Raw genomic sequence first — 72,089 nt, forward strand, 5'->3', positions numbered from 1 at the left:
TTAGTACAATCATTTAATTGAAAAAAAAACATGCAACAAGGGTTAATATAATTAAACATTTATAGCATTTATCTTGAATTAGCTTTTATTTTTGTATGTTCAGTTTTTTTTTGTATTTTTAGTGTACGTTTTAGTAATTTTGTTATGTGCTTTGTTTTGTCTTTTTTACTACTATTAGTAATTTTAGTACTTTAAACTTATTTTATTTCAGTTAGTTTGCAAAGCAAAATTCATTTTTTTTAAAGTTTTCCTGTTATATTTATATTTTATTTTATTCCAGTCTTATTTCAATGAATGAAAACGTTGCTTGAGAGAGGGGACATTTTAAGAGATACTTTCATTCAAGTCAACGTGAAGTTCTTTATGTAACCAATTTTACTTCCATCATAATGTGATGTATTTCCAATTAAAGCAGGATAGCCTATTCAAGGAGAGAAAAAAATGTTGGGTGGGACTAAATTTATTAAAATATCCATTGAGAACTTTCTAGATTATAAAAAGTAAGATAATAAAACTGATTGAGAGTTTGTTAAAACAGTGGTAGCCTATAGCTATTTGTTACATTATTAGCAAGTTGCTACATTTTGCTGAAACATTTACAGATTTTTTTCTTCTTCTGGAATTAGACCAGGAACATTCATTAAGAACGTAAATATGGTCTATTTGGATTTCATGTTGCCTTTAATACAGTATGTCTTGCTTAGCTTTTAGGCTGTTAGCATAATACATTGTGACATAAAAAAACACAGATGGAGAGTTTTGTCATGCTACACCGCTTCATGGAAAATCAACACTATTTTGAGGATGTCAAAATAGTAATGTCATGCTACTAAAAAGTTGAGTTAGCAGTGTCGCTACATGCAGCTATTTACTTCCCATCACTGAAGGAGAAACAGGAGACTCTCTCCTAAACACATTTTAGTACAACTTACACGCGCTGTAAAAAAAACTTTCCTTCCAGGTACAACAAACATGCTCAACCACACCTTTCTTTCCTTCTTCCATCTTAGGGTCTCCTTATTAAATGGCTTACAGGGATGAGATGAGACATGCACAAACACAAACACACACAGTCTATGTATGATAAGAAAATACGCAGAGCCAGTAATTGGAGGATGGTGAGAGAAGCCTAGTCTGTCTCTTTGTGTAAACTGTCTGGACTCCTCCTGGGAATTTCCCTTAATTTTTTTTCTCCTCGCTCAAGCATTGCAACACACTGTTATTCTTGTGAGGGCGTGAGGGCTTGTCTCTGGTGGCAGAGGTCTTGGTCTGTTAATTCCTCCGGACACACTGAAGCTCTGCAGGAGCCAGAGACACTGGGGATGATGAACAGTGCACGAATTGAGAGAGACGGAGGAGGAGGGACAGAGCAGAGGGGCTTTTTCCTCTCACATCAATAATACTTTTGTATGTACATTTATATGTTTTATCCGCTCATGAGTGCTCCAGAGCAAATCAAAATAACTGATGCTGTCACTTCACTGCCAAGCTCCATTACTGAAGAACATATTTTGGTCCCACTGTTCTGGCACCGATGTTGCATGGCATTTCAAAGACATGTTATTTCTCACTTGCTCAACTTTCACTTACTTTCAAAAGAGCCAAAACTTTGGGACACTAAGTTCTCAATTTTTATTCATGCCTCAATATTTTCAATGGGGCCGAGGGGGAGTCAAGATAGCCTATAGACTGAACACTTAATACACATCACTGTTTTCACAAATGCACGTTTTTGTAGTTTAAACGGAGACGATAACGGTATCATTTTTAAAAATGTGCACCCATTTTCAAAGGTTTGCATTTTAAGTCCCCCCAAAAGAGGGGGGTGTTGGGTTGGGGTCCTATCGACATACTGTCCATGCATCTTTTACGCCTAAAGTGGGCAGAGCTGGCCATCACCATCTTGGCAGCGTCACCGCGTGTCACTCCCGGATAACCGAAAATGGGCAAAGAGGCGGGACGTGGGTGGAGCTGAGGTGCCTGGTTGCTGAAATCACGCCCACATGGCTCAACCATAGTGGCAATCCACCTGTCACTCAAGTGGCCACACCCTTAATTATGCAGAACTTTAAAGGAACACGCCGACTTTTTGGGACTTTAACTTTTTCACCATATCCCCCAGCGTCCCCCCATAACTCTGTCTGGCGCACCCACCGGCGCAATGATATTACGCAGCGCCTGAAAATAGTCCCCATCACTCTCTCTGTGCAAGCAGGTTGTCACGTTGGTTATGTTGACGGAAAGTTAGCCTATTTTCAGGTGCTGCGTAATATCATTGCGCCGCTGCACCCATGGTACGGCAGCAAAGTTCCTTGATTATTATGCAGGTATGAGAGTATAGTTCCTAGCCATATCGGTCTAGAAAATCGCGACTTTTCATTTTCCGTCAGTCTTAGTATACGATGTAACTATACACATCACAACATGTAAATAGGAAACTGTTGCCGTTATTTTGTGGAGCCGTTTACCTCCAGTCTTTGTGCTAGCTAGGCTAGCGGTGGGTGCGTCAGACAGCGTTATGGCACGCACGGAGATGAGAATGGTATGTATGGACTTATCTAACTCTGGGGGATACGGTGAATAAGCTAAAGTCCCATAAAGTCGCCGTGTTCCTTTAAGTCTTAATATAATTTAAATGGATGAGTTGAAAATAATTCACCCCCCTCACATTTGTCATGAAGCGCAAAATTAGCTGTATAGACCGAAACTACTTTTTGTACCAGGCTGTAAACATATTTTTCTGCTGTAAAGTTGGGCATTTTAACACGGGGAGTTTTTTACAGATTTGTTATAAGGCTACATAAGGCTACATAAAGTATAATATTTTAAAACAAAATTGCTTTGATTTAATTCTCCTTTTGGATTCCACAGAAGAAATAAAGCTAGATTTGGAATGACATCAGGGTGAGTAAATGTTAACTGAGTTTTCATTTCCGAACCATTCCTTAAAAGTCCCTCAAGTCAAGAGCTTGACCAGCTAGCAAGTGTGCAGTGTTTGTACACGATAGAAGTTCAACTTATTATTCTCATGCTTGGATGGATGGGAAGGAGAGCAAAGGTTTTTGGTTTTGGCAGGAATCCCAGCTTGGCATGGACCGCTGGTGCTCGAGGTATGTGTGGGTGTCCGTGTGTCTGTCTTACAGAAAAGGTACAAGTATGCATCTGCGTGCTCCATAGAGGTTTCCCACACACATTACTGGTAGATGTGGTTGTGCTGTGACTCATTCTCTTTGGCAAGGCGGGATCTCAAGGGACTTCAACTCCCATAGTCCCTTTTTTCTCTGCCTATTTTTACCACAACCATAACAAATGTCCTCTCATTTGCTTTTCCTTTTTCCTTCATATCAAACTGTCGCTAGATATGCATACATATCAAAATGCCTTTCCGTATCAGCTCTTTCGGTTCAGCTCGTCTGACCTCTTACCCCTTCCCCCCCTCTGTCTTCATTGAGATGTCAGTCATGAACTACATTGATGCTGGATTTCCAGATTCTTCACCTGCTGAAGCTTTAGTCAGTGAGTGTGTGTGTGTGTGTGTGGGTCCTCACACATTCCTCTCCATCTTACGGCTAAAGCCAGGGTCAGGAATGCTACTCATGCTTGTCACACACACAAACCCTCATGTAATGAAATGGGAACATGCACAACCATAACGCATTTTGTTAAACAAGAAAATGCCAAGTGTTTTATTCAGAGAGCCAATCTGTGGTATGTGCGGAATGAATGAAAAGCTTCCAGAGAATTATATTATTCCCTTTTACCTCACCAAACGGCACCAAACCCAATTCGAAAGCTAGTGTGTGTGCCGTGTCTATTTATCTACTATTGTTTCAAGTCTAGGACATTGTGCTCACCTCCTGTAGTAGGCTGTCTTCACCTTTTCCCTTTTTTTCTTGTCAGTGTTGCCTTTTCCTCATAATTTCTCCTCAATAGTTGTCTGTCTGTGGTGCTTCCTGTCTCGGTGGGGCTAATTAAGGATTCACCCATCTAAAACTGAGGAGAACACTGGCTTCAGTAGACCAAGAAACTGACTCACCTCTATTTCTCCTGTTAGACATTAGCCTATCTGACAGAACTTGGCTAATGTAAACACCGTCTGAATCTGAACTAAATGTGTTAACTATTAACTTTCTAATAGCTCAGAGGAAATTACCTTGCAATGCTTACTCACCTCCACAGTCGAAATAAAGGAAAATAAAGCACTGTTTCGGATTTTAAGTCGTATTAAGAATACTGAATGGCACGCTACCATTTTTTTGTTGTCAAACATAACGCTTGATGTCACGTCCTTGTCAAATTGAGGAAATGTGGAGCGAAGTGGAAATAATTTCTGTCTTCATAGGTTGAGAAAGGTTAAACACATCCAATTTTTTGTGGTGTGAACATTTCTGAACAAATTTGTGAAGCACCTTTTTCTATTTTTTAAAGAATCGGTCGAGCGACTGAAGTCACTCGTCGGCACTGACGTAATCAACGGTCACTTAGGCTAATGATTTGAATCTTTCTTAACTGATTGAAAAGATTCGAATCACTGAAAGGAATCAAAATCCCCACCGCTCATTGACGCGGTGACTTGAAAGGCTGGTTAGCAGAGATTACCTCGTCCTGAGGGGGCGCGCGGCTCACTGAGTTTAAGTTGAGGAGATGAGAGAAGCGCCAGTTCATTCACTGTCAGATCCCCTCCACGCGCGCGAGACTTGTTAAAGTTTGAACCAGTTTTATATGAGGACACAAAGTGTGGACGGTGCATAAAAATGGACTATTTTGGATAAATGTGGAGTCTTTATTCGACCATGTTTTTGAGTCTAGGATTATTACTATTGGATTTAGATTTTATGAATTTTTAAATAAGACTCAGAAGAGATGCGGTCAAGGGATGAAGGATCGCTTCATTCATGTTTTCTTTTTTGTGTTTGAAATGATCTCGCGCAATGTTTTGTGGGTTTGACTTTTTAACGGATTGAAAACGACAATACGTTATTAAAAGGAGTTCGTTTGATTTCAGAGAGTCGTTTTTAGGGCTTTCACGGACTTGTGGAGAGTTTATCCTTAGAGAGAGTTGTCTGTAGAAAGGCATGTTCCCTGGCTCCACGCCGGTTGGAGCATCTTTGCGGCTCCGGTCGGGAAGGTTTCGCCTGCGCTGGGACACATTTGGACCACAGGGGAGATGAGAACCGCGCTGATCCACTTTCTCTTCTGCTGCTTCTCTCTGCTTTCAGCAGCCGCTGAGGTAAGACCAACATCTGAACACACACTCATTTGGGATAGGGGAAGAGGAACAGTGTTTCGCACTAAAGAGAGATTCCTTTATAAATGGTGAATGAAGGTCTGTCACCACGCAATTTTAGAACTTTAATGCTCATAATACAGTAACACCATTCGTATTGTAGTATTTAGGCTAAACCTTTTTCTAAAATCTACTTTTTAAACACAAGTTATTAGAAATATAGGCTAATAATTGCACTAATGTTACATACAATTGCAAAAGTTGAAAATTGGTAAGGTCACATTTGTTATAAGCAATGCATATCATTACTTAAAGGTGCAGTGTGTAGTGTTTATAAAGATCTATTGATAGAAATGCAATATAATATACAGAACTATGTTTTCAGTGGTGTATAAAACCTTACATAATGTACCGTTATGTTTTTATTACCTACATACACCGCCGGTCGCAAATCGCCATTTTGCGCCGTCATGTTTCTATAGCCCTAAACGGACAAACTTCTCTGCAGAGCGCTAGTCACTCTGCTCTCTCCGACGACAAAATTTTTGTCCTGTGTCGGCCACCGTAGCTTCTCTATGTGCTTCGAAAGGGAGGGGTGAGCGGTGGGCAATTGTAATACACAACCTTACCACTAGATGCCGCTAAAATTTACACACTGCACCTTTAACCTTCGTTAATGTAAGTTCACTACATTAACTAATGTTAACAGATACATCTTTTGATCATGAAATATATTAGTAAATGCTGAGATTAACATTAACTTAATAAATTCTGTAGAAGTATAGTTAATTAGGATAAATGAAATCGTGTTTTAAAGTGTTACCATAAAAATATAGAATTTTCTACAAATGTTTTGGTATAATGACTTCAAATTCAAGTGGTGCAAGCATGAAACTACAAAGTATTCAAATACTTTTTTAATAAATAATATTTAAAGAACTTAAGGGGTTTGGTCCACAACACATGCATTTTCATTCATTTTATTTTTATATATTTTGGAATAACTAGGCCTGTTTTCTTCCACAGGAAGCGCCAATTCCACGGGAGCTGATTGAGAGACTCTCTAACAGCGAAATCCGCAGCATTAGTGACCTCCAGAGGATCCTGGAGATTGATTTCTTAGGTAAATCTTGCTGTTTTTTATCTGATTATTTGACAGGAGTGGGTAGGCTGAATATGTTGATGAATATGTATCTCAATATAGCAGGTGGTGACAGGTTTATGAATGAGTCATTGAAACATTCACTCAACATTCTTGCCAGCTGGTTGCTAAACAAGTTGCTAAATAAGCACTGCAACTACTACAAGAATGTGGGTTGTGTGCTTGATAAATCTGAGAATTTTTGTAGTCATTGATTCGTTCACTTAAAATATTTGTTTCAAAACATTGAAACACAACCAATGTCAGTCGCCAAAGTGTTGAGGTGCAATGTTAGGAGGATCCATTCAGGGGAGACTCACTCAATCTTTTACTGCACTCAAAGTTCATTGACCTCACCATTTAATCGAGTTTAAACCAAACGCCTCAGCTCCTGTTGCCTAGAGACCGCAGTCCCGCTCCTGGACTCATGGCGCCGCATCAGCATTTGAACTTGGTAAATGATGCCACGTTTTGGCAGCACCAACATTCTTAACTCAAATATGCCCCTTGAAAATGTGAAGTTACAGTGTATAAAAAAGTAGTAATGTGTTACGTTACTTTTACGTTACTTTTTCTTACCTGGGCTGGGCTTGATTATTATTTTTTTTTAAATAACAAAAAATATGTGTAAAAATATAATATGTAAAAACCATTTGACGCCAACATTTAAATAATAAGGCTGAAGGAAATGAAAATTCATGCATGTACTTAACTTGCATTACTTATAACTCAGTAGCTCAGATATTTTGTTGTAAACTTAAAAGTAATGCGTTACTTTACTAGTTACTTGGAAAAGTAATCTGATTACTTAACTTGAGTTACTTGTAATGCGCTGTCCCCAACACTGCTGTTGACTATTTATTCCCACAATGATGACTTCCATCAATTCGACAATTCATTTTTCAAGGGAGAGTTCACCCGAAAATGAAAATTATATGAGCTGGACGTTTATATTTGAGGGATTGTGGATATTTTAATGCTTTCATTTGAGTATTCGCATTAAAAAAAGCTCCCATTCAGGGTCAGGTGATCCAAAACCAGCCAAATTATACTAGGCTTCCTTAAAGGGAAAGTTCCCCCAAAAATGAAAATTCAGTCTTCACTTACATCACTCACCCTCAAATTGTTCCAAACCGGTATGAATTTCTCTCTTCTTTTGAACACAAAATGTTCAAGAATGTTGGTAACCAGACAGTTGAGGTAGCCATTTACCTCCATATGGCTACCGTCAACCGTTTGATTTCAAACATTCTTCAAAATATCTTCTTTTGTGTTCAAGAAAAGAAAGAAACGTGGATGGGTGAGTAAATGATGACAGAATTTTCATTTTTGTGGCAACCATCCCTTTAAGGAAGCCTATTATGAAGTGGCTGGTTTCGGATCACCTGACCCTGAATGGGAGCTTTTTTTAATGCGAAGACCCAACCGAAAGGGTTAAAATATCCACAGTATCTCAAATATAAACTTCCAGCGCATCTAATAAGGAAATGCTGCAGCCGTAACGATATGAGTCTCAAATTTGATTTGGCCCATAAGCGTTGTAATTGAAATGCAAACAGCTGCGTCTGTGTGGCTGGTGCCTGAGGGAGGTCAAGAGACTCTCTCCATTATACTGTTGTCATGCTGCCTTTATGAGTTGAGTGCGGCTGAATGCCAGCGCTGCTGTAATGTATTATTCATGTCGAATTCCTCAGTTTGTGTGCATCTCTGCGTGCGAGTGTGTGTCTGCGTGTTTGGGAAAGAAAAGAGGCCGAAGCTCAAGTAGTGTTTGCGTTTGTGAGGTCTGTTGCTCCGCTAACGACTGTGTGAAAAGCCGAGCGGGTCGGTCGGACACGGTGCTCCAGCCTGAATTAAAACCACCCTCCTCCTCCATTGGGCCGGTTTCCGGGGGCAACAACAGGGGCATCTCTGTCCCCCGTCGTCTCGCTGTATGGGCTGAATGGCTCTGGGGATCCGTAGAACAGCATGATTAAATACTGCACACTTTGGTCAGACTAACTAACCAGACGTCCTTAAAACATTTCGAATGACACAATCCTTTCCGAACATCTTATTGTTGAGTCTAGATTTTCTCTGTGTGTCCTCAGGTGGTGCTTATATTTGCTTTGTGATCTGTGTATAAAGGAAGTTTTTCGAATGAAGTGTGCTGGCAGGTTGGCAGACACCTTTATTCTTTACTTAGGAATCAAACCGGGTTTTCTTCATTTCTTTCCATCGGGCTGGTGGAGGCGGGGTTCACAAAGAGGTTCAAGGGCACTCTTTCTTCACAATAGCGAGGGAGGGATTGTGCATTGGATGGTAGCTTGTTTTACAAGCCAAAATATGTTGCTTAAACACTGTTGACTTTGTGCTTCGTTGACTTCTTTTGGTGCAGAGAATGAGGTGCTGGAGGACGTTAAGCAAGGCCACCACAAGGAGCATCTGTATGACAGCAGGAACCTCAAGAGCTCACACGCACACTCTAGACGCAAGAGAAGCATTGGTAAAGCACACACACACATGCTTACGTACACTTTGCAAAGCACCTGTGGTTGTTCTGTATGTTTATGGACTATTGTGTGTTTAGAGGAGGCAGTGCCAGCCGTCTGTAAGACTCGCACAGTGATCTACGAGATCCCACGCAGTCAGGTAGATCCCACGGCCGCCAACTTTCTGATCTGGCCTCCGTGTGTCGAGGTGAGACGATGCTCAGGCTGCTGCAACACCAGCAACATGCGCTGCCACCCGTCCAAAAAACACCACAGGACTGTGAAGGTGAGAAAACACATCTGATTGTGTGTGTGCATATATGCATTATGTTTTATATTTTATATAGTCAAATATTTATATATTGAAATTTAATTATTCAATAACTATTTTAGTTTTGATACATAATTTGCCCCCTTTATTATATACAATTATAATTATTACATAAAATTATAATTATTATTATAAAGTGGAAATATTTATAATTTATATTTAATTTTTTTTAATTATTGTTCAATAATAATTATTTTAAATAATTTGGCAAATTTAAAATGTTCAATGTTTTATAAATAATACATATTATTTTATGTATTACAATTTTATATAAATATATGCTTATATATGAGATATTATTATATATTTAAAATTTTATTTAATTATAATTATTTTAAATACTTTTAAAAATAAAAAACACTAAATGTATATATATATATATACTATTTTTTAATTTATATTTATAATCTATATTTTAAATATTAAATTATTTATTTATAATTATTTTATACTTTTTAAAATATAAAAAATAATGTACAAAATATTAAATTATAGGCTATATATACCATTTATTAATTTATATACAAATATGTTTCATTTATATTTTAAATATTTAAATTATTATTCAGTTATAATTATTTTAAATAATTGACAAATGTAAACATTTTAATGTTTTATAAATAATATATATATATATATATATATATATATATATATATATATATATATATATATATATATGTATATATATATATATATATATATATATATATATATATATATATATATATATATATATATATATGTATATATATATATATATATATATATATATATATATATATATATATATATATATATATATATATATATACAGTACATGTATGTGTGTGTGTGTGTGTGTGTCTTTATATGTATTTTCTGTGCTCAGTTTTCCAAGATACTAAAATCTGCAGTCAAAAGTAAAAGGTCTTATGAACTCAGGTGTTTTTCTTCCAAAACCAAGTTATCCGAGTTATGCCATCCACAATCATTTTTAAAGAATGAAATGAAACATAACTATAACCTTCTTCTCCTTGACTGAGCACATTTATATTGGAAATATGTCTTCATTGACGTAAATCTCCTGCGCACTAGGCTGTGACCGTGCTTGCCACTTGCCAGGCTCATTTTCAGCATGTAAAGCTTTTCACAATTCTCAAATTGAAATGTAACAAGAGCGAGGAGGCGTAGGACGTGCCAAAGGGAGGACAGTGTCAACGAGAATTTCAGGGCCGCTGAACACACTGAAAGAGTTTCAGGCCAGACTTCCGCGGCTAGTTAACGAATAGCCTTAACCTTGAGTTAACCGCTGCAAATATCTGTCTGTTACGCCGCGGCTGTGGGGTGTGTTCTATTCCGTTTATCTCGCCAGCAATGTGTGTGAGTGTTCAGACCTGAATGAAGTATTGTATAAATGGGCCTGCAGGGCAGCTGAGTTGGCAGGGAGGGAAGGAGTCTGTCAGTATGATATGAGGTGTGTGTGTTTAGAAAGAGAGGATTGAGGCGGCTCATCTGCGTTACAGGAAACCGACCGAGTCACATTTAGCTCTCGCCTTATCTCACCTCTGGAAAAGCAGGAGGAAAAATACACTGTTGATAGGGTTATGAGTGTGTGTGTGCAACTCAGGATGTTCCCACACTCGCTCTCTCTCTCTCTCAGGTGGCCAAGGTGGAGTACGTACGCAGGCGGCCAAAGCTCCGGGAGGTGCAGGTGCAGCTGGAGGATCATCTCGAGTGCGTGTGCACGTCCAAACATCACTCAGAGTCCCGCATACACACAGGTACGTAAGCACTGCAGCCCTTAAAGGTGCAGGAAGTGATTTCTGAGAAACGCTGTTGATATTTGAAATCAACCCAAACAAACAAACACGCCCCTCCCTTCATTGCTCCTCCCCCAAAATGTACGTACAGGCAATGCAAGAGTGAATGTCTCTTTATCATAGCTGAAGTTAAGCTACTTTTTAGTTTTTTTCATATTTAGTAAACCTTGTCCTGTTTTTGTTTAGTCAAGTTTTAGTTGACTAAATGCCTGAGCATTTTGAAAACACATTTTCGTCATGTGGCATAATTGTTACATTGATAATCACGATTATTTTGCTCAAAATGATAATCAATTATAATGAATAGAAATTAATTTTTAGATTTCATTAGAATTATTGCACTTTCACCTATAAGCACAAGAGAATATCAATTGTGGTTGTCACGTTTCCTGGCACAAGTAACTCGAGTTACGTAATCAGATTACTTTTCCAAGTAACTAGTAAAGTAACGCATTACTTTTAAGTTTACAACAAAATACTAGTTTTTCAAGAAACTAGTTTTTCAAAAAAGTAACGCAAGTTAAGTCCACACATGAATTTATTATTGGAAGAAAAACAAGAAACTTCTCTCAAAAAATGTAAATTAATTCCATATTACAATTACAACCGTAAGCATGAAAGCTCATAGCGGCTTGTTAAAATCAGTCTGTAATTTTTTGTGTCCTCTTTTATTCGACAAAAACAAGAAGTGATTTTGGTCAAGTTGTTATTTTTTAACTACATTTTATGTCATAGATCTCGTTAACGAAATGAACACTAGTTCTAAGGCCTTCCCACTTAGGTCACTCCATCTCTCTTTTCTTCAAAACTCCCTCTTGCTCACTCTCACCGTGTCTACACCGAACTCGAGCGGCGCGATGTGACGCGACAACAGACAATATAACCCATTATAATCAGTGATGTTGTCTACACTGGATGCGGCGCGGCACGACACGGCAAATCCCTGACAGTAAACTGATGCCTTGTTCTATTTATGATGTACTGACATGAAGGACAAATGCTTTGCAACGTTGCTTCGTGTTCTCTAGTGTAGACAGCTTCTAGTTGTTGTGGCCAACGGTCGTGTTTGGTGTAGACATGGTGTCTCTCTCCTCCCCCATTATGACTGGACACATCCCCTGCTGCTAATTGGCTACAAGTGTGTTGTGACGTTTGGCCCGATTCACTTTCAACAGCGTTTCTCAAAAATCGCTTATTGCACCTTTAAACACCGTCTTTTTAATCGTTTGCTTTCCCACACCTAGTTTTATTTTTTCCCTCTCCACCCTTTTTTCCTGCCTTGTCATTTCCCTTCGGTCCTTCGCTCAAAGGCCAGAGCTAAAATAAGACTAGGAAATGGAAAATGAGATAAACTGTCCAAAAGTGGTTCTATATTTAGACTAATAGTCAGTAAGATGAAAGCCAAGTGGACTTATTGGTCAAGGTCAGGAGTAGGAGCAATCCAGGGAGTATCTTTATACAACATTTTATGATTTTTTATATGTCATTTTTATATTTTAATATTAAAATGTAATATTATTTGAACGATTATTTAAGACAAGTAAGAAAAATTAGAAAAAAAGAAATAAATTACTACAAATAAAACAATAAGCAGCTAAAATAATAAATTTTCAACGAGAGCTGACGATTTTACACCATCCCCGTAGAAACTGTAAGTATATATATATATATATATATATATATATATAGGTATTATATATATATATATATATATATATATATATATATATATATATATATATATATATATATATATATATATATATATATATATATATATATATATATATATATATATATATATATATATATATATATACATATATATATAGAGAGAGAGAGAGAGAGAGAGAGAGAGAGAGAATTAATCATTTTAGTAGTTTATATATGTATTAAATATTATTTATATATTTTTTAGATATTATATTTATATAATAATATATTATATATGATATTTATTATTTTTATAGTTAAAATTTTATTAAAATATTCATTCATTTATAAAGTTTTTATAATCAAATTTTATAATTTTAATTTAATTAAAAAAATTATATAAGGCAAATCAATTATTTCAATATTGTATATAATATTTATTATTATTTATTTAGTTTTTATATTAAAATGTAATAATTTTTAACTATTTAGTACAAATAAACAGTCGATAACAACAATAAATAAATAAAAAAGCATTAAAATAATAAGTATATACTAGTATATAAATATAAGTACATAAATAATAAGTAAAAGCTATATACGTTTTTCTTTTTTTGCAGATTTCTATCCTATGCACACTTGTCCGGTATACTTCCATTATGAATGCATTTTTTCCCCATCAGTTCAACAGGTGTGCTGTTGTCACATGCTTAAAAAAAGTAAAAAAACAACAACATATTTTTATTATATTATTAAATATGAAATTATTAAATATTATTGTAATAATATTTGATATCATATTTCAGAATTTTACTAATAAAGTTTTATATTAAAATGTGATTTAATAAAATCTTTTTTTCATCCATTGCACACTTCACCCATAGACTTCCATTGTGAGCAGCTTTTTTTTCAGTTTAACAGGTGCGCTGTCAAAGGCTAACTAAGTATTTTCTCCTCGGCAGATATAAGGTGAGCGTGGCACTGGATAAAAGAAAGCACAGGAGGGCCATCACATCCAATCAGATAACTCTGGGCGCACGACAGCCATTGAGTGATATCATCTGAAGAGACGAGGCGGATGTGAACTGTTCAACAATGAGTGAATCAGGGCGGCCTTTTTGGATTACTTTGGACTTTTGATGCACCTTTAGAAGCGACCCGGAGAGAGACTATGGATTAAAACCCGGGGGAACTAAGCACAACAAACCAGAGACTGCAATGACAGAGACTGAAAACGAACTTTGAGTCGCAGACGTCGAAGTACTGATTCCACGACCTTTTAAAGGAGCATCTATCACAACTTTATTAATTTCTCCAGCAAATATCTGTATCATCTTATTTTTGTAACTGCCAGTTTTCTATCAACACTGATCTTCTCTTATATATGCCGTAGAATCAACGAGTACAACAAAACACAATCTACAGTAACTGATACTAATAAAGTGAATATATTATATTGTGTTAGGATGAATATGTCTCAAAGATAAGTATGATTATGTGCATTCATTACACCGTTTCCTAACCAGGAGCATTGTGATAAATCTTATCTCTTCCGTGCCAATCTGGAATGTTTCTCCAAACCAAATTCAACCACATCAAAGCGATGGATGACAAGCCATTATTTAAGTCTACTTTAAATATATGCTACAGACGATCTTACTGAGATTAATGCAACACATCTTGATTTATTTAAACATATTAGAGATATAGTGAAAGTTGATTATTGAGGCAACAAGTTTGTGGAACAAAACAACTACACTTCCCATAATATATCCTATGGCTTCAGGAAAATTAACTCCAAATCTTATTGGACAAAAGTAGCGCTTATAATAATAATAACTAGATAAAAAGTTAGTCGAGACAAATTTGGCCCGAGAAAGCCAAACCAGAAAGTTTGAAATGGTTTTAAAATCTTAAAGTTTGAAGTAGTTTAAAGTTTGGTGGTTTTGAAGTCAATACAGTCTATCAGAAAACAAATAGATAGATGATAGATAGATGATTTAGTTTTAATGGCAGTTTAATTGAGTCTAAGGCTATGTGTCCACCAAAGCGTTTTTTCATGCGGCTGGCAGCATAATAACGGAAAAAAATAATTAAAACCAGAGCAAATACTTTACATTGTATCAGCATTCTTATATAGAATCAATACAGAAACAAACTATCTGTGAAATGAGATACTATTAACAATTCTGCGGATATTCCGTATCATAACGCAAAGAGTCTCAACTGAAAAAAACGCTGCGCTGTCAAAGCGCTCTCAAGCACTCACAACGTGGCGTTTTCAGCAGAGTGCCTAGTGTTTTCAGCTGGCTAAAGCTGAAAAAGCTTTTCACCCCAACTGGGACCGCCGCGTTTTTAGAACACCAAGGTCCTTTCACACTGGACGTGATTTTGACGCACAAATAATTTGCGCAATGGTTTTATTTTTTGATCAGCTGTTTGTGTAATGAATGCTTCCACACCGAACGCGAATATGCTGCAGCAAAAAAACGATGTTTATTTTTTTTGTTTCGATGTTGATTTTTTAAAACTCTCGCAGCGACAGAAAAGGCTCAAACCAATCATAAACAAGGAAACAAAGGTCACGAAATGTCCAGTTGATGTCATTAGCTATTAAATCAACATTAACGTTTGCCAGGTATCGCATTTCTCACGAGATTACAGCTGTTGTGTTTACAGCTGTAAAGATGCAGCTGTGTTTGCCCACTGTATGCTACAGACAACAATAACATAAACCTTTTGAGTTAAAACTCGTAGATTTTTTTCTAAACCTAATTGTGTCCGTGACTATGGAAAGTGAATATGTGCTACTGTCTCAGGAGGAGCTCCTCAAATTGTCCCACGGACATTTGAAAGTAAATGCGGAACCGGTGAGGAAAAAGTTTTAGCTCTTGTACAAGATTAGCATACGCCTCTTCAGACTCTCTGTTCTTTAAGACTGGGTGCACCCAAAACCTTCTATTCGGTCTTTTAAATAAAATGAAAAGCTCGTCTTCACTGGATGATATAGTGTCCATATTTTCTTAGCTGTCGCCGCAAATGTTTTGGAATGTTGGAGCTCTGAAACGTCACAGACGTTGCAAATTTGTGTCGCGGCTGATGTGAATGGTTTTGACGCGAACTATTCGCACACGAAATATTCGTTTTTTCCGTTTTGCTTTTCCGTGACGCGTCCGGTGTGAAAGGGCCTTATCGCTGCATTCACACGGGGCGTCAGCGTTAATGCTTTTCATTTACTTTGAATGGGTGATGTCATGCGTTCCCGAACTGAATTGTGGGTTCCGTCGCGTCGCTTCACTCGCGTTGCAAGCGGCAGAAGTTGAAGACGCCCCGTGTGAATGAAGCGCAACGAGGCGCTGAGCTAGTATTTCACGCTCAAGAGTTGAGCGTTCGCCGTTTTTTCTGGTCGCCGAGAGTTGAAGAATGTTCAACTTTGAGTAAAACGTAGCGCTCATCACTGTCACTTTTCACCCAGCCGTCCAATCACAGTGGGGGGGGGGGGGGGGGGGGGGCACATTCTGCTTGTACAACGTCAATAGATGAAAACAAGCAGCATAATAACAGAACAAAATAATTTAAAACAAGAGCCAGAGCAAATACTTTACATTGTATCGGCATTTTTATATAGAATCAATACAGAAACAAACTATCTGTGAAATGAGATACTAGTAACACTTCCGCGGATATTCCGTATCATAAAATGCAAAAGAGTCTCAACTGAAAAAAACGCTGCGCTGCCAAAACGCTCTCAAGCGCCCACAGCTAGACATTTTCAGCAGAGTGCCTAGCGTTTTCAGCTGGCTAAAAACACTTTGTTGGACACACGGCCTAATGGGCTTCTTGTAGTTTAAATTTTAATATTGACAGTTGGAGTTTGAACAGTCTTGGAGTTTTGATCATCATATTTAGGAAAATAGTAAGGGCCAGATTTACTAACAGCTTGCGCCAGCGCAAACCCTCTTTTGGCGTTAAAAAAACTACTGTCAGGATTTACTAAAGACACGCAGTGAAAAATTAGCACAGAAAAGGCGTGGACAGGGTTATTTTTGCGAGTTACCTTATTGCATATGCATTTATAGGAGTTTCCCTTTCCGACGCAAAATGTATGGGAGGACAGTATTTAAATGATTCATGTAAGATGATTTACTAAAGTTTGCGGCATTATTTACCGCCCCAAAAAAGCTAACTGGTAGATTGCGTTGTTGGTCATTTTGGAAATTATCCGGCTGAGTCTGTGTTCTTTAATTTGCGTGTCGTCAGTAGATCATATGCAGAACTTTCCACTTCCATCGGCGCTTTTTTGGAATTGCGCTCTCACGCTAATTTGCCCTGTTTAGTAAATCTGGCCCTAAATCAGAACAGTCTGAAGATCTGAGCTGAGTTTGGAGGTTGAAGAGTTAAAGCTCTAGGAGGAGTTAAGAGTCAGAAATTTCAGTCTCAGAAAAAAAAACCAGTAGGATAATATTAAGTTTAAATAGCATTTCAGTAAGTTGGCTTTCTCAAGCCAAATGCGTTTTATTTATATAGCGCCCTTCAAGAACCCAAGGGCACTTTTTCTATAATATTGACAGATACAAATATACAATCAGGATACAACAACATGAACAGGCAGACAGAGAGTGATCATATAACATGAGACAAAACCAAAGCAAGCATGGATCTGAAATTTAAAGTATACAATTAGTTAACAACATATTGTACAAAAATGAGTTTTGAGATCAGTTTTAAAGGTCTGAAGTGAGGAGACAGGTGTTGTGGGAGTTTGTTCCAAAGCTTTGGAGCTGAAATACTGAATGCCCTACCACCCACAGTAGATAGTTTGAAAGTAGGTACTGTGAGCAAGTTCTCAGAACTTGATCTCAAAGTACGGGCAGGGACATAAGGGTGTATTAATCCTGAAAGGCAAGAAGGTGTTGAATCATGACAGTCCTTGAAAACTAGGACAAGTATTTTAAACTGAGTGTGATAGATAACAGGGAGCCAATGCAATAACTGTAGGATGGGAGTGATTTGATCAGATTTTTTGTTAAATTTAAGGGCATGAGCAGCTGAGTTTTAAATTAGTTGCAGGTGATTAATGGTTTTAGTGGGTAGGCCGTAAAACAAAGAGTTACAATAGTCCAGACGTGAGGTTATAAAAGCATGGACAACAGTTTCAGCATTTTTGAGATTTAAGGAAGGTCGTATACAGGCGATATTACGGAGATGAAAAAAAACAAGACATAACAAGCTGATTGATGTGGGGTTCAAAGCATAATTTAGTACCCCAAGATTGTATATGGTATAAACTATAGCTCTGTCAATATGAATGGAGAAATCATGTTGGGAGGAGACAAGGGATTTAGGTCCAACTAACAGGATTTCTGTTTTTTCAGTATTCAGTTTTTAGAAGTTTTGAGCCATCCATGCTTTGAGATCGTATAGGCAAGATGTAATGGAAGGGGGTGGAAAAACAGAATTGGGCTCAGCAGAACGATATATTTGAGTATCATCAGTATAACTGTGGAAAATAAGACCATGACGCCGGATGATCTGACCCAGGCGAAGCATGTCGATTAAAAATAGAAGTGGACCAAGAACAGATCCTTGAGGTACTCCACGGGAAACATTGACAGAATGGGATTTGTGTTTATTAATGCTAATGAACTGTTGCCTGTCTGAGAAATATGAGCTTAGCCACTGAAGGACAGTGATAGCAGTTAGACGAGATAGGAGTACAGAATGGAAAATAGTATCAAAAGCAGAACTCAGGTTCAAAAAAGAGGCTGAGGGCACCAGTATCAGAGGCAGGGAGGAGATCAATCACTACTCTTAGAAGAACAGTCCTTGTACTGTGGAGAGGACGAAAGATAGACTGAAATGGCTCATGCATGTTGTTTTTGTCCAAATGGGACTGTAGTTATGTGGCGACTACCTTTTCTAAGACTTTAGACAAAAAGAGAAGATTGGATATTGGTCTAAAGTTACTAAAGACTGTGTTTTCAAGGCCTGGTTCTTTGAGTACCGTGGTGACCGCAGCTATTTTTAGACTAGGTGGAACATAACCAGTCATGAGGGATCTATTTATCTTGTGGGTAATAGGTATAATGAGGGAAGGCAGAATGCTTTTGAGCAGGTGTTTTGGTATAGGATCAAGCTGACAGAATGAGGAATTAGATTTAACTAGATAAAAAAAAACTTTGACCAGAAAGTTTTAAAAGCTTGAAGTTTGAATGTTTTCAGTTTGATAGTTTGAAGTTTAAAGTAGTCTTAAAGCTTAAAGTTTGACGCTTTTGAAGGCAATGCAGTATATCAGAAAAACAGATGGATAGATAGATAGATGCATGAATTAGCATATTGTTAACATGGTTGCATGGTTGAACACATTGCTAGCATGAATTAGCACAATGCTAGCTTGAATTAGCACAATGAATCAGCATCTAATAAATTCTGATTGGCTTATTTCGTGCAGCTCTCTTTCTAACACGGCGATAATTGAGATGATGGAAGCTGCTGTGTTGGCATATCCAAAGCAAACATTAGCCACACAAACACACACATTCATGTCCAAACCACAGTGACCTCTCTAAACCAAACTGTGCCCTGACTGGTCGTCCAGTCCCCCTGTCTGGCTGCTCCAGAAACATTGATGGGGCTCCTAGAATTGGCTTGTGCTGAAACCCAGTGTTTCAAAATGAGAGCTAATTCTAATTGCCTGTTACTGTCACAGACACTAGAGTTCACACAAAACTGTTGTAGACAGTGGTTAGCTGAGAGACAGGTCAGAATAACGTCATATGACTGAGATCTTGTTACATAACAAGTATTACCCACAAATGCTGTTACATGTTGGTTTGAGGACTTGAACACGCTTTCTCTACTTTAAACCACCAGTTTGGGTGTGTTTGAAGGCACAATAGAACCAATGTCAGTATGACTTTGTTGTGATAGTGACATCAAAGTACAAGTGTTCTGTGATGAGAATGTGTGGGTGTGTATTGTAGTACTTATACCAACATGTCCACTTGCAACAAAACATAGCGATTTAGCAGGTGTGCTCTTGACGTGGTTTTACTACGAAGAAAACCAAAAAAACTTAGTTAATATAGTTAAACCATAACCATAAATTGACCATGGGATTTGCTACACTTACCATAGTATAACCATGGTATTTGTAGTAAACCTGTGGTTATACAAATGGTGGTCAATCCGCCAAAAAAACATGGTTACTACACTTTTAGTATAATAAAACCATGGTTTATTTTCATTAGGGCTGTTCCAAAGAGTAGACAGTATAAGGCCAGAAGCATACTCGATTATAATGTTAAAGGGGTGGTTGATTATGATTTCACTTCTTTAACTTTAGTTAGTGTGTAATGTTGCTGTATGAGCATAAACAACATCTGCAAAGTTACGACGCTCAAAGTTAGATATTTTCCTTTAAAGAAATAGCTTTTTAAGGACTACACCAAACGGCTGCTAGGGACTACAACAAGCTTATTCATGGGTTAGAGATGTCACAAACCCTAAAATTTACACAAACCCTGCCCCCGGGAACACAGGCCATATTGAGAAGAGGAACAGTTGTTGTAGTAGAGCACATTTAGGAGTCTTCTCAAGCTGTCGTATCCGTCTTTTCACATTTATTGCAATACAGTACATAACACAAATGCAATAGCACGTCATAAAAGCAAGATGACAACATAAGTTATAACCGTAATTAAACTAAACTATACCTGTATCTTCATGCAGCATTTATTCTCTGGCTCTGAAGGCATCTTACAACACATCTTCCCACACGCGCGATTTATAGATTATCATGACAGAATATGCTAATCAATGACTTGAAGATAGTTAACTCCACATCAGCTACATAAAATCACCAACTAACCATTCAGAAACGTCCTGTTGCATTCAACATGCTGTCACTTCTTAGCGAGTCCTTCCATCATTTTCCGACTCTGAACATAAAAGGCTGAACAGTTTCTGACTTTTTCATTGCATGTCTGTGCGAGGTAATCAGAGCTGCTAACACAAGCTCTTGAAGCTCCGCCCTCTTCTTGAAAGGGGGCCGGGAGTAGCAGCTCATTTGCATTTAAAAGGAACCACACAAATGGCGCGTTTTTGCTCACCCTCAAAAGGTGACAATTTTAACATGCTATATAAAATTATCTGTGGGGTATTTTGAGATAAAACTTCACATACACACTCTGGGGACATCAGAGACTTATTTTACATCTTGTAAAAAGGGGCCCTTTAAATTATATAAATTTCATTCAATACCTAAAAGTAACCATTTTGCATATGCTGTGCATTTTAGCATCATGCTATTTTCTTAGCAAGATGCCAATGTTAAAGTTGGCATGATACAGAAATTGCGATAATGTTTTCTTATTGTGACGTATATTCAAGTGAATTGACAGGATTTGAAATTGTCCATCGGGAATTGATTGGATTGTTGGATCGTTGTAGTCTGATATTGTTGCGATCTCATATGAGTGACAGGTAAATCATTTATAATAAATGCTTCAATATTACATAAAATACATCCTTTTTGATTTTCAAAATGCTATTAGAATCAGTTGTGAGCGTAATCTCCCATCTGCTTCTTGTTATTCCCGGTACACATTGTACAATTTTGGGCTGTCCCAGACTGGTCCTATACGTCATACAGTGAGACAGTTTTGATAGATTTGATAATTTTTTTACAGTGTCAGAAATTGACATGATCATCTCAGTATGTTTTCTGCTACAACCTACGTCTACTGACTAGCCAATGCAACATGAAATGGTGTGTTGATGGCGCTAAAACTTTTAAAACTACTTTCCTCAAGCTCCATTTGCAAAATTGGCATGTCAAGTAAGTAGCCATGACCACGTCCATATTCTCCTCTTCCTCTACCTTTTTTCAGCGCATATAAAAACCACATTGCCAAAGTGAGATTTATCTTGCTCTATTTGTTTACCACTTACTAACTTGTGTCGTAGCCTACAATTCAAAGGTGTCATCATTGTACAGTTGACAAGTGTATTAGATGCATGTTGTACAGTATGATTTGTAATGATCTTATAGGATTGTCTGTGCAATGGCATAAGGTGGTGCTCTGTATTTCTACGCTAATTAGAGTATTGCATCATTAGCAACATGCTAACATTAGACTCTATTGGAATTCATTATTAGTTGAGTCGCCAATGCGTTTCTTGTGAGGAGCGCTAGTTGTTCTGCCTGTGTATATTTTAAAAAGAGAGGCAGTTCACTAGGTTTTGAAAAGTCTGAGGTAATTTAGCCTCCCAACGAAAGTGAGAAAGAGAAGGAAAAGAGAGATCTGTTTCACGCAATTTAAGTTGAAGTACAGAAGCTTAATTCAGCTGTAAAAACTCTGTCATGTGTGGAAATCAGGTTTATTGCTGCTAATAGTGTAAATTACAGAATGGCCTTTTCCAGACTGTCTGATGGATTCGGGTTTCTGACCTCAGATGGAAGCAAACAAAGGAAAGGATACAGGGAATTTGCTTCTCAGACTCACATTTCAACCCATTTTCTTTCTTTCATTCTCATTTTTCCCCTCTCTTCTGAAAGCCTTCTTGTGAGTGCAATAAACAACCACTTCATTTGTTTTATCCTTACATCAGCAACTGACATCTTTTGATATCGTAGAGAAAGTGTTCCTCCTCCAGGGTAGAACTGAATATAGTCTCTATAACACAACCTGATTGTTCTTAAAGAAAATGGCTTTTGTTTCACAAAGTGTTGATCTGATATGAAAGATCCGAGGCTGTGAATCCAGGCCTCCAGGCAGGTATGTCCATTTCCTGTTTTAAGCTATCCCACCTGGCAGCTTTCTGACTGAAGGGCTACAAGTAATCTCACATCTTTTGTCACAACATATCTGAGATTGATTCAACAGTGTATTCTACGGTTACTGCAGTCATACTATAGGAAGAAGCCACTCAGAGCCATGCTTTAGGCTATAGTGATTTTACCACGATAATGTGGTCACGATAGCTAAATGCTATTTTAACTGTGGTAAATGTGTTTTCGAGAGCATGACTTGGTGTTTGTAAGGGGTTTCTTTGTGGTTGTTGAAGGGTTAGTTCACCCAATCTAACCCTCCTAGGTGTATATGACTTTCTTCTTTCAGCCGAACACAATCCTGGCTCTTCCAAGCTTTATAATGGGAGTGAATGGTACCTTATATTTTGGTACCTTATATAATGGTACCTTATAAGCCCAAAAAAGGGCATCCATCTATCATAAAAGTAATCCATACGGCTCCAGGGGGTTAATAAAGGCCTTTTGAAGCGAAGCAATGCATTTTTGTGAGAAAAATATCCATATTTATAACTTTATAAACTATAATCACTGGCTTCCGGTAATGGCCACACGCGCGTGACCTCTGACCCGACGTATGGTAAGTAAATTGTGGGATAATTTTCATTTTTGGGTGAACTAACCCTTTAAGTAATAAAAAACAATCAACAGTGTCTTAAATTCTAGGCTCTAAATAGGGCTTCAGTACAAGACTTGGAGATTTTCTTCGCCAATTCTATCGTCCTCCATGCAATAATCGTATTATCACTTAGAAGCATAACAGCATTGGTGGCAAATTAGTTGCAGATTCTTATGTATTCATACAATCTCATTCTGGTTAGATTTAGGGGTATTCATGGTGACGTTTTACCTACAATATGTACTGTATGTTTCATACAAAATTGTCAACTTGTTTCAGAATTCGAGATCAGGTTGGAAGATGCAGCCAATAGTGGAAGTGTACAAATTTATACGGTCACCAAATTTACATTTAGGATCGGTTTGGAAGCAGTCAATAGTGGAAGCGTAAACTGACAGCAGTGCTACGTCTGATTCTTCAATGTCTCAGGTCTGCATGTGGAGGATTAGTCCAGCTGTGACATTCTACTTTGAGGAACAGGGTAGGTTAATACTCTGGAGGGGGAGGGATGGAGGATTTGATCCAAGATGAGAGAGAATGTGTGTGTGGCGATAGGGGAGCTACTGAGGCTCAATCAGCGCAACAATGAGGAGAAGTAGAGACATGCAGGTCTGGAACAAAAGGATGGATCGAGTGCAGGGCTAGGGGGAGAAGAGAGGGAGGTTGATGAGTTGGGTGGGGGGATCTGAGTTAAACTGGCTGATCACTATCAGCTAAATGGTCGCTCTCCAACAGCATTCATCCATCCGTCAATCCGTCCCTCACACAAACACACAATGTGTCTCATCTCTGAGCCCCCCATGGAACTCCCACTTTGTCTCTGTTAGACGCTGAGACAAAAGAAGGGAGGGAGACAGAGCCGAAAAGAAGGAGAGAGCGATAAAAGGAACTGATAAGAGGATGTGTTGTGGATGCTAAGTGCTTTTTGATGAACTCTCTACTTGCGCTCGTCAGTCACTCAAACAGCAGGGAGTCTGTGTTTGTGAGCGTCAGTGTGAAAGAGAGAAATGTAAGAACCAAATTCTTTTGAACTGGTCTTAAAAACGTCTGTCTGTTTGTCTATATACCTGTCTACCTATAATATACATAAAAGTGTATAAAATCTATCATTTGATCAAACTTTGATAATTGCTTTAATATTTTAAACAACTAAGAAGATATTGATCTTCTTTTTTTTTGTATAAAAATCACCTGTCAAGATTATAATATATATTACATCAGCATATGAGAGTTAAATTAGACTACTAAAGGGACTCGTCTCACGATCACTCATTTAACAGTTCATCTATTGCCTAAAAAAATCAGTGAAGAATAGAAAACGTCTCGGTTACGTATGTAACCCTCGTTCCCTGAAGGAGGGAGCGGAGACGTACGTCGGAACTGTTCGACGAATTGGGATCTGATCTCAGAGACCAATCTACTTCGAGTGTATTAAAAACGAGCCAATGGAGATTGGCATGCGATCCACGCATTCCACGCACCGCCCCGCAGCGCGGGTATAAATAAGGAAGTGGAATGCTTGATCATTGCTTTTTTCTGCTGAGGAGCCGAACTAGTGACTCGGCCCCCTAGCGGAAGCACAGCACCTGGCGACAGGACGTACGTCTCCGTTCCCTCCTTCAGGGAACGAGGGTTACATACGTAACCGAGACGTTCCCTTTCAGTCGGTCACGTTCGACGTACGTCGGAACTGATCGACGAATTGAGATCCCTACCAAAACGCCAGGGCGCTGGCCCTTCCAGCGTCCTGCTTGAGCGCACTGGACCGTCTTAGATGGTACGGAAGTCAGGGCTCCAAGCAGGGAGGTCAGTCACTGCTGTTTCTGCAAGACCCCCCCAGTGTGACTATTGGATAAGGCTGGGAAAGCGTGCCCGTCTCGGGAGATGGTACGCTGCGGAGCCACGTCCTTCAGTGGAAGGATTGGTGGCAGAATACGCATAAGGACTAACCTGGCAGGGTAGTGCAACATATGGCAGTCTCTGGGGTGGTTCCAACCTGGTTCCAGGGGGGAAAGAACACGCCCAGAGACGACAGAGCGGGCTCTGTCAAGGGAAAGACACGGGGCTAGCCGAGTAGGGTAGCTGGTACCGTGGAAGAATACACATATTGGGTAGCCGTGAGGGGACCGCTACATATGGAACCCAGCCTACACACACGTTTCACAAGCATACAGGTGCAGGCCTGGCGTCAGACGGCCGCAACGTCTGGCACCGCAGGGGTGACGGAGGAGCTCGACAGGGTTAGCCGTTTCCGGGGAACACAACTGGAGAAAATAGACGCACGTATCCGGCCCAGAGGGCGGGAGTGGCGTGGCAAGCCGACACTTAGAACGGGCACTTAGCGTTACTGGCCACTGGGGGCGAGGATGCGGGAAGATACCGGCTCTACACGGAGGCTTTCGAATCTAGCGAACGTGTTAGGTGTCGCCCAGCCCGCAGCTCTACATATATCTGTCAGCGAGGCGCCTTGAGCCAGCGCCCAGGAAGAAGCAACACTCCTTGTTGAGTGTGCTCGCAACCCGAACGGGCAAGGCACGTCTTGGGACTGGTAAGCCAAGACGATAGCATCCACTATCCAGTGGGCTATCCTCTGCTTGGAGACAGCCTTTCCCTTCTGCTGGCCTCCGTAACAGACGAAGAGTTGCTCTGAGGTCCGAAAGCTTTGAGTCCGGTCGACGTAAGCGCCAAGAGCGCGGACGGGACATAGCAAAGCCTGGGCTGGGTCTGCCTCCTCCGAAGGCAGCGCTTGCAGGTTCACTACCTGGTCCCGGAAGGGAGTGGTAGGAACCTTGGGCACGTATCCAGGCCGGGGTCTCAGGACAACGTGAGAGTTGGCCGGCCCGAATTCTAGGCACGACTCGACAGGATTTTAAGCTCCACAGACTGCAAAGGCTCAAAGGGAGGGCTCTGAAGTGCTGTGAGCACTAGAGCCAAGTCCCAAGAGAGTAACGAGTTTGGACGAGGAGGATTTAGCCTCCTCGCACCTCTGAGGAACCTGACGATTAGGTCGTGCTTTCCCAAGGACTTACCTTCGACTGCGTCATGATACGCCGCTATTGCTGCGACGTACACTTTGAGGGTGGAGGGAGACAGCCTTCGCTCCAGCCCATCTTGCAGGAAAGAAAGCACGACACTAACCGAACACCTTCGGGGGTCTTCCCGGTGGGAAGAGCACCATTCAACGAACAGGTTCCACTTCAAAGCGTAGAGGCGCCTCGTAGAGGGGGCTCTAGCAGAAGAGATGGTGTCCACCACTGCCTGTGGTAGACCACCTAGAACCTCCGTGTCCCGTCCAGGGACCAGACATGGAGTTTCCAGAGGTCTGGACGCGGGTGCCATAGAGTGCCCCGTCCCTGAGAAAGAAGGTCCCTCCTCAGGGGAATCGGCCAAGGAGGGGCTGTCGCGAGGAGAGTTAGTTCTGGGAACCAGGTCCGGTTGGGCCAGTAGGGTGCAACTAACAAGACCTGCTCCTCGTCCTCCCTGACCTTGCACAGGGTCTGTGCAAGAAGGCTCACTGGGGGAAACGCATATTTGCGCAGGTCCCGGGGCCAGCTGTGCGCCAGTGCATCCGTGCCGAGGGTGCCCCCGGTCAGGGAATAGTACCACTGGCAATGGGTCGAGTCCGGAGAGGCAAACAGGTCTACCCGTGCGGCTCCGAAGAGGTCCCATATCAGCTGGACCGCCTGGGGATGGAGTCGCCACTCCCCCGGAGGTGTCGACTGGCGAGAGAGCTCGTCGGCTGTCTGGTTCAGCGCACCTGGGAAGTGAATGGCACAAAGCGACCTCAGATGTTTCTGACTCCAAAGGAGGAGGTGGCGGGCGAGTTGGAACATGCAACGGGAGCGTAGATCACCCTGACGGTTGATGTACGCAACGGCCGCAGTGCTGTCCGTACGGACCAGTACATGCTTGCCACATAGCGGCCCCTTGAGGCGGCGCAGTGCCAAGTGTACCGCTAACAACTCGAGGCAATTGATATGCCAATGCAATTGAGGTCCCGTCCACAGACCTGAAACTGCATGCCCGTTGTACGTGGCCCCCCAGCCCGTGGAGGAGGCATCCGTGAAGAGCACAGCATGCCTGGACACTTGTTCTAAGGGCACCCCGGCCCGGAGAAACGAAGCGTCGGACCATGGGCTGAAAGTTTGGCGGCAGTAAGGAGTCACTGGGACCCGGTACTGGCCGCTCTGCCACGCCCACCTCAGGACTCGGCCATGGAGCCAGTGTCGAAGCGGTCTCATATGAAGCAATCCGAGCGGCGTTACCGCGGCTGCAGATGCCATATGCCCCAGGAGCCTCTGAAAAAATTTCAGTTTGACCGCTGTCCTGCTCTTGAACGAATTCAAGCAGTTGCTTCCCAGATGGAGGCTGCTGCCTGGGTTTCGCAGGGGCGGAGGCGGACGCAGGCGGGGCGCCCTCGGCGACAAGCAGGCAGAGGTGCTGCGAATTAGGATTTTTTTTTTTTTTTTAAACCACCTCTGTCTGCTTCTAGGCCATCGAGAACTGCTGGGCAAAGTACTCGACGGCGTCGCCGAAGAGGCCAGCCTGACAGACAGGGGCGTTAAGGAACCGAACTTAGTCGGACTCACGCATATCTGCCAGGTTTAGCCCCAGGTTCCTGGACCACTAGTGTGGACATCGCCTGACCCAGGGAGCGTGCAGTGACTTCCGTCGCCCAGAGAGCGAGGTCCACCACCGCACGCAGTTCCTGCATAACCCCTGGGTCAGGACTACCCTCGTACATGCAGGACAGAGGGTAGTGAGAGAGGGAAAAAGGTATACAGATTTCGGCCCTTTTGGTGTTCCATATTTTGACACCAAATAGTTCCATACTGCTAATTTTTCCAATGCCCATCCGGGAAAAAAGGCACGGGGGTAGGCAAGGCAATTTAAGCGTTGCACTACGCCTCAGCCACCCGGGAAAGCATGGCTGTCAACTCTGAATTTGATTCAGCAAGAGCACACTCCATTATAGAGGGAAACTCAGCATCATCATTTCCAGTGCATAACAGCCCTCTCTCCGATGCAGCAATTGACATCTGTCCTCTGCCAGAGCCACAAATGAAACATTAGGTCTCCTTGTTTTAAAAGGACCAGCAATCCCATCTGTAAGCTACCAGCAGGCATGTGAAACAGTGAACGTGGCCGTCAAACTCGACGGCACACGGTGCGCTGAACGCTCAAGCCCTATGAAAAGGCAAGACGAACACCGCACCGACGTGGTCATGTTCTCATGAGAGAACATGAACCACCCACGAACAAAGTCTCGGCATGCTCATGATGCGATAGAGGAGTGGGGGCCTGAAGAGATGTACCCGGCGGGGATGCCCCACTGTAATCCTCAGGTCCACCAAAGCTTATTAGCTAAAGTAGTCCTTTTCTGATGCACCAGAAAAGAAACTAGATCAGGGAATAAGGAAAGGGACTCAACCCCATTTGAGGTTTCATAGTCTGGACCGCGCATCTAGAGAGTGCCGGGTGACGCGCTGGGTTGCCGTGGCAACCCCCGCTGTCAGCCGGCGCTCGACGGCACACGGCGCGCTGAACGCTCGAGCCCTTACGAGAAAGGTGAGATGAACAACGCGCCGACGTGACCATGCTCTCCTGAGAGAGCATGGATCACCCACGAACGCAATCACACATGTTTATATGTGAGAGAGATCGTGGCCGTCAAATGAGGACAGGAAACAACCGCATCCAGAAACACACGGTTTGAATGACATCTTGAAAAAGACGCAGGGTCAAACCGTGTTGCTCTTTTAGAAAAGGAAAACCGCTCTTTCAGTGCTGAAGCACTCAGGGAGATGACCGCGGCTCACGCAGTTCAGATAGTGCAAGCCTGCGTGAGCACTCAGAAATGGAAACGCCCAGCCAACCAACAAAACCAGCTCTTTATCTCCTCTGAAGCGGGCACCCGCTGAAAAGCGCCGTCACACCCGCACTGGAACAGCAATCCTTCTCACGAGACTCGAATAACACTCTTCGTAGACACAGCAATGACGCTGTTCGGCTCCGAAAAAAAAGGCAATGATCAAGCATTCCACTTCCTTATTTATACCCGCGCTGCGGGGCGGTGCGTGGAATGCGTGGATCGCATGCCAATCTCCATTGGCTCGTTTTTAATACACTCGAAGTAGATTGGTCTCTGAGATCAGATCCCAATTCGTCGGACACTTCCGATGTACGTCGAACGTGACCGACTGAAAGGGAACTTTTGATGTGCATGCACTCACTGGAACCCTGCTTCTTGCAATTGCTACAGTGTATTATGCGCGTTATTTTTTGACAGACATCTATGTCGTGATATTCGAATGATGTGGATTTGAAAACAGATGGATCGTAAGTTATTAATTCTTTATTTTCAGCCGGCATTCAGTGAAGTGATTGATGCCCATGAGTGTGTTTTCAGTTCTAATATTCCAACTGACAAAAGTTTTTGACGGACGTGATAATGTGCATAAGGAGTGAACTATGTTAGATTTTTTGGTAATTATAAAATGCGCTGGAAACGTTTGAAATTCTTTTGGTGTTGTTCAATATACTTATTTTAAGGAATGAAGTTTATTTTGTGGCTTAACCTTCAAATGCATGACTGTTTCGCCAATATTTATTACATATTCGGGTCTAACACAGCTGGATCTCGATAATATAGAACTCTCCTGATATTAGAGTACCAATTACAGAAGAATAATTTAAAACATACTTTGTTATCTTTTGGAGCTTGGAAGGGTTTAGTTTGAGCTCATTTCCCAGTACATTCAGCATCTGGCTCATATTCGCAATTTCAAACGTATTCTCAAAACTATCATTTTCAACATTTTCAAAATCAATATTTTGATCTCTGACAGCTTATTCACCAGATCCACCTTCAAATTAGAGTGACACTGATATTTTATTACGTTCAGTACTTGCTCTGCATTAAATCGCTGAGCCATTTCAAGTTTTGCTGATGATACTTCCTATTCTTTTGTTTTCTGCCTGCAGTAACTATAGCCGCGTTTCCAACGCAATAACTTTCCCCAGGAACTAGGGACTTTGGGGTGGTACTCTGGTACTCTAGAGAGAGCATTTTCTTGTGGTGCCCCCCTGAGCAGTTGGTGCCCTACGGGTGGTGCCCTACAGGTGGGAGCGGCAGCACTGTCCGGGTAAATATTTCCCTCTCAAAACGGCCCTGCTCCCAAGGTAGTACTTAGTTCATATAGTTCAGGAACTTTCGGAGGTGGGACTTGGGCGCTGAACATGTGAATTGGTTGAGTTCAACCGGCATTTTATTCTAACCACTGTTTTTAAAAGTCCGTTGTGGTGCGTGAGTTGATTGCTATTCGAATCAACAATCAAAATGCGTAGATTGCACATAAAAATGTCCGTCAAAATATAGCATACAACTTCCTGTTTCCGTCAGGAACCAACACACGTTGAACAATGTTCACTAACCCAGCAAAGCTTTTCAATTGGATTGGTGTTTATTCTTTTTAGCATGCAGTGTGAAGTATGGGAGGTGGGACTTGGGCGCTGAACATGTGGATTGGTTGAGTTCTCGCAGCATTTTGATTGGTCAACTTGACGCAGCATTTTTTTTAAAAGTCTGTTGCGGTTCGTGCAGTAAGAGTTGATTGCTATTTGAATCAACAATGGAGTTTAAAATATATGATCGATGGGCCGACGACAAGGTTCAGGCTTTATTAAATGTATTTGCAAAGGACGAAATCCAGTGGGAACTGTAAAGTCGACGCACGCAGTCCTACGTCACCGGACTAATCTTCACGGTACTTTAGACCGCGATGGAAACACGGAAACGCAGACAGCAGCAGGTCAGGGGGAAAAATACTTCTTGGGAAAAAAGTTCCTGGGACAAATTGTTCCGGGTAATTTTGGTGGAAACGGTGCTTATGAGCGAAACTTCACTTCATCATTGTATATCAGACATTGGCACTCTGTGGAATAAAGGTGAATTGCACTTATTCAGTCATCAAAGATTCAATTATTGGTTTATACTAGTGTTGTCAAACGATTAATCGCATAAAAATTAAACATTTGTGTTTACACAATATATGTGTGTGTACTGTGTATAGTTATTATGTATATATAAATACACACATGCAAGTATATATATTTAAGAAAAAATTGCTATATTTATATATCAAATATTTAGGCCTATATATATATATATAGTATATACTTGCAAATATTTCTCTGTGTGTGTATTCAAAAATACATAATAATTATGTAATAATTAATTAAGTACACACATATATATTTTGTAAACACAAACTGTTATTTTGAATGCCTATTTAATCACGATTAATCATTTGACAGCACTATTTAATACAGAAAAAATAGACTTAAGGCCTGTACACACCGGGACAAATATCGCGCGCGCTTATCGCCAGCGTTTTTCGTGACATTTTTCGGCGCGTCTTGAGTGTTCACACCCAAGCGAGTGAACGTGCACATTCAGTAGATGCGCTCCCGGTACACAAGGTGGTGCTGCAGCACTTTACGCCTCTGACACTCGGTTGTCACACAAAAGAAGAATAGAGACAGTATTTACGTGCTTGCCAAAACCATAGACATTATGTCTATGGTCAAAACCATTCACACACTTTTTACTAATTGGCAAGCAGCATTAGCAGCTCATCTTCTTCTTTGTCTACTTACTACTTCTTCGTCGTATAAATGGGAGCTCGACAAGAGCGTTTTGTGCTTGAGCGCCACCCAGTCGTGTTTTAATGTCACCTCAGCAGCTCCAGGCACGTGAACAAAAGCGCTGATCTCATTGGTCGGCCAGTTGTCAACGCGCCGCGTCAAAAAAAAAAACGAACCCAAGGCGTTTTTTTAAAAATGACGCTTTTACGCCTGGCGTTTTGCGCGTCGGTGTGCACACTCACATTGGTGCCCTTTGTTTAGTCCCGAGGCGTTAAATGTCGGCGATAAACGCGTGCGAAAATCGTCCCGGTGTGAACAGGCCTCACTGTTCTTTACACTGACTATACAATGAATGGCGAATTTCTTTTATAATCTCTTTTTCTTTTATAATTTTGTTATTTTTCTGATCTGTCTGTCTGACAAGTTTAGTCTCTTAGTTTTCAGAACTTCTCAAAAGCAATCAGCAGAAAACAAAGTTGAAACTGAACTTTGGCACAAATTTTATTTTACTAAAAACTTTCATCTTCAGGTGGGTGGAAAAAGTGGGTGGAAATCTCTGACAGTGTATAAGAGTAAAAACAGAGTTTAGGTGGAGGAGTGATTCCGGAAGGACTGTTGGAAAGGAGTGAAGCGAACAACTATTTATATTTCCTTATCGTTGTTATGGGTGGAATTATATGGGCATGCACCTCCCAAACATTAATTAGGAAACTCTTGCCAGAAGATACCCCTGCCAGAATCACTGTGTTCAGTGATTGAATCTCAGTACCTCTTGCCACAGATTGTCCCCTAACCTATTTATTCTCTCCACCTCTCACAAACACCAGCCTTTTGCAGGATTACAGTCTGGTTCTGTTCATCCCATGGCAGAGATGACGACTCTGTTTTTCATTATATACAAATCCATTAAAAGCCTGGTGAGGCCGACAGGGTGAGGGCTCTCGAGCGAGTCAGTGAGTGAGAGGAAGATACTCTACTCACATTTAACACACAGACACATGCCTCACATTCAAACAAGGGATTGTATTTCCCAGAATTACAGGATATATAGTGCATCAATGTCTTGTGTATATAGACACAGGGATTACCATGGAAGACTCCACAGAGGGATTTGGTACTAAAACCGTTTCTTTTATTGTCTAAGCACACATGAGTAGGAGAGAACGAGAGAGATAAAGCGAGATATCCTGACCTGGGATTTCTAATCCAGATTAACAGATATGGCTATTTATAACTTAAATCAGTTACATCAGTAAGGCTAAAACATAATTTAAAATATTTATATAATAAAATGTCACAGCTGTCTGGAGTACTTATTTGATCAACTATTTATAAATATTTTTACATAATGGCACTAAATTGTATAATTGACTGTTGTCCCAGGCAAGTGATTTTGTGTCTCTTGCATCACTGAATTTTGTTTATATAATGTTTATATATATATAATTTTAATACATTTTAATTGTAAATGTATTTTATTGTCAAACTGTGTTTTTACTTTTTTAGGAAAGCTATGCAATTTGGGATATATTAGGCAGCAAGTGAACATTTTGTCCTCAAAGTTGATGTTTTAGAAGCAGGAAAAAATGGGCAAGCGTAAGGATTTGAGTGAGTTTGACAAGAGCCAAATTGGGATGGCTAGACGACTGGGTCAGAGCATCTCCAAAACTGCAGCTCTTGTGGGGTGTTCACGGTCTGCAGTGGTCAGTATCTATCAAAAGTGGTCCAAGGAAGGAACAGTGGTGAACCAGCGACAGGGTCATGGGTGGCTAAGGCTCATTGATGCACTTGAGGAGCGAAGGCTGGCCCATGTGGTCCGATCAAACAGACGAGCTACTGTAAATCAAACAAAATAATTACATTTTAAATATTTACACATTTTTAAATATTTGATCCAACAGGTAGGAAATATACATACATTTAAAACAGTTATTAAACACTTCAGTCTTCACTGCATAAATTATAAACTAAATATAGGCTTATCCTTATTAAAGCTACAAATGTTATTCAGTCAAGAGCAGTGAGCGATGTTCTCTTTGTCTTTTGTACTTGTGTACTGATTTACGCCCTGTTTACACCTGGTATTGAGATGCGTTTTCGTCGGATCACAAGTGGACAATGCTAAATACAGGTGTAAACAGGGTCTAAAACGTTTTAGGCTTGTCCAATTTCAACCACTTCCAGAGGACCACAAAAGACCACCTACTCTCCACCTACTGACCTAATGTGTAAACATTATGGGAACTGCACTAGCCAGGCGGGATTTTAACTTTGTCGGGTAAAAACCCAAGTTTGGTTTGAAGATGGAAAATGTAACAAGCACAATGTTCTCTCACCATTGCTGATTTCTAACACACACTCACAGCATTCAGTAAGATTTTGCGACTGTTTAGCAGAAATGAAAGCTGCTATATATATATATATATATAAATATTATTGAAATGAAGAAAACTTAATTCCTTTTGCCCTGAGGGGTCCAAACGGATAATGTGTAAGTGGTGGATTGGGTCGAAGGTGCAGGGAGTTTAGGGGATGGGGTAGAGTATTGGAGAAAGGGCAGCAGGGGTACTCAAGACCACTGGAGCAAAAGTAAGTCTTTTTATTGGAAAAGTGAATTATAGGGATGGAACAGGTTTAGCCTCACCACAAGGACAAAGGGAAGCTTATGAGCTGACAAGTTGAATCACTAAATCACCAATATGGCCTCCCCTCACACACGCACACCCTTTAAATTGGTTGTGGTAACACTTGGGCAACTTAAATGTGCTCAGTTTTCAAAATCAAAAAGCTTTAGCATCTCTTTAAGATCAGCATCTGGGCATCCGTTTAAGTTCGCATGTAGAGCTGTTTGAAGACACACTTTGTTCCGTCTTCTTTTATCCTCTTCTCGCTCCTTGCTGTGACCTGCACTTCGGCTAAATCTCCTGCTTTCTCTTCACGCTCGACTCTCCGGCTGGTTTAAGTGCTGGCTCAAGATGAAGGGGAGGGGAGGTGAAGTAGAGGAATAAAGGCAAGAGTGAAGAATGAAAAGAAGCAGTTGCTGCATGCCATTCAGAGGATGTCTGGCTCTTCAGAATAACAACACCTTAAAGCAAAAAGAGAGAGAGGAAAGACATGGAGGAGGAACGAAAGAACAAGGGAGACACTTCACAGAACAAGGAGGAGATGTTTAGAAAACAAGGAGGAGGAATTTAGCAGACAGAGAGAATGAAGAACAGGGGAGGTGTAAAAACAACACTACAGAAAAGGGGAAACCCGAGGCGTTTGGTGATTTAAAGACCAATGGTCCATAACAAGACGAAGAGAAAGAGAAAAGAGAGGAAAAAATTGGAGATAGAAAAGGGGAAACCCAGTCAACACATCCTCACATTTAGCCTCACATTGATCATTTTCATTCTATGGTTGATGTTTTTTTTAAATAGTTTTAAAATTAATGGATTTAATTTTAATGGATTTTAAATGGATTATTTCACCTTTATTGTTTTAAATTACGTTCCTCTGACATAGTCATGAATGTCAAGAATGTCGCAAAGTAGACACTTTCCAGAACAGCGATTAATATCCAATAACATTGTTTCTGTTTGGGATCAGTTTGACCCCAACTGATGTATGTTCTAAAACCTGTATGTAGCCAAAATTTTGCCTTTTGTGGAGAAGGCAATCCTATAATGCATTGGGCCAAAATGGTGGACAAGGTGAGAGAAATTCTAAAAACATTAGCTTTCTTTTAATATATTTCATCAAGGCAAAGATTATAATTATGTTTGTGGAAGCTCTGGTGATATTACCGCGCTGGCTTGGTAACTGTGGTAACTGCATATGCACTGAAGTTTTGTTTGGAATATATGTAATGCACACGTAAACGAATATGTGAATCAGACGGCAACATTTAGGGTTCATATAAACAGAACATGCAGAATCTGAAATTGGATTGAATTCATTCCAATTGAAGAAAATTAGTGCATGTAAATATACAGCTCACTAGGTTTTGGGACAGAGCCATAGTGCGCAATCGCAATAAAGTAAATAACTGTCAGGAGTGCGCTTATACAATTGAGTATACAAATCAGTTTGGCATGCTAATGTAACATTTTTCATGTAGGGTGTTTTTCGTGAGTAATCAGTTCTCATATTAACTCTTTCCCTTTCAGCGTTTAAAAAAAATTGTCAGGCACTGCCGGCATTTTTGATCATTTTCACAAATGTTGACATTTCATTCAGTAACGTTGGGCAGTTTTGATTGATATGCTGTTTAATTTTTGATGATCACATTATTTTACATGTGCACGCGATGCTTTTATCACTTATTTCTGCTTCTTTTTCGTCTGTTTTGATCCAGAGATTCTGTAGTCTTTCAGAAGATGCATAATAGCGGCCCTACTACATAACAGTGAAAACATGGATTGCCAGAAATGTCCATCAATGGCAGGGAAGCGCTGTGTCATAAATAACAGAAAATTCTTCAATGGCATGGAAATAGTTAAGAAAAGAACAAGTTTGTTGGCTCATATAATCTTAAAATATTAGGTTAAATGTATTTGGCTTGCTTTCCACTGATGAGGGGCTCGATGTAGCAGCTTCAAGCTCTGATATAACCCCCACAGTGACTAAATATAGGTTATGATTATGTAGGGCAAGGTACCAAAGATAAAGGTGGAGTTTGTGGAGGAGGTGGGATGCTGGAACACCTGAGACTGATGAGAGATAAGCAGCTGCTTATATACTCTGGCTGTTGACTGTTGATTGGAAGATTAGATGGGCTTGCTCCTTCCTAAATTACGTGTATAGGAACTTCACTAATTAATCACCCTCATGTTGTTCCAAACCCGTAAGACTTTCGTTCTTCTTCAGAACACAAATTAAGATCTTTTTGATGAAATCTGAGAGCTTTCTGTGCCTCCATTGACAGCTACGCAACTAACACATTGACACTTCAAAAAGTTCATAAAGAGATCGTAAAACTAAACCTTAGTCCAAATTTTCTGAAGAGACTCAATCGCTTTATATGATGAACAGATTGAATTTAGGCTTTTATTCACATATAAACATCAACTTATATCAACTCACACATCAATTGTGGTAAACGGAAGCTCAAGCATGTTTGCTTGATGTGAAAGAACCAATGAGGTTCATTCTTGTGTTACGCAGCACGTTTGAGCTTCCGCAAGAACCAATGAGGTTCATCCTTGTGTTACGCAGCACGTTTGAGCTTCCGCAAGAACCAATGAGGTTCATCCTTGTGTTACGCAGCACCTTTGAGCTTCCGTAAGAACCAATGAGGTTCATTCCCATGTTACGCAGCACATTTGAGCTTCCACAATATCCAATGAGGTTTATTCTCGTGTTACGCATGCACGTTTGAGCTTCCGCAAGTACCAATGAGGTTAATTCTCGTGTTACGCAGCACAGATGAGCTTCCACAAATACAAATGAGGTTCATTCTCGTGTGTTACGCAGGACATTTGGGCTTCAGCAAGAATCAATGAGGTTCTCGTGTGTTACACAGTACGTTTGAGCTTCTGCAAGTACCAATGAGGTTCATTCTCGTGTTGCGCAACACGTTTGAGCTTGAACAAAAGAGGTTTGTTCAAGCAGGTTCAGTTGAGATTCTGTTTATGTTTGCTGAATAATGTTTATGTGAATAAAAGCCTAAATTAAATTGTTGTTTGAGCTTTTTAAAATGCTCCAACAGAGCATGAAGTTTTTCCTTGATGAAGGATGAAGACCTTTTCACCATCTGCACTACCAGCGTACAGTGCATTGTCAGTCTGTCTGCACCTTCAGCGTCACCTAATAAACAATGGTCTTTGAGTGGGGATTGAGGCCTTAAACGGTTTCCCTCCAGCAGATGATTGAGGAGCCCTCGGGTTTACATTCACCCTTGTCTTACATACATCACACAGAGAGAATAGAGCTCAAGACGCCTGGGCTAGTCTCTGATAAAGAGAGATCCGAGGAGAGAAGGGAGGACAACGAAGGAGAGGATGAGTTAAAGGGACATAAAGGAAGATTTAGCTGCCGTTTATTCAGCGCCCTCCACGTAGGGGCTCTCTCTCCGTGACATCTGACCTTTGACCTCTGACCGGGGCTTTGTTAAGCAGTCAGGTGCCAACTTGCCCCGAGGCAAGATGGGATTCCATCACCCCCCTCCTCCAGTCTCGCTCCCTTTCACATACACACACATACTCTTAAAACTCTTGGAAGAAAAACAAATAAGATTTAGCATTATTGCACAGTTGATGAAAGAGCAGATCCTCTCTAGAGCCCATCCACTGTGTGACTCAGCAGCTCAGACAGCTAATTCAGTCCTAAATGCCTTCAGGGATTCCCACAGGAAAACCAACTCACTTTTGTGCAGCTTTGAAGAGCCTTGAGCACGTGTCTACACTGACTTTTTTGGCTTTTTAAGAATATTGTGCACTAAAGGTTAGTTAATGCAAAATGAGTTGATGAAATGAAAATCTCTACAATCTCTTTTTTTTGCACCTTCAAAGTTTTGAGTGATTAGACTTTCAATAAAGGGACAGAAATCTTAAAAATATCTTTATTTGTGTTTGAAAGATGAACGGAAGTCTTATGGGTTTGGAATGACTTGATGGTAATTGATGGCAGAATTAGCATTTTTTGGGGGATTAAACTATCGGTTTAACTTGACACTTCCATGTTAATTTTGTTTTAGCTTTTAAAATGTACCCCTCTTATACCCCAACAAAAAATAAAGGTTAATTGTAAAACACTGCAAAATTACATTTCAGTCAGTCTGTCTGCATCTTCATGCACTTCTTTGAGTTTTTATAAATATTGTGTTTTGTGTATTTTGGATGTTTGCACACTTTCTGGTGTGGATCCAAATCCATTAAACATCACGGTTTGGATTGTTTACTCCATCCATCCATCCATCCATCCATCCATCCATCCATCCATCCATCCATCCATCCATCCATCCATCCATCTACCAAATTTGAGTTATTAGTTTTATTGCTACCTTAATTCATATTAAGACACTGAAATGTATAAAGCTTGATATTTGTGTCACAGTACGATGACACTGCGATTCAATTTGTTTAGTGAATTTGGATTGTATTTTAGTATTTTTCATTAAAATATATTAACAGTGCCCTCCACTAATATTGGCACCCTTGGTAAATATGAACAAAGAAAGCTGTGGAAATAAATCTGCATTGTTTATCCTTTTGATCTTTCATTTAAAAAATTTACACAATTCTAACCTTTCCAGTAAACAATTGAAAGTAGGGGGAAACTCACATTATGAAATAAATGTTTTTCTCTAGTCCACTTTGGCCACAATTATTGGCACCCAATCAATGCAACATCCTTTTGCCAAGATTACAGTTCTGTGTCTTGTCCTATAATGCCTGATGAGTTTGGAGAACACCTGACAAGAGATCAGAGGCCATTCCTTCATACAGAAACTATCCAGATCCTTCAGATTCCCAGCTCCATGTTGGTGCTTCTTGTCTTGATGGAAGATCCAATCACGACCCATTATAAGATTTCTAGCAGAGTCCATCAGGTTTTGATTTTTTATGTCTTGGTATTTGTTAGAATCCATGATACCATGTATCTGAACAAGATGTCCAGGACCTCCAGCAAAAAAAAATAGGCCCTCAACATTAAAGTTTCAGCAGTATATTTAACCGTGGGCATGGGGCACTTTTTATCCCTCCCAAACAACTTGTGGTGATGTAGGTGTTGTTTAATATATATATATATATATATATATATATATATATATATATATATATATATATATATATATATATATATATATATATATATATATATATATATATATATATATATATATATATATATATATATATATATATATATAGGTTTTCTGATCCCAAGACTAGAGTTGTTCCGATTCCGATACTAGTATCGGAAATATCACCGATACCACAACAAATTCTGGCATCGGTATCGGCAAGTACTTGAACCTATGTACCGATCCGATACCATTTTCTTAAACAAGACCTAGTTATTATGACCGCTAGCTTTGCTTAACCGATGCACGGTTCTTCTTCGCTGCTCAGAATGCATTGCAAACACAGGAAGTTGTGCTGTGTTGCCACAAGCAACCACTGTTTAGAGCAGCGAAGAAGAAATGAAAACGCGTTAGCAGTATGTCTGCTGTTTAGCAGTATTTCAGATTGGACCAACCAGCCAGTAAAACTGCGACTAGGAATGTCACAAGTACGGGTACTTCGGTACCAAGACGTTACTGAAATTAAAAAAATTTGATGATACCAGCATTTCTGTAGTACCGGTAGTACTGACTCCCGAGTTTATTCAGTTCCCGCAGCTGCGTTCAATCGCTTCCGTGTTAATCTAAGCGCAGGGCTCCAGACTGTAGCCGAATATATACTAGTGTCTGTGAATATTAAACTGCAAAATACTATTTAAATATTACTCCTGCAAATTCTGCCTCTCTGTGTGGATGACGAGCGCAGATGCGCGGGCACCCGTGCGTGACACTCGCTGGCTATCTTTGTAGTCTCTGCCTTGTGTCACTATATGAGGACACGAACGCATAAACCATCACTTTACCGTTGAGAATTTACTGTTTCATTTGAGAAAACTGTCATATCATGAACACAGACACTCAAAGGTCTACACGGCAACCCGTCAAAATAAAAGTGACAGAATATATTAGGCTACTGTTGTAGCCTACACTAGATTTAGCTACGTCTCCATGTAATAATAATACGTCTCTATTAATAATAATAATTATGCCTAGATGGTTGCTTATTTTTCACTTGTCTTGTTGTAAAGAGATTATTTTCTGATTAATATATAATTTTTTATATTCCTAGATTTATTTGTTGCACTGTTTTTTATACAGTTATATTGTAAAACTAAAATACCTTTTTCAGTTTGCCGTGTTAGATTTGTGGCTGCATTTGAAGTAATTTTTGACTTAAGAAAAATAAATAATTACTGTCAAATGTATGTCAGATAATAAAAATACTGTAATAAATACAGTAGTTCACTGTATGTATTTGTTCATGTTTTATTAAGTGATAAGTCTGAAGCACACCATAAAATTATTCTAGCATATCATACAGGGCTAGTAGTATATACAGCTGTACAGATGCAGGTATCAGATCAGTACTCGGTATTGGCCGATACCCTGAGCCCAGGTATCGGAATTGATATGGGGAAGGGGAAAAGGGTATCGGAACATCTCTACCCAAGACTCATCTAATCTCTGCAATTCTCTATCTGTGATCCTTGGAGAGTCTTTGTCCACTCAAACTCTCCTCCTCACTGTGCATTTGGACGATAAAGACATGTGTCCTCTTTCTTAACATCTTTAGTTGATTGGAACTTCTTAATTATTGCCCTGTTGGTGGAAATGGGGATTTTAAATGCTTTAGCCATTTTATTTTTTATTTTGTGAAGCTCAACAATCTTTTGCTGCACATCAGAACTATATTCTTTGGTTTTACTCATTTTGATGAATGATTAAGGGAATTTGCCCTTTGTGTTTCCTCATATTTATACTCATGCGGAACAAGAAGTCATAGCTGGACAATTTCATGTTCCTAGTCACTGGTGTGCAAATTTTTTTTTTAAATATGAATGGGAATATACTTCAGAGATACTTTACTCATAATAATTTCTAGAGTGGCAATAATTGTCATTCTTTCAATTTTTGAATGAAAGATCAAAAGGATAAACAATGTAGATTTATTTGTACAGCCGCTTTTGCTCATATAGGGTGCCAATATTAGTGGAGGGCACTGTATATTGGCATAAGAATATTGAGCATTATGAAATATTGTATAAGTATCAATTGTTCACCCCCAATTTTGTTGCAATATATACTGTATTTGCAAGATTTTGGCAGCACTTGTTTAAGTGATATGATTTTTAGATTTCAGATTTAATAGTCCAAATTCTGGCTAATTCAAACAGAAATAAAGTTTCCTAAATATGTCCGACTTCATAAAACATATCTTATTAATGCCAACCCAGCAGCCATTCTTGTTATATAAAGCCGAGGGTCAAGTCATTGCATTTCCACAGACCTGTAAAGTCTGATCATCCATGTACAGTATTGTGTGAATTACATTGCAATATGTCAAGAATTGAGCATTGATCTTTATGTGCAAATGCCAGTTTTAGACAGTTTTATGTTTTCATGTGAGCAAAGCTACAATATTGTGGCCTTTGTTCTATTCTACCCCTCACCTCGGGGTCTCTCGGCTCTGAGAAGGCTCCTCAAGCTTAAAGTGCAAGATCAAACAGCGCGGAAACAGAGAAAAGGGGTTTTCAACTTGCAGAACAGCCAAGATTAGGGCAAGGACATCAGAGGAGCAGAGCAATAAAGAGAGGGAAAGCCTGCGGGTCAGAGAAAGCGAGAGAAGAAGAGAGAGAGAGCTGAAATGGTAGGGAGGATTGTCGACAGAACAGGAGGCAATACAAGCATATCTCACCCTTATCCCTAAAATGCATTATACACTGTATATATATATATATATACTGTATATAAAACATAATGTGATTTATAGCTGTGCTCTCTTTAGTTCAAAGCTGCTTGGGGAAAGCCCTGCTTGTCTGTACGTGCTGGGGCAGGATCTGAACAGGGATTTTGAGTTTGACAAGCCCACCTCTGTCACTTTTTTTTTCTCGTTTTTCCCCCCTTTCATCACAGACCAAATGCCTCACTGGCAAGCGGGTAACTGTTTTAATGTGATCATGATGTCCTCAGATTTGAGATGCATTTCACATCAAAGGGGGAAAGAGGGTGAAGGGAGAGGTAAGGAAAATGATATGGAGAAAAAAGAGAGAATAAAGGAGGAGACAGAGACAGGTGATTTTTTTTCCCCCCGGTTCTTTGGGGCAAATGCATTTGAGCTCCCATCAGTCGTTGCTACTTATATGCATAAAGTTAAAATCTCCTCAACTGTTGCATCACGAACGCTCACTGTTGCTTATGTCGCCTCAAATCGCCTATGAAAATGACTTCTAGAGGCAGTGGCGCTCACGCTCATGAATGCTGTCGTGCCAGCTGTAATCTCTTGCCAGATGTGTGCATGTGAGCCAAAGCTTCCCTGTCAACATCCCTGCTCTTCATCCTCTCATCTTCCTCACCATGCAGCTGTCTTCTTACTCTCTCTTATTCCGTACCCTCTTCATACTCCACCTTGATTCACATTCTGGCTCTTTTTCGCTTTGATGTAATGCAGACTAAAGAATCCACCTGATTTAATTGCTGAAAACTGTGGCGACCAAGAAGAAAATATAGAAAAGTATCCTTGTTACGGGATAAATTTGCACTCAGTACCCTCTGTGACATCTGCTGCGATTTGATTGGTGCAGCCTTCAGGAGTCTTTGAGATATTAGGAGACAAATTTCTAATTCATTGCCTTTGGGCACGGAGGAGCTTCATGAGGATGAACAAGCTTAAGATATGCCTTAGGTGTCTAAATCCTTTTTTTGGCAGGGCACGTAGCCAAAATGTCTTAAGGCTGCAGGGATTGTGCAACAGTGGAATGTTTTGAGATGGTGACGGTGGGATTGGACTTGGCCTTTGAGCTCAGGGACTGATTCCTTTCCTGGGGCTACAAGTGAAGTGAGAGACCTGGTGGTCCTGGATAAAGGTTATCATGCTGAAACACATTTGTATCAGCACAGTGAGACACGATGAACCATAGCTAGAGGTTTTAGTGTACGGAAGTCACTGACCTAAACATTAGAGACACTAAAAACACTGGGGAGGACTTAAAAAAGGTGCTGGGGTCTCACATCTCACAGGCCCCTGGCTTAACCTGGGACTATGGAGAGTGCATAGAGTTAGATAAATGTGAAGATGCCTTCAGGACGTCCTGTGATCTAAACAGGGTGGGCCATACATGCTATGTTGGCGCTGGTATGGAAAATAATTAGTTTTCCCAAACTAATGTATCATTAGGTAACAGCACTTAGCCTGACTGGCTTGCTTTCAGTGGCTCAGATCAACCTGAGAGCTCAAATGGAGGGTGAATGTTGCCACACACCCTTGTGTGGTTTCCCACCACATTCTGTTTTTGATCATAATTGGACTTAATTACATACTAAACATAGGTATTTGACATATAAATCAATACTTTCTTTTTTTCCAAATATTTTTTGTTTCATTTTTTTTATTATTGTTTGAAAAGTTATTTTATATTAAATATAACAATAATTTTTGTTAATTTATTATTATTCTTAATCATAATTTTCTTTTTAAAATCATATTTTACCATCTGGATTACCTCTATAATATGGGGATGGCTGACCAAGTAGGTTATTTTTGGCTATTTTACATATAAAATACTATTTTTTAATAAAAAAAAACCTATTTTAATGTTTTAGGTTAACATTTATGTATATATAAATCTAGCAATAAATGTAAAAATGTATAATTATTATTATTTTTCATTTAATATTATTTATTTTTTTATTTAATTAAACAACTATTTTAATATTTTAATTTAACCTTTATTTGAAATGAAATCTAACAATAATTATAATATTTAATTATTCTCTTTCATTTAATAATATTATTTTTTTCTTTTAATTAAAAAAACTATTTGAATGTTTTAATTAAAAATCTATTTTAAATTAAATCTAACAATAAGTGTAATATTTAATAATAATAATAATAACTATTATTATTATTATATCATTAATTTGATAAAATAAATAAATAATATTGTTATTTAATGTGATTAATTATTACAATTCCCAGAGGTCCAGTAATATACGTATTTTAGTAATATTGTACGTTTTTGGAGATATAAGATGGAAGCATTACCAAGATAGAAGCTGAATGAATTGCATTAAAGGGACTTTATCTAATCTGATTTTATGAATCTTTCCATTAAAAGAAGTAGTTCATAAGACTCACACTGGTCACTCTGTACAGTATGTTTGTTGTTTGTGTGCATCCAGCAATGTAACATTTATCTGCTCACATTCATTCAGACTGCAACCCCAGAATCACATCATTTCTTTGTGGCGCTGTAGATTTAATGCCCCTACAGACTTCTGCTGCACTCATTCAACCGGCTCCTCTCACACACATACGCTCTCATTCACATAAAATCCCATGCTGCTTTCATAAACACACCCAGCCGCACTCCTTGATCTCCATCTTCTGATATGTTTCAGTCATCAGTGCATGATTGTACCCAGGAGATCACAGCCATCTATTTTCTGTCTCCTACAGTTGAAGAATGATGTCATGGGTTCAGGTATTCTTTGAGAACAGAAGGGCGGCTGTGGAAACAGAGCCAGCTCAGGTTTTCTGTGCAAGGCCTCTGTCAAGCGGGAGTCCCCCTGCTTTCTCTCGGTGTGTGGGTGGTCTGATCTGGGTCTCCTCAGGATATCGTCTGGTTTCAGACCCTCCCGTTCCTCCGACATTAAGTGGCGAGGAGGGAACATGATTAAGTCCAGTTTGGGTTTTATCGTGTAATGCTAAAACAGTCCTCGCTGGAAAAAGGCTTGGCGAAACCGCAAAAAGCTGTGTTAAAAAAACATACACATCCTATTTTCCTATTTTAAAGCTTTGAACAATCAGCAGCGGGAGAGAAGGCTGCTTCTCAGCAGGGATTTGCAAGAATTCTCATGACTCAGAAAGAGAAAGGAAGCGAAAAAGAGAGCAAAAACAAGAGGAACTGAACAAAAGGCCACGACGGAACGCAGCACGGAATGAAAGATGACGAGAAGGTCGAGGTGAAGCATTTCGCATGGCCAAGATCACATGCATCATCTGTCATATTTCAAAGAGAGCCGACTTCCACCGTCCATCTCGTCCAGCTGCTCTGGGGTCAGTTACAGTCGGAGATTTAACCGTCCACATCAATTACTCCAAGCGCAAGCCGTGCAGGTGCATGCAGACACATTCTTCGACGTCCAGAGGGTACGTGTTGGGTTTGTTGCTTCGCACAGTCTCTTTAGCAGATGAGTTAATGAGAAGGTCTGTATTATATCATTCTTCTGTTAGGATGACCCTAGGGCAGGGCTGGTATAGTGTCTCCTCCATCTCCCGCTCTGTGTTTAAGCTGATGTTTATGGCGGCCCACTGACCCAGCGGCTCCATGCACAGACCCTTGCATACTTACCTGGTCTCCACCCGGTAATCCAGCACACCTGTGATATGCAGGTCGTATAAGACTCTCTGAAGGCCTGCAGGCCGCTAAAGCGCTCAACCAAATTGTGGCAGTTTTCTGATTAAATCAATTCAAAATGAACACTAAGAAGTAAAGTCATTCATTTTAAATGATACAAGTGAAGTTACGCATGAGAAGATTATACATACAACATGAAAATGGACAGTGTTAGTAGTTTTTAAAGATTCTCTTTCAGTGAGCGTTTGATGACTACAAAGAAAATCAAGAAAACAAAGGAACAAATTAGTACAGTGACCATGAATCAGTACAACATAGCCATTATTTACTTAAAAGGAGTGAACAAATTAATACAATTTCCGAATGAATTTTTAATTTATGGCCACAATATCTAGTGCAGGCTTGTGTAAATACCAATATCAATACCAACACTTTTTGTGTTTTAACAGTTTATCTATTGTTTTATCATTTAAACCTTTTTTTCTCTAAAGTCCAGGCCTGGTCCTCTCTTGTCCTTCACTGTCGTCGCTCCTCCTTTTATGCTTCCGAGCTCCTCCGTGAGCAATGCGTGCCATGCGATAGTACTGGACACTCTGTGGACGGCTCGATCCTCCTCCGCCCCCTAGGGGCAGGCGATGCCTCCAGCTGAGGACAGCAAGCGGTGAGTCGCCCGTTCCTCCCCATTATGATGGACGGCAGCAGGCTTCGGCCCACGGCAAACGGCAGCGACTCCTCCTCTCCCTCTCGGATGGCAGCCACCCCAATTCGACCCAGGAGCACGGCAGCGAGCTCTCCGTCCCACCTTGTCTTCACTCGCTCCAGCACCACCCCCTCAGCAACGAGGGCTCTCCGACAGCATGTCCCTCCTTCTTCCCGGGTTTCGGCACCAATGTAACAAGGTATGTTGTTATGGGAAAAAGGAGGTGGAAACCGGCGAACATTCAGCCACTTTAAATAAAACTAAACACAAAATGAAAGTAAAAAAGGCAGCCTCATCATGGACGACTTCCGCACACACACATAATAAAACAAACAAAACACAACATAAAAGTCCAGGCTTGGTCCTCCATCCTATTTCACTGTCGTCGCTCCTCCTTTTATGCTTTCGAGCTCCTCCGTGAGAGATATGAGACCTGTGTGATGATCATTTGCAATCACGTCACCGGCCCTGCTTGCCACATCTCTGTTTTGCTTTGTTTTTTTTGTTTTTTTTTTAAAGATGCCAATTTCTTTGATGACACTCTCTTAACCCTCTGGGGCTCTTCGGTCATTTCTGACCCGAATTTTTTAAAATAAAAATTAAAAAATCGTAACTTCATTGGAATGGTCCGAAACTTGGTGACTTTATTGGTACTTGGTATATGAACACCCAAAAAAATTGGGGACAGGATTTGAAAAGTCTAAGTGGTCCTAAAAAAAATTGTCACACTCAGGACCATCGGGTCAAAAATGACCCCCATCGGACCATTCCGATGAAGCTACGATTTAAATTTTTTTTTTATAAAACGCAAGATCCACTATAGTGGTAAAAATGTGCTATTTCGTGATAAAAATGCTCAATGTGTCCACCGGATGGCACTGATCTCAAAAAATTGCTTTCATGAGGCCTAGGCTTGACTCTAAAATGAAATACAGCTTTAATAAAAATAAAAATAAAATTATATATATATAATGAATTATTAATAAATATTGCATAAATATTAATTATAAATCAGAAAACACCAAAAAAGAAAAGAAAAAATATTATTGAACAAAAATATATTTCATTGATTTTACTAAAATCTTTTTTATCTTAATCCCGCCCTCCGGGTCATTTTTGACCCGAAGGTCCTGAGTGTGACCCATAAATGAAGAACCCCAGAGGGTTAAAATAAAGGTTTTTTTGGGCAGGGATGCCATAGAAGCATCATTTGTTTTTTTTGGAAAGACGTTTCATCAGTTCTATATCAATAACAATCAATATGTTGTTAAATAACAGTACAATCCATTGAACACACTGTATTCTATCCCTCACAGCATTGTTTTCATTCCTGTCAAAAATTGTATATGGCACTACCCTGTTCTGAAATGTCATGATTTTTTTAAATTTATTTTAATATGTTCCCGAAGGTTGACTTATAATGTTAATAAAGTTAGCACACACACACAAACACACGCACAAAAAAACCCCCATTATTATTCAACCTTCATTCTGACCCTCTGACTGAAATTATCCGTTTTTAAGGTGTAGCTCCTTTAAGACTTGTCAGTAAATGGCCACTGTTATGATTGGCTAATGTCATTGCACAGGAAACAGTATCAACGACTCGCTGTTGCACATGAGTAAGTGAAATAAAACCGTCATTTACAGTCAAAGCATTATGAAACCATTTACTTACTGTGTGTGATACAGCTTCACAGTTCCAATACAGTTAGTGCTTTCACTTTCAACAAACTTTTCTTTGCCTCATTTACAAAACAAAATGCTCTGAACAAACATATAATTCTCCAACGCCATCCAGGCTGCCATTTCCGGTGCTGGCAACCTTCTGAAGTCTGTATAGAAACACAAAAAAGCTGTTTAAACTGGACACGTCAAATCCATAGACTGTAAAAAAATATGTAGTGTCCGTAACGTCACCCATAGGGTTCTGAAGAGCAGTTTTGAAGCGTAAAGTAGGGTCGAGCTAGCCGTTGCCATCTTGGCAGCGCGTCATCACGCGTCACTCCCGGATAATAGAAAACGGGCAAAGAGGCGGGACGTGGGTAGAGCTGAGGTGACGCGATGAGTCCTTTGCACACTGAGTCCGAAATTTTCGCATGCGTTTTTTCGTATTCATGATCCGAAAAATTTGTCATGCACAGAGACCATGCACACTGAGTCCGATGCGTATTAATGAATGAGTTACGAAAAAAAAACGCAAAACAACACAAAATGCCGTCTTCTGATTATCCAGACCGATTCAAAGTTTACTTTAGAATGTCAGTGGCTCCGTTTGATGCTTTGCTAGCGATACTGGAGCCACATATTAAAAAGAAGACCACCAATGTCCGTGAATCAATTGATCCTGAACAGAGACTGGCAGTAGGCTATGTCTAAGGTATGGATCCGCACGCACACGCGCACGCGCACACACACACGGTTTACAGGGACTTGGTATGCTATAATTATAGCTGTGATATAATAATATTTGTAGTATTTTTTATACAATAATATTTGTATATATAGCCTAATTGTATGTATCTGAGGAGCACTGGCGATTCATTCACCACCATTGCCAGCAGTTTTAGGTTGGGCATCATCAGCACTGTAGATGGGGAAAACGGATGCGAAAAACGCAGAAAATCGAACCTGTTCGAATTTTTTTTTGACGGACGAAAGTTTTGGAGGCAGTGTACAAGCGTGATTGACATAACGTGAGGTCGAATTTATTTTTTGACGTGCGTAAATTTCGCATGCGAATTTCAGACAATCCACCTGTCACTCAAAGTGGCCACTCCCTTAATTATGCAGAACTTTAAGGCTTTATATAATGTAAACGAATGAGTTCTAAAAAAAAATGTACCCCCCTCACAGTTGTCATGAAGGGCAAAATTAGCCGTATAGACCAAAACCACAATCTGTACCAGGCTATAAACATGTTTTTTTTCTGATGTAAATTTGGGCATTTTAACATGGGGCTCAATGAGATTCTGTTCCCTTCTGGAGCCTAGTCTCTAGTGGCCAGTCGATGAATTGCAGTCTTCAAGAGAAACTGTGGGAGGTTGCCGCTTGGTCAAAACGAACGTTCTTTCACACTTCCATTTGTCCTTTTGTCGACAGACTCAAGAGTGTTTTGGTATGTCTGAAACTGAATGCACATCTGTGTGCTGTACCCAGAGTAGACAGCGTCAGTGATTATAATGGGTTCTATCTGCTTTTGACGTGGCGCTCACATCCAGTGTAGGCAAATGTCAGCCATTAAATGCCTGAATGCCAGTGGGGGTGTGATGATGTACATTATAACTATTCGTCAATGTCTTGACCTGAAGGCTGTTATATGCAAATGTATTTGCCAGTGTGACGTCACAGATCCTGCATTATCAAAATGAGCCATTTTGGAGCTTGATTAAGTAAATGCTTTGTTTATGAGGATGTTTTTTAAGCTATTAAACTTGCAGGATTTTTAAATAGTACAAAGACATTTTATATGTCAAAAGATCAAGGCAAATTTGACTTATCGTGTCTTTTTTTTTCTTTGTGTGGAGAACATTTGAACTATCTGAAATCTTTTCCCACTATAAAGAAATGAAAATGTTCCATGGATAAGTTTATTCATGGAATCATTGGTGCAAATAAAGAACCTATCATTTTAAAGAGTGTATCTAATGAAATTACATTTTAAGAATGCAAAGTACTTTTCAGGGCCACTGAACTGTTTAATCTGCTTTTACAAACTTTGCTGAGTATGATGGTTTGAGGGCAGAAAAAACAGATTTCTTGTCTTGGGTCTGGATTTTTTTTTTATTACTACCACACACCCCCATGTCAGTGGGAATAGTGGCAATCCAGTAATTTTCTGCCTTGATCAGAGCTTTGCAGTTCCTGTGGAAAGCTTGCCATTAAGCAGGGGAGAGATATATATCAGTGTAAAGAAGTGTGTGTAGAGAGAGCAGTGCTACACAGGGCGCTGGCCCACGAAGAACCACTCTATTGCCCTCCACCCACTTCACATTACACATAGTAATCAGAGCTCACTACTGTATTTTATGTTCCTCAGTCAACCACACAAAGGAGCCCTTCTCCCCTTTGCTGCCCTACCAGAAGAGAGCCGCCAACCACAGTCTGAACGTCCATTTCAATACGTTTTTCCATCTTAATGGAAGTACCTCAAACTATCAAATACCCAACCAGAAACTGCATGAAGTGAACCTGTTTTAACATTATGTGGTAACATTTTTACTGGAAACCTGTATATAGCATTTGATGAAGAACTTTCTTAAAAGTATGTTCAACAGCTGCAAACTGCCATGCTACAACATCAGCCATGTCGTAATTTATTCAAAAATGTATTCAAGCAATTCATTTATTTAAAAAAATTAAAAATTAATAAAAAAAAATGTCAACTGTCCTGATAGATCTTAACTCAGTGTTTCCCAACCTTTTTTCAGTCATGGCACCCTTTGAAAATGTTCTACATTTTGTGGCACACCCTCGCATGCGTTACGCTAGGGGTGTAACGGTACAGATTGCTCACGATTGATCATGATTCGGATCGCGTGTCACCGCCAAACTGCTGAAATCACGTGACTTTGGCGATCCGAATCATGATTCGACTCGCTGATTCATAACTCTTCGAAGCTTCATGATGCAGTGTTTTGAAATCGGTCATCACTATATAAGTCGTTATTTGGTTTTTTTTTGCGCACAAAAACTATTCTCGTCGCTTCATAAAGTTATTGTAGAACCACTGTAGTGAGATGGACTTTGTAATGACGTCTTTAGTACCTTTTATGGGTCTTGAGAGCGTAAAGTACATTGTGCCAATGGAGGCCTTTCTGAGCCATCGGATTTCAACTAAAATATCTTAATTTGTGTTCCGATAATGAACAGAGGTCTTACGGGTGTCGGACAACATGAGGGTAAGTAATTAATGACAGAATTTTCATTTTTGGGTGAACTAACCCTTTAAATTAAAGTTGTACCACTGGAGTCACATGGACTATTTGAACAATGTTTTTAATACCTTTCTGGGCCTTGAAAGTGTTTTTAAATCGCTGTCTATGCAGGGGTCAGAGAGCTCTCGAATTTCATCAAATATATTTTAATTTGTGTTCTGAAGAAGAACAAAGGTCTTACGGGTTTGGAACGACATGAGGGTGAGTAATAATTACAGAATTTTCATTTTGGGGTGAGCTATCCCTCTAAAGGGGTTGATGAACTCTGTCTACTCCATCTATATTTTGATTATAATTTTCTCAGCTTTTTGCCCAAAATGTTGCTTTTTATATGAAACTTACCCACATTCCAGTCCCTCCAGAAAAACGCGATTATGCGATCGCGTGATTTAACGCATAATCAGCCAAAGTCCGCATATTCATGCGGGGGCCGCATTTTTTCAAATACGCCGCACATTCGCCGCATAAATTGCCTATTTCCGCGTGCAAAATATGCGGGGCTATCATGATTTCATAATCCCCGCATTTTCGTTGCAAAAAAAGTCATATATATTAGCAGAAAGTTGAAAAATTTTCGTTTACTTCACACAAGAGCCGCCATTTCCGCCTATTGCCATGGGAACGTTTTGAAGTGACGTGATTACCCGACGCGAACGTCATCGAAAAGCTTCAAACCCCGTGGAGAAACCATAGATACCGGTGAAACCATGATGAAGCACAAACTCCCATTGGCCAACAAAAATAACAGCAAAAGAGCAAAGCAGTTTCCCTGTGTGCTGACTGATTTCAAAACACAGCATCATGAAGCTTTGAAGCGTTATGAATCAATGAGTCGATTCAGCGGTTTGAAGCGTTATGAATCAATGAGTTGATTCAGCGGTTTGAAGCGTTATGAATCAATGAGTCGATTCAGCGGTTTGAAGCGTTATGAATCAATGAGTCGATTCAGCGGTTTGAAGCGTTATGAATCAATGAGTCGATTCAGCGGGTTGGATCGCCAAAGTCACGTATTTCAGCAGTTTGACACGCGATCCGAATCATGAATCGACTCGATGATTCATAGCATCATGATGCTGTGTTTTGAAATCAGTCATCACTATATAAGTCGTTATTTAGTTTTTTTTGCACACAATAACTATTATCGTCGCTTCATAAAGTTATTGTAGAACCACTGTAGTGAGATGGACTTTGTAACGACGTCTTTAGTGTCTTTTAAGGGTCTTGAGAGTGTACATTGTGCCAATGGAGGCCTTTCTGAGCCATCGGAATTCAACTAAAATATCTTAATTTGTGTCCAACAACATAAAGGGAAGTCATTAATGACAGAATTTTCATTTTTAGGTGAACTAACCCTTTAAGAGATTGCACTTTGTGCATTGGAAGCACTCAAATGTCTGTTTTGTATAGCGACATCTGTAAAACAGGAAGTTATTTATTAATTTTTTCAGAAGTTGTAGCATATTCCTTTTGTAAAGCTACAGAACTTGATTGACTAAATGTTTTGTAAATTTGAGCCATTATTAAGGTCTTCAATAAAACAAGATGAGAACTTAAATATTCCAGCACTTTCTGTGATGTAGTGCTTTTTTTCTCTTTCTCATCAAACCGCAGTTTTTGCAAGTTCCCGCAATTTTATCGCATAAAATTGCATAAATATCCCGCATTTTTCATCGCATTTTTTAAGAAAACGTGCCGCATAATCAAGGATTTTTGCCCGCAACAATCACAAAAAAAAGCCGCATTTTTCTGGAAGGACTGACATTCAGGTGTTGATAAAGAAAAAAAAAATATGCATGAAGCTCCATTTTTTTTTTTTTAAAGCAGAGGGCTAATTCAGATATTCATACAAGCATATATTCTGGGGGCCATGAAAATTTTGTGAAAATGATCAAAAACACTGGCGGTGGATGGCAATTAAAAATAAAAATAAACTATGGCGGGGAAAACGTTAATGAAAAAGTAAAAAAAATAAAAAAAATACACACATTTCTGTTTTCTTGAATTTAAAAATGGTGTAAAAATTAAATAACTTATTTTTTGTCTTATAAATATTATGCCAAAGATGTTTTTCTTTTAAATATATATATATATATATATATATATATATATATATATATATATATATATATATATATATATATATATATATATATATATATATATATATATATATATATATATATATATATATATATATATATATATATATATATTTAAAAGAAAAACATCTTTGGCATAATATTTATAAGACAAAAAATAAGTTATTTAATTTTTACACCATTTTTAAATTCAAGAAAACAGAAACTTCTACACTCAGCTGACCATAAAGTGCATTTTAAGTGATCATGAATGTGATATAATGCTTTTTACAACATGCAAGCTTACTAATTATATTTCGTATGTTTGCTCATATTTCTCTCTATGGACTTGTAGTTCACCCTTTTTTGACCTGTCTATGTAATCAGCTCCTGCCTGAGGCGCATATATACAAGCAGCAGTGTGTAAGTGTCTTTGGACCATTTTGACTCTGCTAGAATGTCTGTGTGTAGAATGACCTACATACTACAACCTACAGGTTTATACATTACCCATTCATTCAGTGTGGCTGCCTATTGACTTTAGAGTTTAAGGGTTTTGCTTTAAGGCAGGTCAGTTAGTGTGCCGTACATTATTTACTTTTGTAGTTCACATTTCTTCGGCTTTGTAAAGACACTGTGACGAGTGATCGACTTTGAGTATCCAAGGAGCAGCGAAGAACAAACACAACCAGAGATTGACATTCCTCCATACGCAGTCTCTTTCTGGGCTTCCTCTGGGCAAAGCTACTGTGTATTGGAGTGTCAGTTGGGTATGTGGAGCCAGTGTCTGTACTTTCGAGTCCCTGTACATTGACGTTGCTGTGATGGTCTTGCTGTTTTGGAGACCAGATTGACGTGCATTTATAAAACTCGATTCCACCTAACACTCATCCTCAAAGTCCAGGGACTGTCTCACAGTCAAAACAAGAAATCATGGGTTGACGCCACTATGGTTCAAAGTCATTTGTGACGTCACTTTGTGTAGCTTAATAATTCTAGTTTTGTTTGTCCAGACTGTAGACATTCTATAGATAGATGGATGGAGTTTCTGACTCTGATAGGGACAGACTAAGATATTAATCCAGAACAGAACTAGTAAGAAACCTCTCTAGGGGATTTCAGTTTAATGTCACATATGACATACGTTTCAGTGCTTAACTAATTTTGACATTTACTCAAGACTTTCCTGTTCACTCGTCTCTCAGAAGAACTGCAGTCTTTAAATATCAAAGAAAGGCCTCCACCTAGTGGAGAAGAAGGTGACAACAGGCCCGGTTACAGAATCAAATCATTGAGGGTGCTTCTGAAATCACTGAGGGTGCCCTAGTAACCTTGGTCTATTAATCTATTAGTCTGCCTTTACATTGCTTTAATGCGTTACTAGTATTTTAACAGGCCATCCTCCTGAGAAGCAGATTTTTTTTTTTAGGTCATTACATTGTTTGGAGCATAAAAACAAATATATTTTCAAATAAATAAATAAATAGATAAAATAAAGAGCATAAAAGTTGATTGGTGAATGAAAAAAAAACCCATTGCTTTTGCATATATATGTTGAACAAAATTATATACGCAACACTTTTGTTTTTGCCCCCATTTTTCATGAGCTGAACTCAAAGATCTAAGACTTTTTCTACGTACACAAAAGGCCTATTTCTCTCAAATATTGTTCTCAAATCTGTCTAGATCTGTGTTAGTGAGCACTTCTCTTTTGCCGAGATAATTCATTTACCTCACAGGCAGGCCCGGACTGGCCATCGGGAGCACCGGGAGGATTCCCGGTGGCCTGGCGACTAATTTGGCCTGCTGCCAGCCTGCGTTTTTTATTTATTTATTTTTTATACTCATTATTTTATATTATTGCCTTTACTAAAGTGATCATTTTCGAATTCGGCATTCAATAAAATTATTATTAATGATAAAAATAAATCATGAATCTGTTAGTCTTGACCTGACTGGCAGGGCTACGATTCAACTTTATGCCTCCCGATGCAGCACCCGATGATGGAGAGAAAGCGGCCAGGTCGAGCAGAGAGTGAAAGGGCAAAGAAAAAGAAAGCACTCCAAGAAGAAGCAGCGAAACGTTGCAAAATGACTGACCTGTTCAGGGCTTCAAGTGCAGGTCAGTTTCATCTGTAAATACTGTACTTTTTGTCTTTGATAAATTAGAATTGAACTGATAGCAAATGTTAGCAGTAGCGCCCCTATTACTATTGTCACTTAAAATACTGTATGCTAAAGGAGATTAATATTATTTAGTGTAAAGGAACATTAGTAATTTAGCAGAAAAATATTCACATTCATATGGTACTGGGAGTAGGGAGACAGGAGCAATAGTGCAGACAACAATAAAAAATTATGCAATAACATTTTATTAGGATTTTTCTAAATAGATACTGTCAAAATGGAGTTTATTATTGAATACATTTTGACTATTTAGACTGACTACTGAACTAGGGAGCTGATTGAGACGCACCCTATGTCTGCCCATTTGTGATGTTTTTACATATTTCTTTACATATTTTTACATATACAATATACGCATCACCTCATGTTGCAGCATGATAATGCATGTCCCCATGTTGCAAGGACCTGTACACAATTCCTGGAAGCTGAAAACATCACAGTTCTTGCATTGCCAGGATACTCACCGGACATGTCACCCATTGAGCATGTTTGACATGCTCTGGATCGGCATATACGACGAAGCGCGATCCAGTTCCTGCCAATCTCCAGCAACTTCGCACAGCCATTGAAGAGTGGACCAACATTCCACAGGCCACAATCAACAACTTGATCAACTCTATGTGAAGGAGATATGTTGCACTGCATGAGGCAAATGGTCACACCAAATACTGACTGGTTTTCGAACCCCCCAATACAGTAAAACTGCACATTTTAGAGTGGCCTTTTATTGTGGCCAGCCTAAGGCACACCTGCGCAATAATCCTGCTGTCTAATCAGCATCTTGATATGCCACACATGTGAGGTGGATGGATTATCTCGGCAAAGGAGAAGTGCTCACTAACACAGATTTAGACAGATTTGAGAACGATATTTGAGAGAAATAGACCTTTTGTGTACATAGAAAAAGTCAGATCTTTGAGTTCAGCTCATGAAAAATCGGGGCAAAAACAGAAGTGTTGCGTTTATAATTTTGTTCAGTGTATATACCCATGTTATATGCTAGAACATTCACCAGAACCCATTTATTGAGAAAATTAAAAGAAATGAATAAGCAAAAACAATGGGATTTTGAATCCAAACTTTGTAAAAAGATGATTCTCAACTAGGCCTATGTTTTGGAAGATATAACAGAATAATTTGATATACCATTTTACTTAATGCAATATGTGTGTAAACATGGCCGTACATGTTTTTTTTCAATGCAATGTATCTATACACTGTATTCAATTTGCATATTAATGTGTTTTTGGGACAATATGTAATGTAAAAATACGTGTAGCCTATAATGGGAGTAATAAATGGGAATATTAGATAAGAATATCCAGACTTAAAACTGTATATGTTGTCAGAGAAATTTGCTAAAATATGTCTTTTACGGGGGCAAAACATCGATTCTGGGTCTCGGGAGAATATTTTTTTTGTCTTGAGTGAATCCAGCAATTATATGTCACTTCCAAAACTTTGCAGCATGCAATTGGCCGTCAGTCCTCTTTAGCAGCATGAAAATCTGTAGTTTTATTAAATTAATTTTATAGACAGTAGCCTCGAAAGTGATCGCTAAAATCGGTCACTAAAATGCTAAAAAACTTTAAAAATCACGTTCGAGAGTTCACATCTAACGTTATGGCTACATTACTCTCCGCTGCAAAAACACTTTGTAATAGATGCATTGACGCTCTCCAGAGCGCGAACACAAATTTGCAAATCTGCCGAATCTGTTTCGCCAATATATTTTTACAGTATCAACTGCTTTTGCTTGCGTCTGAGGGTGTAGAACCGGACCTGGGTGACAAGTGCGCTTGTTTTGTGGTTAAAATGAGGTCAAAGTATTTTATACATTTTAAATATCCATCCCAAAGTCTTTTAGAACAAAATGAAGTTTTTATTATGTAGGCTAGCCTATATAGCTATCATTTTAACAGTCATCAACATCGTAAATCTGGCAGTTTTTTACATTTTCATTTTTTTTTTAAGTATGTACATTTATAACACTACACTTTGTATTATATTACTTTTGCTACCAATTACAAAAACAATTGAATGCTGCTGTAAGTGGGTTTAATACAACGGCTATGGGAATTATGGTAAAATTGACATCTTTCTATTTTCCAACTGATATTATCAATCTCTCTCTATTTTCCCCTTTTTGAAAGTTCCGAAAACACTATTGTGGAGTTTTTCTTTTGCTATTTGAGCCACTTTGAACGCAAAAAAATATATTTAATCCATTCTCTCATTCACTGCTATAAAAGTATTCCCAACTGTAACGACTTCCGCTTCTGAAAAACCCAGAAATGCGAAAAGGGTCTATTATGAAGCAAATGTATTCAAATAATAACATTTTATTTATAATATAGTGACAGCTGAAGGGTTGCTGTGTGTTGAGCCTAAAATGCTCTTTAGCCTTGGTTATTTTACCCCTAAAACATAGCATTTCAACACCTTATTAGTGTTAACTGTATTTCTTAATTTTGTTACAGTTCTGTTTGTTAGTGTATAACAAAACTGATTTCTTGTTACTTAATTTATTCAGACATTAACTTTAAAAAACAACAACACGCACCAAACAGCACACATTTAGCACAGAGGTCATCGTCAGGCTGAGAATTGGTGGAGTTAAGCTTCTCTTTGAATCCTTAATTTTAAAGGATCTGAAATTTCCTCTTCTGTAATTAATCTGTATGAGCAAATGTGACACGATGAGTGATTGGAGATGTCCTCTTCTGTGTGAAAGTGCCTTCTTATTGTACTCCTTTCACACTTCTCGTCTTTGGCCTTCAAGTAGAATAGAAATTCAAGATTGTTTACCTGAAAAAAAAAAAAGAAAACTCATCTGTACTGGAAACATACTTTGTTATCTTGTGATGGTTTACTGATTGAAAATTCAAATGTTCATCTATTCTCAACTCAAAACTAGCATAACTGGGTAGGTTTTATTGGCCCACTTTAGGACTCTATTGAATATACTGTTCATACACACCAAGTCTACACTAAAACATCACAAGACTGCTTCCTTCCATGATCTTCAGGTGAAAATCTTCTTCAGTTTAGAGAAAAATCCCCCTTCCTCTTTCTCTGGCTCTTCCTCTCTGCTCTGCCCTGATTCTGAGGTCTGTCCGGCTTGAGAACTACCTGAATAAACACAAACATTTAGCAAAACAGCTGAAGGAAATTACGTTTGAGGTAAGTGTAGGCAGATTACTATGCAGTCGTGTTGTCTGTGTGTGTGAAGGTGTTTGTTGATCTACCAGTGGCTGGTCTGGTTACTCCAGTAACAGATCCCTCCACATCCATCTCATCCTCCGCATAACTTAAAAGCAGCGTTCTCTGCTTGTGTGTCAGTTTCCTGTAGATGATCCATGAGATTTATTAGACAAACAAACTGGAAGTGCAATAGGCGTGTGTGTGTGTCTGTGAAAGTCTCTTACTTAGGAATTTTGATTTTGATATATACATAATGGTCTCCATAGCCAAAGCTATTCAAGCGTGGGATGCCTTTTCCTGCCAGTTGGATCTTATGGTCTGTTTGAATACCTGGAGGAATCTGCAAGAAACACATTTCCTCTTTTAGTCATAAAATATGGTTTTGAATTCCACTGAGGCTCCAATAAAGTGCTTTTATTTTCTAACCGCAATGTCGATAGTGCTGTACAGGCCCTGTGCTCGGGCTGTTCCTCCTAGAATCGCCTGTGCCACTGAAATCATCACATCAGAGTGGATATTAGCCCCATCACGACGAAACACTGGACTCTTCTGGACCTGCAACACGGAGTGAGATACACACACTTGCAAAGCGCTTGGAATAAAATAAGAGAGAAAACAAGAGCAAAATTGGGATAATTTACCAAGAAAACACTAATTAAATGTAATAAAACAGTAAAGAAAATAAAGTAAACATTTTAGCGTCATTTAAAATAAGTGTAAAATCAAATAATAAATCAAAAGTAAATAAACAAAAGATTTATATTTTTGATATTAAGAAAATTAGCAAATTTAACAAATAGGAATAAATGACAAGAATAACATTAATTTAACAAGAGTTACAAAAGGGATAGTAAATATAAAATAACAGTAGAAAAACATATATTAAATTAAATAAAACACTAGTTTAAATTAAAATGCAATAAGTGTATAATTAAATAAAAAAGCAGCATGAAATAACCAATCAGCAAATTTTGAATTTTTTTATTTGTGTTTTCTTCACAAATTAAATGTACTAAAAGGGATACTGAAAGTAAAATAATAATAAATTCAAATGTAAATTTGATGTAAATATTAAAGATAGTAGAGATTTGCAGATTTAGCTAATTTAATAAATAGGAAAAAATTATGAAGATAACATTAACATGAGTTTCTAAAAGGGATAATAAAGGTAAATGAATATAATAGTAGGTATATAATAGTAATAATATAATAGTAGGTATATGAAAAATCTTTAATAAGACTAAATATGCCAAAAACACAATTAGGTTTTGGAATGGCACTTAATTTGGAATGGCGTTAATGTGTGTGTGCGTGTGTTTTTGTGTGTGTTGGTGAGTTTTTTTGTCTGTTTTGCACTGTTTTTTTCTGCATCCTGGCTGATTTGTAGATTGTATGCACAAAAAAACAAATTTCCCATTAATTTCCTATGGGGGTCATTTTTGACCCGAAGGTCCTGAGTGTGACTATTTTTTTTACGACCTTTTCAAATCCTGTCCCTAATTTTTTTTGGGTGTTCATATACCAGAGGTGGACAGTAACTAAGTAAATTTACTTGAGTACTGTACTTAATTACACTTTTTGAGTATCTGTACTTTACTTGAGTATATTTTTTTCTGGAAACTTATTACTCTAACTTCACTACATTTGAAAGACAAATATCGTACTTTTACTCTACTACATTTCTATCAAGGTCCTCAAAGTCGAAAGTCGTTTCTGTAGCAGCTTTGAAAGTCAGTGGAGGATTTTTTTTTCTTCTTTAAAAGGTTTTGCAGACAGTATCAGTAATCACTCTTTTAGGGTCATGTGAAGTTTCCCAACATTTTTTGAACACTGATCAGTTTATAGCAAAATGGAAGAAGACGGTTCCTCGGCACAGTGTGTGCACCCTTGGCCATACTTAAAAAGTGTGTTTCAGTTTTCTGAAAAGATTAAAGATTAGTTTAGTTGGCATCAGTGTTGCCACAGTTACTTTGAAAAAGTAAAACTTAGTTACTTTACAGATTACTTGATTTTAAAAGTAACTAAGTTACTTTACAGATTACTTGATTTTAAAAGTAACTAAGTTAGATTACAAGTTACTTTATTAGTTACATTCATCAGTTGCCAACAACATCTCTGCAGCCTCAACATAAAAATGACAACCGTTTTTGCCAACACTAAACATAAAACATGTTACACTACACTAAACATAAAACACTAAACATAAAACATGTTACACTACACTAAACATAACACACTAAACATAAAACCCTAAACATGTTAATGAAAAGGTACAAATTACTTTGTGTTTTTATTAAATACATTTATGAAAAACAATTTATATTTAATTTTTAATTAATTTATTTCATATATTTAATATATTATATATAATAATTAATTAATATATGAATGTAAATTATATGGGCCTACACAAATAATATAAAATTATAAGATTTATATTTTATTGTAAACGTAATGTGCAGCTCTGTAAAGGGACAACAAATATATGATCGATCCGTGAGAACAATATATTTTTTAATAATCTTTAAGTTCACAAAACTATGAAAATATATGAAACGCTTCAAACAGAGCGGCAACAAAGCACTTAAAGCAACATGGAATCAGAGTGTGCAGTGCAGCGCGAGTGCACATTGAAAAGTTCACGGCATAAATAGAAGATGAGCGTTGAGCGCACAAATCCTAGTCTACTATGTAGCCTATCGGTCCAAACATTCACTGATTATTTGTTTCTTCACAGTTTTTAATTCTGGTTATTGTGCGTGTGATGCTAATTAATAGTCCTTGTGTTGTCACCTGAGTAGCGAGCACAACATCTTTCAGAAACCGCAAGATAAACTCCAGGAAGATAAATTATTTTATCAACATATCAAGTATTATAACGGGAATATATCATATGGAGTGAGCTTTACCGCTGACTGCTGACTGGAACCGAACGCGACACGCAGTTTGAATGCTGAACGGAGAATGATTGACAGCTACAGCGGAGGAAAGACATTCAGCTATGGAATGGCTTTAGATGACTTTGTAGGCTACTAGCAAATAATAATATACTAATAATGATTGCTGAAGGATAATGTGACAATATATATTTCTGATGATTAGCCTATTTAATTATCACGACATGCCTAATCTGAGTCTTGAGTTTTGTCGACAGACGGAGGCGGCAAGAAATTTGACAGAGTGGCCGCCTCGTAATTCTCTATGCAGGAAAACCCCTGCTGAGACTAAACAAGAGAGCAAAAAAATATATTTTTACTAAGGAAAATGACAAAAAAAAGTAACTCACAGTGACTTGGATAAGTTACTTTAATCTGATTACTGGTTTGTCGTTACTGGAAAAAGTGGTCAAATTAGAGTAATGCGTTACTAAGTAACGTTACTGGCATCACTGGTTTGCATACACTTGACACATGTCTCATAAAATGTTCAAAAATGTAAATGTCTGGCAGAAAGAGAAGAGTAAACAGTTGGGAGAACATCGGATGTGTATCAGAGTATAGGGTCCATGCATTCAGCCTTAAAGTGACATCAGCTTTGTAAAGAGCTTTGTAACTTTTATACAAGTATTGAAATTAGTTTAAGGTGGTCGTATACTAGCATGTCGGATGGAGCATCATTGACTGGCTTAAACCACCATGGTGGCATAATGTGCATTTATACAACAATGCAACAATAATAAAATAATGCATTGACATAAAAAAGGAAATTTACTTTTGATACTTAAGTACTTTTAAAAACAAATACTTCTGTACTTTTACTTAAATAAAAATCAGTTTTTAGAACTTTCACTTGTAATGGAGTAATATTTGACCAGTAGTACTTTTACTTAAGTAATAGAGCTGTTTACTTCGTCCACCTCTGTCATATACCAAGTACCAATAAAGTCACCAAGTTTCGGACCATTCCGATGAAGCTACGACTTTTTTTTAATTTTATAAAACGCAAGATCCACTATATTGGTAAAAATGTGCTATTGCGTGATAAAAATGCTCAATGTGTCCACCGGATGGCACCAATCTCATTTAAAAAATTGGTTTCATGAGGCATAGGCTTGACTCTAAAATGAAAAACAGCTTTAATACAAATTTAAAAAAATGTTTATATATATATATATATATAATTTTTTTAGTATATTCAATGGGAAAAAATGGGTCATAATTATTGAATAAATATTAATTATAAATCATAAAATTATCTCAAAACACCAAAAAAGAAAAGAAAAAATATTATTGAACTAAAATATATTTAATTGATTTTACTCAAATCTTTTTTATCTTAATCCCGCCCTCCGGGTCATTTTTGACCCGAAGGTCCTGAGTGTGACCCATAAATGAAGAACCCCAGAGGGTTAATTCACTTCATATGTTATGCATGTAAACACCTCGCGAGCATCACTGCAGGAAGACTCACCCTGAATGTGATATAAATATATTTCTTCCCGACAGGCACCTTGACTGTCTGTCCGTCTGCAATACCTAAAACACATCCACAACAATAGACAGTCAGTACCTCACGTTCAGCACAGTTCATTTTGTGCACCTGTACAATGCAGCGTGAATGTACAGTCAGTCCCGGACACACACCTGCAGGCACAGGAACCATAACGGTCTGTTTCTGTTTGGTTTGTCCAGTTGCCCGGCACATAACGCAAGGGGTGATGATGATAGAGCCCCGCCCACCACAGCGCCTACACGCTGAGCGCATCATAAACGGGCCTGTGCTAATAGATTCCTGCATAAAAGAGTAATTATTAGACATTATTCAAAGAAATGCAAGGAAAATAAATGTGATTGCTAATACGGTTTCTATTGCATCCTCACCATGCCTGTGCCATTGCAATAGTGACAATGTGAAACTTTAGTTCCCGGCTCATGACCTTTTCCGTCACAGCGTGGACAGGCATCATCTATGTTGACTGTTATCTCCTTATTCACACCCTTGGCAGCCTGCGTGAACGTCAGCTCCATCACAAACTACGGCGAGAGAGAGAGGGTTCAGGTGGTGGGAATTTAAAGAGGAACACAAATGAGGGACAGTCGTCGCTGTGTGTCTCACTTCAGGTGCCTGTTCGAACATCGAGTTGAGGTCTCCAAAGCCACGCCCCCCTGCAAACTCTCCAAAGATCTTCCTGAACAGCTCTTCGGGGTCCACCGTGGCCCCACCTCTCCAGTACTGCTGCTGCCCCGCCCCACCTGCACTGGGACCGGCAGAACCGTACGTGTCATACTGCTTCCTCTTCAGCTCATCACTGAGGGTCTATATACACAGAACGGCAAAAACACACCTAATTAAAAATCATGATGAATTTCAAGAAAGAAAAAAAAACACTGGGTCATACCTGTATATATTTAACTAAAAACATTTTTTTAAATAAATAAAAAGTTATTAAGTTATTATATATATACCCTGTTATTAAGTTATTATATATACCCTGACTGGTTTGCGGCTTTGCAGCCCCATACGCAACAAACTGCGATGCACTGTGTATTCGGACACCTTACTATCAGAACCAGCATTAACTGCGTTAGCATTAGCTTGTCTGTTTGATTAGACCACACGGGCCAGCCTTCGCTCTCCACGTGCATCAATGAGCCTTGGCTGCCCATGACCCTGTTGCTGGTTCACCACTGTTCCTTCCTTGGACCACTTTTGATAGATACTGACCACTGCAGACCGGGCGGGAACACCCCACAAGAGCTGCATCCAGATGCTCTGACCCACTCATCTAGCCATCACAATTTGGCCCTTGTCAAACTCCTTACGCTTGCCCATTTTTCCACATCAACTTTGAGGACAAAATGTTCACTTGCTGCCTAATATATCCCACCCACTAACAGGTGCCATGATGAAGAGATAACCAGTGTTATTCACTTCACCGGTCATAATGTTATGCCTGTTTATATATACAGTGAGGAAAATAAGTATTTGAACACCCTGCTATTTTGCAAGTTCTCCCACTTAGAAATCATGGAGGGGTCTGAAATTGTCATCGTAGGTGCATGTCCACTGTGAGAGACATAATCAAAAAAAAAAAAATCCAGAAATTACAATGTATGATTTTTTAACTATTTATTTGTATGATACAGCTGCAAATAAGTATTTGAACACCTGTCTATCAGCTAGAATTCTGACCCTCAAAGACCTGTTAGTCTGCCTTTAAAATGTCCACCTCCACTCCATTTATTATCCTAAATTAAATGCACCTGTTTGAGGCCGTTAGCTGCATAAAGACACCTGTCCACCCCATACAATCAGTAAGAATACAACTACTAACATGGCCAAGACCAAAGAGCTAGAGACAAAATTGTACACCTCCACAAGGCTGGAAAGGGCTACGGGGAAATTGCCAAGCAGCTTGGTAAAAAGGGACTGTGCTTAATAATTGTCATTAAAATACTGTCACAATGGGAAAAAATAAGGTACTAAAATATGCTTAAAGGGGCACTTCAGCGCTGGGAAGATGAATGTGTATTTAAACTGGGTAATTTATGTAGTAGAAATGTGAAATTATTTTTGAATTTGGTGCCTTCTAGACTGAGAAAAGACTCATGTGGTTGAGAGACAACTCCCAGAATGCACTTGCTTCGCTGCCATACGAGGCCACTCCCTACACCGCCCCCAGCGTCGCTTTGATCTTCATAATAATTTAGTTCAATTAGAAAACAGACACTACAATTAAAAACTGAACGTGTCTTTTCAATAATGTGTGAGTGAGCCGAACGAAAGTCACGGGACAAACGCACCAGGAGTCAGATTTCATTCATCACGAGCGAAGAGCTGAGCAGAGCTGAGGTAAGAGCGGCTGTCATTCATGGCACGTGTCCAGTCTGGCGCGTTTTCAGATCGCATATGGAAGCAACTTTCATAGGAATTCATTGAAAAGTTGAAACACTCACTTTGCTCCACACCGCTCCGTTATTAATGCCCGATCCGAGTGGCCGTGCGCATTTACATTCTGTGAGTGAGATCTCTCCCCTGTGGGCGGGTTGATAACATGTGGAACAGCTCCTTCTACTGGCTGTAGTTTTTAGCCTCTGGCCAAAAAATCCTCCGATGACGCAAAATGACGATATTTGCTTCATCTGAGGATTTTTTCCAGAAATAAAAAGCATAATTCTCTCGTCTCAGGGGGATATGAGGGGGGAAAGTACCATCATTTTAATATACTACCGGGTTTCTACTGATACAAAGCTTAATGCTAATCGCTGAAGTAACCCTTTAATTTTTCTTTATGCAAAAAATATTTTGGATTTTGGTGTAAAATATAGCCCAAACAGGCTTAAATTTCACCCAAACACCAGATTAATGTAATGCAAGACATTTAGAGGAAAAATGAACATTACATTTTTCTCACCTCATAGGCTTCTGCGAGCTTGGAAAACTTCTCTTTAGCTTCAGGATCATTTGGGTTGGTGTCTGGATGATATTTCTTGGCCAACTGAGTGAAAATACTCATGTTAAACCCCCATGTGAACCATCCTTCAATAATATGAAACTAATGTTATATGGGTTGTCAAACCTGGTAGTAGGCTTTCTTAATCTCTTTTTGAGAGGCAGTCCGAGGAACCCCCAAAACCTCATAGAAATCTTGCTGACGGCACCCAGAAGTAGTGTGGAAAAAATGAGAGCTGAAAACACTGTGGCTCCTCCACTCTGAAAAACAACACACACTCGACATTAATATAAGACTATTACATGATCTCTTTTATGAATGAGAATTACATTTTCTGCCACTTTCTTGAAAGTGTCTCTATCGTTATCTCTTTTATTAGTTGTTGCAAAATAAGAAGCAATGAAATGTCAGTCAGTGGGGATTTCTCAGCGGTTCTTTCTTCACTGCCCATTTGCGGTTCCGAATTTAGCAACAGAATCATTCAGGAATAAAAAAAAAAAACCCGACTCCTTATGATCTAATTATTCACTCAACCAGTTGACAGTGGCCATTGACTTCCATAACAGGAAAAAAAATAGCCTACTATGGAAAACACTAAAATAAAAACAACGCAAATATTACAAAATTACAGAGAGTCTGGCCACTAATCATTTACAAGTGTTAAGTTTTGGTCTGAAGGAGGTTTGGTCTGAAGGAACAAAATGGTGGCATTAATGGGAGGACTAAATAAAAAGTAAACAAACAACTCAGCCACTTAGATATCACCGCTTTATGTCAAACTTTAAAGGGCTTGAAAACATGAAAAACTATTTTTGTGAGCAATCAATTGCCTGGAAAAGGCATGGGATAACATTAGTGTTGAAGTTCTCAGACAAAATATATTAAAGTTAAAAGTGGATAAAAACAGTATGACTCACTTCATCTGATGATGGTCAGAGCAATCATCTGCATGTTTCATGAACACTATGAAATTAAATCATTTTGTGTTTTCAAATTTTCAGATCTGTCAGTGTTCTAATAATTTTGGCCACCACTGTATATACATTTTTTATTTTTAAACTGTGAGGACTTTGCCTCCTCATTTCAGAACACCACAGCACGCCAAAAATGTAACTAAACATTAACTTTATTTGTAGTTAACTGTTGCATACAATATTAAACTTTCAATCTTAAATCTGTGTGCCTACTACACGCCAAGTTGCACACTTTTACGTTAGTGACAATAACTATGATTATTACCATGATGACACATTTTTATAAGGACACTTTACTTATATTTGCAATTATGTCAGTCAGTTGCATCATCTCTTTTAACTTTTCTAATAGCACTTACATAAATGGACAAATACATCCACAAAAGTGTGATTTGTTAGACCTGACATATTTATGCAATATAACGCTTGTTCCACTAACACAACTACTTTGATCACATAACCAGCTCACCTGGTAACCCCTTCAATGTCAGACATCCTCTGTGCCTCCAGCAGCTTAAATTACCCCCCGTCACAAGACTACGCGTCCAACATATCCTCAAAGCCGCGATATATCCGTGTCTAGAGGACTTTAAAAGTGCACAGGTGCTGCGAAGTCCAGGTATACCGCCTGACAGCCAACGTGCAGTACAGCGAGCACTGGAGGCTGCCATGTTTACATCGCTCTATGGGCCGGCTGTGTACTGCGCATGCGCATGGGGGTTTGCTATTCATTTACAATTGCTTTGCGGCTTTTCACCACTAGATGGAGCGGTATGAACACAGTTTGGGGAGATGGCAACTGGATTGCTGTTTTGGTGTACACGGTATACAACAGCTTTTTGTATACAATAGGTAGGCTATACACGCCATTTAAGTTAATTCAAATACTATATTAACCCAATATATAAAGCCTACTGCATCATTTTGACATAGAATTCTCTAAGACCTCTAAATGATCAACATGATCAAAATCCTATTGAATCTACTAGCCTACACCTCCTGTCGTCTTTTACACGTGTCTTTTAATTGGTCTTTACTGATTTTTATAACGTAAACATAAGAATAACTTTTTCATTGTTATTAATATTTCAAGTTAAATGCTTACTGGACTCAAGCCACTTATTTACTTGATTATCCATACATAATTCAACAACAAAAACATGTTAAAATGTGAGTATCAGATATGATATCAGGCTTTTGGGGACATTTATTCCTTCATAACTCAATCAATCATCATTATATTGCACAGCATTACATTACACACAGACTTCAGAGCTTTCATCATAAAACTAAACATCAAATATAATCTTGCTAAGACAGATCATTGAGGTATCAACTGATATGTATATGTATTTTATGTAAGTAGTTTGCTATTATAACTAAGCATATACAACCCCAAATCAGAAAAAGTTGGGACAGTATGGAAAACGCAAAAAAAAAAAAAAGAAGTGATTTCTAAATTTACTTTGACTTGTATTTCATTGCAGACAATATGAACACAAAATATTTCATGTTTTGTCTGGTCAACTTCATGTCATTTGTAAATATGCATCCTTTCCTGTCATTCAGACCTGCCACACATTTCAAAAAAAGTTGGGACAGGAGCAATTTAGGGCTAGTAATGAGGTAAAATGGTTAAATAATGATGTGATTTGAAACAGGTGATGTCAACAGGTGATTGTAATTATGATTTGGTACAAAAGCAGCATCCAAGAAAGGTCTAATCCTTTAGGAGCAAAGATGGGCCGAGGATCGCCAGTTTGCCAACAAATACGTGAGAAAATTATTGAAATGTTTAAAACAATGTTCCTCAAAGAAAGATAGGAAGAAATTTGGATATTTCACATTCAACAGTCCATAACATAATTAAAAGATTCAAGGAATCTGGAGGAATTTCAGTGCGTAAAGGACAAGGGCGCAAGCCTAAGCTGAACAACCGTGATCTCCGATCTGCATCAAGAATCGTCATTCATCTATAAGCGATATCACCACATGGGCTCAGGACTACTTTGGCAAACCTTTGTCAAGTACCACAATACGTAGTTACATCCACAAATGCCAGTTAAAACTGTACTGTGCCAAAAGGAAGCCCTATGTTAACAGTGTCCAGAAGCGCCGTCGACTTCTCTGGGCTCGGAGGCATCTGGGATGGACCATCACACAGTGGAAACGTGTACTGTGGTCAGATGAATCAGTATTTCAGGTATTTTTTGGGAGGAATGGACACCGTGTGCTCCGGACCAAAGAAGAAAAGGATCATCCAGACTGTTACCAGCAGCAAGTCCAAAAGCCAGGGTCTGTCATGGTATGGGGTTATGTCAGTACCCTTGGCAAAGGTAACTTGCACTTCTGTGAAGGCACCATTAATGCTGAAAAGTACATAGAGATTTTGGAGCATAATATGCTGCCTTCAAGAAGACATCTTTTCCAGGGACGTCCATGCATATTTCAACAAGACAATGCAAAACCACATTCTGCACACATTACAAAGTCCTGGCTGCGGAGGAAGAGGGTACGGGTACTTGACTGGCCTGCCTGCAGTCCCGACCTGTCTCCAATAGAGAATGTGTGGCGCATTTTGAAGCGCAAAATGCGACAACGAAGACCCCGTACTGTTGCCCACCTTAAGACTTGTTTGCAGGAAGAATGGGACAAAATTACACCTGAAACACTTAATCACTTGGTGTCTTCAGTCCCTAAACGTCTTTTAAGTGTTGTGAAAAGGAATGGCAACATTACAAAGTGGTAAATGCTTTACTGTCCCAACTTTTTGTTGCAGGTCTGAATGACTTGTGTTCATATTGTCTGCAATGAAATACAAGTCAAAGTAAATTTAGAAATCACTTCTTTTTTTTTTTTTTTGCGTTTTCCATACTGTCCCAACTTTTTCTGATTTGGGGTTGTATATCATGGGAATCTAAACTAAAAAAAAAATTCTTAGCGAAGCTGGAGTCAAAACCATAATCAAGACTAGACCCCTTGAGGCCCAGACCAAGACCACCGAGACCTCTCAAGATCATCTTTACAGTAATGACTTTATTTGTCTTTAAGTCTTTCCACATTTCTTTCCCACTGTACCAAAGACTGCTGCCATAGCCAGGGGACACGGTCAGGAGTTAAACTAGCATTTTAACAGACCTGAGGTTTCTTGAGGAGGTAAAATGATATTTTGAACGGCGTATGTACTCATAAAACCCCACAATTTCCACAAGTCATAAGTGTGGTCTAACCATGGCTCTGTTTAATACGAAGCAGTGTGGTCTTGCCGGCCTGTGGCGACTGGGGTTTGGACGGCACTGAGACCCCCTGGTGATGATGATGTCATAATGACTGTGGCTGATGTCATGATGAGCTTGGTTGCTGGTTGGACGCAGAGGCTTGTGTGTGTGGTGAGTTAAACCGCTGCGCCTCTTATGCCACCTCCGCAGGCAGAAATACGCCCGTTTCTGTGTGAGAAAGGGCTGTTTTAGTCGAAACGGGCAGGGAATGGAGTGTTTTTGTTTGCTTATGTCATCTCTGGGAATCCCGAACGGGATGCATTTTATGTTTAAGCATGGAAACTCCACTGAGATAATTGTCTTCATTAAATGAATGTAGACATCTTTGAGTGGGCAGAAGTTCAGACCCAGGCATAGTTCATCCTTCTCTTTCAGCGTACAGTAAAAGTTAACAATCCCCAATCACTCTCAGTAAAACAAGCATGGCTAACATGTGTGTTGAATTAAGAAAGTCCCACTGCTCTGCAGCTCTCAACTGCTTTCAACTGTTCCCCTGCGCTCTTTCACACACTCATTCTTTTGCTTACTGTTGCACACATGCTCGAGATGGCAATGAATTGATAACATTGCTAATGGCTTTTGTAATATAATACCCTTATGAAAAAGAAGTGTGCTTAATTGTATTTAATGTGCAGTTGTAGTGTACTTCAAATCTTAAAGGTGTATTTTTTAAATGTTTTAATAAGTAAATAAAAGGGCACTTGAGTGCACATTCATGTAGGGTGACCATATTTTGATTCGGCCAGGCTATGAGACACTCAAATGATACTCAAAGTTTACTCAAAGATTCCTTATTAATTTCAATACATTTAAATCCAGTATCAATACATTTTATTTATCCTGTATGGATAGAAAATTGTTATATTAGGGACAGGACAGGACTTAAAAACAGGACGTTTGGTCACCCTACTTTGATGACTGTTTCCTAACACACTTAATTGCATTTTCATGAGTGTTTCCTAATGCACTTAAGTGCTCTTTCATGACTGTTTCGGCCCTGTCCCAAATGGCACACTTCATACACACTTTTGGTTAGACTTGCAATGGCTGCCGCATGCGTGTGTCAGTTAAATCCATGGGGATTAAATCCATAGACCGTAGGGTGGCCCATTTTGTCATTTTAGGTTTCAGAAGGGTGCTCGCGAGCGCCCCCTTTGCAGTCAAAATGCGCACTTTTGCCGAGCCCGCACTGAAGCGTGCTTCACAGCAGACATCTTCCTGACAGTCAAAGCAGCGTTGCGTCACGAAAGTGCGGAGTCAGAGGAAGATGCAGAGTATTTAGGGTGCCATTATGGGACAGGGCCTTCCTAAGGTTCATGACTGTTTCCTTACACACTTAAGTGTACTTTTATGACTGTTTCCTTATACACTTAAGTGCACTTTCATGACTGTTTCCTTATACACTTAAGTACACATTCATGACTGTTTCCTGACACACTTAAGTGCACTTTCATTACTGTTTCATGACACACTTAAGTACACTTTCATGACTGTTTCTTGACACACTTAAATGCAC

The 72,089-nt window shown here is 39.1% G+C and overlaps 2 protein-coding genes across 4 annotated transcripts; one reads left to right on the top strand and one right to left on the bottom strand.

The window, feature by feature from the left end:
- Window positions 1–4,624: 4,624 nt before the first annotated feature.
- Window positions 4,625–14,297, top strand: pdgfaa (platelet-derived growth factor alpha polypeptide a). The gene is made up of 6 exons (XM_079807686.1): window positions 4,625–5,230; window positions 6,254–6,350; window positions 8,743–8,850; window positions 8,935–9,122; window positions 10,810–10,930; window positions 13,585–14,297. The coding sequence occupies exons 1-6, from the start codon at window positions 5,168–5,170 to the stop codon at window positions 13,593–13,595; spliced, it is 588 nt and encodes a 195-aa protein (XP_079663812.1). The 5' UTR covers window positions 4,625–5,167; the 3' UTR covers window positions 13,596–14,297.
- Window positions 14,298–58,046: 43,749 nt separating this feature from the next.
- On the bottom strand, window positions 58,047–68,000 carry dnaja3b (DnaJ heat shock protein family (Hsp40) member A3b). 3 transcript variants are annotated; one of them, XM_079807635.1, is made up of 12 exons: window positions 67,765–68,000; window positions 66,448–66,581; window positions 66,283–66,366; window positions 63,984–64,184; window positions 63,749–63,901; window positions 63,512–63,659; window positions 63,339–63,403; window positions 59,355–59,483; window positions 59,153–59,268; window positions 58,973–59,070; window positions 58,705–58,856; window positions 58,047–58,532 (listed from the first exon to the last, which is right to left on the bottom strand). In XM_079807635.1, exons 1-11 carry the CDS (start codon window positions 67,964–67,966, stop codon window positions 58,750–58,752), a joined length of 1,437 nt encoding a protein of 478 aa, XP_079663761.1. In that variant the 5' UTR covers window positions 67,967–68,000; the 3' UTR covers window positions 58,047–58,532; window positions 58,705–58,749. The 3 variants fall into 3 exon arrangements, 2 of the variants coding, with proteins under 2 accessions (XP_079663761.1, XP_079663762.1); XR_013815808.1 differs by having other exon boundaries at window positions 58,403–58,532; window positions 58,705–58,852; XM_079807636.1 differs by lacking the exon at window positions 58,705–58,856.
- Window positions 68,001–72,089: the final 4,089 nt, after the last annotated feature.

The sequence above is a fragment of the Gobio gobio genome (genome assembly GCF_949357685.1).
Source record: "Gobio gobio genome assembly, chromosome: 24".
NCBI classification, from domain to species: Eukaryota; Metazoa; Chordata; class Actinopteri; order Cypriniformes; family Gobionidae; genus Gobio; species Gobio gobio.

Coding starts and splice junctions, on each gene's coding strand:
- dnaja3b (XM_079807635.1), bottom strand. CDS start 67,966: ATGGCAGCCTCCAGTGCTCGCTGTACTGCACGTTGGCTGTCAGGCGGT. Junction 66,582..67,764: donor GACATTGAAGGGGTTACCAG/GTGAGCTGGTTA, acceptor GTTGTTTTTCAG/AGTGGAGGAGCCACAGTGTT. Junction 63,902..63,983: donor TGTTCGAACAGGCACCTGAA/GTGAGACACACA, acceptor CTCTCGCCGTAG/TTTGTGATGGAGCTGACGTT.
- pdgfaa (XM_079807686.1), top strand. CDS start 5,168: ATGAGAACCGCGCTGATCCACTTTCTCTTCTGCTGCTTCTCTCTGCTT. Junction 6,351..8,742: donor CCTGGAGATTGATTTCTTAG/GTAAATCTTGCT, acceptor CTTTTGGTGCAG/AGAATGAGGTGCTGGAGGAC. Junction 9,123..10,809: donor AACACCACAGGACTGTGAAG/GTGAGAAAACAC, acceptor TCTCTCTCTCAG/GTGGCCAAGGTGGAGTACGT.